We start from the raw sequence: 72,089 nt of genomic DNA, 5'->3' as shown, positions 1-72,089 counted from the left end.
CAAAGTTTATTTTTGTAAAGAGATACAATTCACAACAGCAGTTAGATATTTTTACAGCAAATTTCCCATCAAAATCCCTACTCAGGGTAAGATAACTAAAGACAATTAGCCTATGTGATTACTCATGATAATACCCGGTCAATAAAAAATCACTGTGTGTGTTTTAACCCTGTATAAGTCTAAAATGTCATTCTTAATGGTATTAAAATTGCCTTAAAAGTCTAATAATAGCCTGAAAGTCATGTTTGATATGATTCATGGCGCTTCAGATAAGTGTAAGGTAAAGATTTAGGTTGAGTAACTAAATAGTGGAATAATGAATACATTTTCAACTGTGATATCAAGTGATGCAATCTACACAACTTTTGTCATATTTTGTCATTTTTATTTGAGAATCGACTGAAATACACAATATCATAATATTCATGTACTGTAATTTATACTCCTAAAGTGTCCCTATTATGCTTTAGGGGCATAGTTTGGTTTTGGGGTCCCCAAAAACAGGCTGATATCCATGCAAGATCAAAAACACTTTCATTATTTTATAATATGCATTAATTTTTACCTAATTATCCCATCAAATAATACACAATCCACCAATCAGTCTATTCCTAACTCACCATAAACAACCACAATTTCTTATCTCTGTATCTTCATTATGAAGAATCCCCCTTCCACTCAGCACGGCTCACAGCAAAAACTTCACTGGTTCATGTCCTTACCAGGCCAGCCGACGTTTCTGTATGGAGTTTAGATGTTCTCCCCGTGTTTATGTGGGTTTCTCCCTGGTTTTCTCCCACAGTACAAAGACATTCAACATAGGTAAATTTAACAAACCAAAATGGGCATTATAGACAAGCTCTAGCCAGCAGTATATTTGCACAGTAATCCATTATTTGTCACTTAAAGCAGGGGAATCCTCAAGATCCACCTGAGCTCAAACTCCAACCCCACCCTTTAAACGGGAGGGAGCCCTGGGCTCTAGGATCTTTTGAGCTAAGGGCTCTCTTCTGTAACAGCATGCCTCATATGCTTTTATTAATCATGAGCTAAGGGTGAACTCTTTAATATGATCTGTAATTTTTCAAAACCCCTGCTTTCTATGAGTGCTGTCAGTCTGTTGAGTTTGGTGTACTGTATGCAGTAGATTCAGAAACAAAAAGGCCTCCACAAGTCATTGTTGAAGCAACAAGATGCCACGATACAGATGGTTGAACCCAATCCATGAACGCATTGATAAACCAATGCAGTTACACCAGCTTATTGCTCAATCCTTAAACTCCAAGTGAAAACAACGACATAGAGTTATTATTAATCAACACAGTGGCAAAGGTTTAACTATTTTGAATTGTGGCGCACACGTAAGCTTGTCGGAAGTGTGTTCTGGTCAGTATGGCTCAAACCATTGAAAAGAACGCGAATGGGTTCACATGGCAGTGCTTTCCGTGTCTGTGTCTGGTGTGTAAGATCAGGTGATGGTGGCCTGACAGTGAGAGCGCAAGCTCAGGAGCACATTGAATTTGGTAAAGGAAGTGGCACACATTGCTTTTATACATCATCTGCAGGGTTTTATATGCAATATGTGAATTTCCCCATAGCCAGTTAATCAGAAAGATACAGTACAAGTATCAAGCACAAGTTTTCCAGGATCTGTGCACGCAACAAGTGGACAGGCCAATGTTTTGTTCAGACGTCATGATGAAACAGCTTATTATTTGATGAGAGAGAGAGAGAGAGAGAGAGAGAGAGAGAGAGAGAGAGAGAGAAACAATAGTTTTATAAATCTCAGCTAGATGTTTTCACTTTACTTAGAGCATATATATAGCATACAGTACATAGAAGATAAAAAACATAATAGAGCTAAAACTTGACCCCTTGCTCTGGCCTAACCACAAATACTCTATACAGGCCATGAGTGTTAGCAATGAGCTGCATAATGTTCATGTGTCATATTAACATTTGTATCTTAAATCAGATCTACAGCTGGTCTTATTTAAATCCGCCTTCGTGTATCATGCCAGACCTTAGTGTAGGAATATAAAACAACAGGCTTTCACATGACCTCTGCCAAATCAAATTCTGCCTTTCATTCAACACAATATATCATTTGTAAGAACATTTCAATTTCATGCATCAGTTTTTATGAACCAAAAAGATTAGTTTGGGTCCAGAGGCATTAATACCTGGCCGTAGTGCTGTGGTCTCTTGACACCAAACAAAATATTTCGTCCATTTATTATGTCAAATCTAATAAAAGTCAAATACAGATACCTTCTCTTGACCACGTTCAGCATCACAAACCCCTGAGGGTCTTTAAAACAAGTGTCGGATTTGTAAAATAGTTCATGTTTTGGTGAAGAAACATCTCTGGAGACTTAACATGCAGTGTTGGGAAGGTTACTTTGGAAATTGTAATAGGTTACAGACCACAAGTTGCCATATTTAAAGTGTTACAAATCATGTAACTATTTCAATGTATTAATTTAACTGATTACATTTTATTGCTTTTTGATTAATTTAAAAAAATTACTAGCAAATGTTTTCAATTGTTAAAAATGTAAAATTATCAGCAGCTAGCTCTCTGCAACTCTCACATGGTCGCCCACTGAAACTAAGCATGAGCCCGGTCAGTACCTGGATGAGAGACCACATGGGAAAGCCATGTTGCTGCCGGGAATGGTGTTCGTGAGACCAATAGGGGGTGCTCAATCTGCAGTCTGTGTGGGTCCTAACGCCCCAGTATAGTGACAGGACTCTATACTGCTCAGTGAGCGCCGTCTTTTGGATGAGATGTTAAACCGAGGTCCTGATTCTCGTTAAAAATCCCAGTATGTCCTTCAAAAAAAGAGGGGTTTTCAAATTTGCCCACTGGTCTCTGTGCATCATGGCCTCCTAACTATCCCCATAATTGGCTTCATTACTCTGTCTCCTCTCCACCAGTCAGCTGGTGTGTGGCGTCTGGTCTGGCACAATATGGCTGCTGTAGCGTCATCTGGTGGTGGATGAGGAGTTTCCCCCCAAAAATGTGTAAAGGGCTTTGAGTGTCCAGAAAAGCGCTATATACAGTTGAAGTCAGAGTTATAAGCCCCCCTTTGAATTTTATTTTCTTTTTTAAATATTTCACAAATGATGTTTAACAGAGCTAATAATTCAGGAGGTTTAATAATTCTGACTTCAACTGTATATGCAAGAAATTCTTATTGCTAAAACAATTCTGTAGTACTCAACTCTAGGGCTAGAGCTATTGATTATTTTAATAATCACTTAATCTGCCACTGTAATTGGTCAATAAATGGGTTAAGCTTGTTTCATTATTTTTGAAAATCTTTTGTCTAAAATACAACAGAGCAGTAAAAATGTATAAAAGCCCCCCTGCCTTTTTATTTAAAAAAATAAGAGAAAATAAAATAAATAAAAATAAAAAATGTAATGTATTTATACGTTTTATTCCAAAAATTTCATTTGTATCTTTTTTTAGGTGAATTGAATAAACAAAATTGGCCATTGTGCATTTGTGGAAAGGAGTTTGTATGGGTGTTTCCCAGTACTGGGTTGCAGCTAGAAGGGCATCCGCTGTGTAAAACATATGCCGGATAAGTTGGCCATTCATTCTGCTGTGGTGATCCCTGATGAATAAAGGGACTAAGCCGAAGGAAAATGAATAATTACCAGATGAAATAAAAACAAGCTGCAATGAAGTGTCGATTACTACAAATTTAAGAGATAATTTTTTGTTATTGATGAAATTGAATAATTAGATTATAAGTTTCAGCCCGAGTTTCAGAATCCTTCATGACCAAAATAAAATAATAATTTAATTGTAAAGCACAGAATCAGACACCCAGGGATTGTCCTGGCTCAAAATGAGTTGAAGATGGAATCCTGATCATTATATTTTAGATAAATGGGCAAAACTGGTCTTTACCTAAAACAGGTAAAGCAGACTTACTCTGAAGACAAGCATGATTTTTTTTTTGCACAGCTGGATATTTATCAGCCCTTGGAGAGCAACAAAGAACATTAAAATAAATCCCACTCTAATTAATCCCATTTATTGAGTACTAATGACCAGCTGGTGGGATTTCTGTTGTGGCGGTGCACTAGTAAAGCTGTGGATGGGTCCAGGTGTTTGCTGATGAGGTGTGTGTGTGTTTAATAAGAGGAATGATTACACGTTCAGTCCTGTATGAGTTTATATGGGGTCATGCATTTGGCCTTTAGTCAGAAACAGATGCACAGAGGTTGTTATTAACAATCAGCTCATATTGTTATCAATGACAGCCATCTAGTTGCGGAATTGAGGCTTGAATATGGATGATTTTGGATACTGAATTCCTGCCAGGTTTGCTGAGGTAGACATTTGTTTATTCTGGCACTTCTTTGTAATCTTCAGTAAGTCGGTCGGTGTTTATTTGCCTTACTAAAGGACTGTGACCATTCATTCATTCATTCATTAGCGGAATGAACCGCCAACTTATCCAGCATATGTTTTACGCAGCAGATGCCCTTCCAGCCGCAACCCAACTCTGGGAAACACCCATACACTCTTGCATTCACACACACATTACAGCCAATTTAGCTTATCCAATTCACCTATACCACGTCTTCGGACTGTGGGGGAAACCAGAGCACCCGGAGGAAACCCACGGCAAAAATGGGAGAACATGCAAACTACGTGTATTGTTTCCTATAATGCAATTCACTTAATTTTCCAATATTTATTTGTCTTGTTTTTTATTGCAGTATTTTTAAAATCTGTTTTCATTTAAGCATTTGCTTTAATATCGTTATTCTAGATATTTAATTTGTATTTTTTTTTGTTTTATTTTAGTATTTTGTTTTATTTTTCATTTTATTGCAGTATTCTAGTTGTCTTTTTAATCTTAGCCATAAGGTGCATCCCAAATCGCAAAATGGACACTTCACTCACTCAACGGTCGCTGCATTGCTCATGTAGCGGAAGGGGCAGAGCTTTTGGGCACTGGTGTTGGATTACTTTATTTATTTTGGATTGTGAAAGCAAAATTCTTCTACGAGAGTGAGTATACCGCATACCGAATGTGGTTATACTCATGGCAGGTATTAGTTTGGTTATTTATTTGGGAAAGTCTAGATTGGATACGCGGCTGGCCGAAAGTGCGATATGCACATCAGTATAGCAGCATTTTTATGACACTGTATAACAATAATTATTCATTTTAGAGTACTGTGACAGTGGGTTAGGGTTGGCATTTAAAAAATATAACTTATTGGGTAATTTAATAGATAACATAAATAATACTCCGTACAACTACTGTTTTTACATTACTGTGATGGTTGGGTTTAGGGTTGGGATGGGGGTAGATGTTAATAAAATACAAATGGGAAATGTATAATAAACAATTCTCGTTAACCTCCAACCTCAAATGTATCCGATCTAGCAACAACCCTTTATTAGCTAATTGGCAACCGTCTACATCATTAGAGAAATGTTTGAATTTACGCTTAGCAAAAGAAAAGTTGGTGTTCCTTTTGCGACGACACTACATACATATACCATGCTGTTGAGTGTGTAAGTGTATAGTGTGCCATTTGGAACACAGCTTTAGTCTAGATTTATCCTATTATTGTTTCTGTTTGTATTCTAAATTATGGTTTTATTTTACATTCGTGTTTAGTTTTTGTCCTTTTATTTTTTGCATTTTATCCTAGTGTTTATATTTATTTATTTATTTATTAGTTTATTTATGTATTGTAGTTTTATCTATTTTTTATTGTAATATTTAGACCATCTTTCCAAATTTATTCTAGATTTTAATTGTACTTTTTTAATGCTTGTGTTTTAGTTTTAAGACTTGCTATTTTAATATTCTAGTTTATTTGTTTGTTTTATCTGGTTTGTTTTAAGACTAATCACAATCTACATTGTAAAAGCGCTATATAAAAAACATGACTATTATTTCATTCCATTATTCTTGTTTTAAACTTTTTCTGTTGAATTAGACATTCACATTTGCATAACACTTGCTGAATTGGAATTACACTGTAATGTTTTGTGAAAGCACTATGATATACAGTTGAAGTCAATATTATTAAACCTCCTGTGAATTTTTCTTTTTTAAATATTTCCTAAATGATGTTTAACAGAGCAAGAAATTTTTCCACAGTATTTCCTATAATTTTTTTCTTCTGGAAAAAGTCTCATTTGTTTTATTTCAGCTAAAATAAAAGCAGAAACCATTTTTATTTTAAGGTCAATGTTATTAGCCTCCTGTGATATCTGCTGCCAAAAATCCACATTCCAAAAACAGATTGTCTGATGCTAATCTCTGATTGGCTGGGCACTTCATTCCTCACAAACTTAAAATATTACAACACATTTTTGTAGAAACTTCAGACTCATTTCCAACTAGCTACCCTTCTTAATCTCCCACACTTTAAGTGCACGTTAAAGTGTAGTTTATCAGTGCTGCAGCAGGACTCTGCAGGAAGACTGACAGCTCTCTGACAGGAAGCTGATGGTGATAGGAGTAAATGGGAGAGGTGCTCTCACGCCCCAGGCTTGTCACCATGCCTGCAGCCTGTCATAATAAGACAGTGCTGACCGCTCGGGGTGACAGATTATAGAGCGTTTCCCCTGGAAGCAGTGAGTGCATGTGTGGCCTGCACAATTAGGAGCATCAGTGCTGCAGGTCTGTTTTAAAGTCTTATCTGAGAGTTTGCTGAAGTTTAAAGCCCAAGTACAAAAAAAGATGATTCATTGTATTTACTCAGTTTTTAAGGTAAGTGGTTGCAGACAATTTATATGGGTTAAAATTAGGCAAACAACTTGAATTTTGTAATGCTCAGCTTAACTTGTTTGTTTAAATTCAGCCCACATAAGTTGTCTGCAACCACTTACCTTAAAAATTGAGTAAATCCAACGAACAATTTTTTTCAGTGTATACTTTAAACACTGGACCTATAGGGCTCTATGATATCCATGTTCTTTTTTTCTCAAATTATTTTTCTTAATTTCTGAATTTTTTTATTTTATTTTATCTATAATATTTTTAATTCAGTTTTTCCATTTGTAATTTTTTAGGGATGCCTGATACTGGAAAAATATGTGATAGGTGATATTGCTGTTGAGTATTGCTTATTTTTCCTAAAATATATGTTTACTGGTTACATACTTTTCACTATTACATCCCTCCTTTCTCTATCTAACTTCACTTTTTATTCTGTCCTATCATAATAAAGACAAAAATGGCACAAATAAATATCTAAAAATAAACGTGTAAACAACCTATGCATAAAGCACTTGTCAGTGTTCAAAATAGATCAGTATTTTGCTATATTTTGGATATTCCGTTTATAAACCCCTATATTTGAAACCACACATGCTCGCCATAAAAGCAAAGTACCTTCAAAATTAAATTATAAATAATTGTAGCAAATAATAATTTTTGGTCTCAGTTTTTGGCCTAGTGCATCAAGAATTTTTGGGTTCGACCCAGAATTTTCATTTTGGTGCATCCCTAAAGAAATAAGTAATTTAGTGCACCTCTCTGCCATATGAATTTTACATATACCATTCTATCATGATATCAGTTATTGTTTTGATCAATTGTGCAGTTTTAAATTATTGCTGATTTGTTTTAAATGTCAAAATAAGTTTTAATAATAAAAAAATATGTCCATTGAACTGAAACCATGAAGCGTATATTTAAAAACTATTAAAGAGGAATTTAGCAAAATTATACCTTTTAATTTAAACCAGACTTTTATTTTGAAAGGTTTCCTAGATATGATGTATACCTGGACACAAAATGATAATGTTTTCTCACATTCACTCATTCATTTTCTTTTCGGCTTAGTCCCTTTATTAATCAGGGGTCACCACAGCGGAATGAACCACCAACATATCCAGCAAATGTTTTACACAGTGGATACCTTTCCAGTCGCAACCCAACACAGGGAAACACCCATACACTATTGCATTCACACACACTCATTCACTACGGCCAGTTGAGCTTATTCAATTCACCTATAGCGCATGTCTTCGGACTGTGGGTGAAACCTAATCACCCAGAGGAAACCAGTGCAAACACGGGAGAAATGCCAATTGACCCAGCCGGGCCTTAAACCAGTAACCTTCTTGCTGTGAGGTGATCGTGCTACCCACTGTGCCACCGTGATGTGGGCTTTTCTCACAGAAAACAGTACAATGCCAGCAATAGGACTCTGAAAGCAGCTCTCAAAATTAATTTCATTCATTTCAATAATTTTATTAAAGTTAATGTGTTCATGTCTTTAATAATAAGACTAGAGTCAAAACACATCATTCATACAGATTAAAAGATTTTTTGGCTAATTCTGCCATAGTTACAGCTATGTTTAATGCGCATTTGCCACAAACACTATTGTCTTTAATTTTCGTTCAGCTTAGTCCCTTATTTATCAGGGCTCACTAAAGTGGAATGAACCGCCAACTCTTCCGGCATATATTTTATGCAGCGGATGCCCTTCCAGCCGCAACCCAGTACTGGGAAACACTCACATTTACACTCACTCATACACTACGGCCAATTTAGTTAATCCAATTCACTTATACCGCGTATCTTTTGACTGTAGGGTAGACAATGCTAACCACTGAGCCATCATGCCATAGGTTGGTTGTTACTTTAAATAATTCTTAAAAATTACCGCAATGTTTGGGTTTGTCCATACTTACCCTAATTTTATGTTGTGACAACTTCACATTTTTCCAAGTGAAGCTTTTTAGTTTCAAATGCATCTCATTGTGACTTTTTTTAAAATCTTGTGAGCTGCAGTTTATAATGGTGCATCCTCAAACTAAGTGTTATAATATTTGCAACTGTTCATGCTCATCCCTCTCCCCATCTCTCTGGGAAAAAAAAAATTATCTTAACTTCCAGACAACGTAATGAGCAAATGAATCACACCTTTTTATTCGGCGCTGTGATTTCTCACTCTTTGCCTGAGCAGCGCGGCGAAGCTGAAAGCTCTCACCTCTGCTGCCAGATCTTGAAGTGCTCATGAGTCCCTGCAAATTGTCTCTCATCCTCTCGTTTATCTGCTCAGGGAGAAAAGCCCTCTGTATCTCTTATGTCGCCTGTTAACACGGACATGATGTTCCTCTTCAGAGCCCTCCAAATGGAGCTGTGATACATTCTTATCCATCCGACAGGAGCTGTTGCTATTCTCTGATGATTTGGAGCTTGTTTTGACATGTTATGCAACTATTTATATTGTATAATTTAGCTTTATTTCTTGCTAAGTGCATTTTGCTATTGTTGTTTGATCTAGTTGGTTATGCTTATGCAACACAGTTCTTGAGCATCATTTAATTTAGTGGATTTTTAATGAACTTTTTTAAGGACATTTTGAAACATTTAGGAAATTTAATAAACTAATTTCGAGAGGAGCACATGATATGATTGATTGCGGCTGGTCTCTCATCCGCAATCATCGATGAACCAATCAGATCAATCCAAGCCTACAATAAATAGCCCATCTTCACCTTCACCATCTTCATCTTTTTGAAGAATCCACCCAATCTTCTCCCTTTCTTCCTTTACCAGGGGGAGCTGTCGAGACCAATCTGATCTTGGACCCCCCCTTTCATGTTAAATGACCAGGCGGGAGCTCTGGGCTCAATTATCTCTGAGCTCAGGGTTCTCTCCCAGGACAGCATGCCAAACCTGCAATTAGTATCAAGCAATATGTAAGTGTGAACTCTTGAAATTTGACTTCATATGAGATGAGTAAAATGTCAGCTGAGGCAGCTCTTAATTTTCAGTTAAAGGGGCCTTAACCACAAATCACTTATAAGGGGTTGAAACAACCCCCACAGTTGTGTGGTAACAGTCTGTGAATTGACTGGAAACACAAGCACATGCGTCAAGTTTCGCAGGTTGCTGCGTTGGAAAGTGCGAAATCGCATTACTTGATTGCGTGAGACCAATCGAAGATCAAAACATGACCTCTATGGACAGAGATGTAAAACATGGACTAATTGCTCCTTCTTGGAGTTTTTGCTCAATAAAATAGTTAGTCATCTGTATTTTCAAGTCCATCGTCTGTATTTACATTCACCCACTGGCAGGCAAAATCCACGCCTTACACTAATATGAAGCGTGTGTGCACTCTGACTGCTATCATATTGTTGATTAACTGCTGGGCATTTCACTCTGTCTTGCGTTGAAGGCTGTCAGTGTTGACCAATCGACAGGTTGTCATTGGTAAAATCAGCGCAGATTAGCTTCGCACTGAGGAGGGGTTTGGGAACAAATGAATCGCTGAACGATTCATATGGGAGTCGCTGGGATAATTAGGTAAAAGTAAATGCTTATAATAAGACCATGAAAGTGTTTTTTGACCTTGCATGCATATTAGATTGTTGTTGGAGACCCTTACAACCAAAATATGACCCTATTACATGTATAATACGGGCTCTTTAATATTAAAATGGAAACAAGCTTGACAACAAAACATCCTATAAATGTCATAACAATTCCCCTAAATAATGCAACTTGTAGTTTACAGCAAGCATCAAGTGTTCATTGAGAGGTGTTTGAGATTGTGTTGTCTGTATTTTCGGGGGGGTTTTTCTCGTAAGGCACAGCTTCTGAAAATGATAACATAAAACTGCTGGGTAGTTGCGCTGGTTTACCAACACTTGTTCGGGTCTGTAATTTTATTAGCGTCTTCATCAGTGGGTTATTGTTTTAAATGATAAACAGGTTTGTGGTGTTGCCTGCTTTTGATGACACGAGTCGTCTGCGCAGTTTGCTCTGTTTTGTGTCGGATTGCAAAAAACTATGTAGTTCAAGACTGTTTTTTGTCAACAATGTCTGTGACTCTGACCTTTTTACCTTATTTTTTCTTACCCATCTAAGTTCAACTAACACTGCTAAGTACACTTATACAGCCGGAAGGGCAGGCTGCAAAATGCCTGCGCAGCCTTACTCATAGTGCGTAAATATTATTGAACTGTCATTATCTTTTATTGAAAAATTTTAGATTGTGATAATTATCGATATCGAACAGGGAAGTATGCCATTTCAAATGCAGCAAATATTTTGTATTTTTCAACAACATGCACTTTGTAACCTGTTTCAGGCTCCCAAAAGGGCCAAAATGCACAACGTAAATTTTTTGTTGTGTAACGTGACCTTTCTCAAGCACTTTTTTTATTTTTTATTTTTTTAACTAAATTGCCTTTTAAACATGTTAAAAACAGTTTAGGTTAAAGTGAATGCATCAACATTTGTTATATATTGTATTGCTGATTAATATTACTAAAAGTTACTTTTTGCTTATTTGAGCAGGTATGTGGCACCATATCTATAAATATGGGTGTTCTCAAGATGGCTGCCAAGTGACATGGAATTATCATTTGAAAAAGCAACCAGTCCTGTATTACTGTTTTCTCCTGTCAGACCAGGTCACGGTGAGTCACCAATCTTTTTTACACTCCAAAAACAAAGACGGATGCTTTAAAACTGTAAGCACTTGTCATGAGTCTTTTGTTATTGTGTGAGCCAGTTAGTGTGCCGTCAACCATGAAAAGCTAATGTTGTTGATGAAGTTGCATAGGAGATTGAAATAATCACAATTGTAATGTTTTGATCAGATTTGATCAGTTAAATAGATTAATTGATAGATATTTGACAACTTATCTTATGCACAATACTAAAAACACCATATAAATTAAGTTTTTTTTGTAGTATATAAACCCAGCTAATAGACAATGTGTACTTATGAAGTGAAAATGACTGCAATGCACCACAGACTGAGCAGATTATACTTGTGAAAATGGCAATGTCTTCTGTGTGTTCTTAGTTAAGTTGTTTGTCAGGCTTTGTTTTATTTCTCAGACTCTTCCATGAGTAAAGAATAAACTGTTTAATTTAGTCAAATACACTAACTGGAATAGCATGAAAGCATTAGCATGGGTTTTTGGGCTGTTGTTTTGCAATGAACTCCAAACTTTGTCTTAAGAGCATTACGGCAGTGACATTGTGTACTTTTCCCAAGTAAATTACAAACTAAAGAGGCTCATTTTATAGGGAAATTACATAAGGAAGGAGTTCGGGGTTCATAGGGGACTGGAGGGCATCTCATCAGTGGATTGTACAAGGACACTGTATAATACTGCTGGTTTTGAGCTACTTTTTGTTTAGTTCTGTATTTTAATGAGATAAACATTAAAATGTGATTCATAAATATTGTGATACAATGTTTTAAAGGGTGTTTTTGGGGGAGGTGGAAGCAGAAATACTCTTATTTTTATTTATGTCTATTTAAATGCAAATTAGCTGTTTTTCCACACCCCCTTACTAAAAGAGGGCGGTGCCTTTACAGCTTGTGTCTACTACTCCAGTTGGTTGTCAATTATGTTAGTGTCAAATTAACTACTCTAGTGCTGTGAGTTGCACACACGTTTATGCCAAAAGCTCCTTCAAACTGTGAAACTGTGCTTTATTTATTTTTTGCAGATTTTTACATTGTGAACTACTTCATAATCTTTACAGTCTGCACAGAGTAATAATGCACCGTTAAAATCATTTTAGGATTGCACAATATTTAATAATGAAACTAATAAATATAGTCTTGTACTGATTTAATTAAAAAAATTTATATTGTAAGCTCTAATCAATCATTTTTTATATTGTAAGCTCTAATCAAAATATATTGAACTGCTATAACTTTTTTTTGCTCCAGCCCTAATCAGACACACCTGATCCAAATAATCAAGGTGTTCAAAACTACTCTGGAACACCTCGATTAGTTGGATCAGCTGTCTTAGAATTGGGTTGGAGCAAAACTCTGCAGAGCTGCGGCCCTCCAGGAATTAAGTTGGCAAATGCTGTAATATGCTGTATGTATGCTGTAATAAGACAAACATTTAAGATGTATCCAAAGGCATCCTTTGCTTTAATATGACAAACATTGTTTAAGATGTATCCAAAGGCATCTGTGGAGAAGTGAGACTTCTCCCCTCCGTCTCTGACGGCCGCACCAATATATACACACACACACACACACACACACACACACACACACACACACACACACTCTGCACTTACCTTCATCTCTTCCTCCTCCGTTAGCGGTGATTTTGATGAGTGCACGCGTCATGTCACCGGCATTCTGTCATTCCTCCACAGTTTCATCTCCCCCCTATAATCTCACATGGAGCATACTTACACACCCATTGTCTGCGTGTTTTCGTTTGTCTGTTTGTTGTCTGTTTGTTAGGGGGGTTCGGACTTCAGCGCGAGACCGGCAAACCTGAGTGAAGGAAGGGCGCGCGCTTATGACATCAGAAGCCGCGCCTTGGGAGTTCGCGCGCTGAAAGTCCGACCGTACCATTTGTGTTTATGTGGGTACAACCAGCGTTGTTGTTTGTCCTGTTTTACAGGAGGAGAGCTGTAAAAGGTTGTATGTGGTTATTGTTTTATGTGTTATTGGTCTGTTAAGCAGACAATGTTTTATGTTTAAAGAAATGCCATTTAAGGCAAAGATAAAAGAGAGATAAATTTAGGTACATACCTGAATGGCTTACGCCAATCGATGGGCGGAGTCTGGAGTATAAAGAAGGACGCCAGACTCCAGCTCAGGGTCAGTTTACCTGGCTAGCGAGCGTGCTGTGGCAGAGCCGTGAGCAAATTCTCTGAGTGAGTAGATACTAGTATACAGTGGTTACGTTTGATTGTTTTTTTTTTCTTCTTTGGTTTTGTTTTTGTGTTATATATATTAGTCTTTATATTTAATTTGTTGATTTGGTACTTTGTATTTTTGTATATATATATTTTTGGATTTTTTTATGGACACTGTATATATTTTGCACTGGACATATCCTCCACATCGTTGTAAATAAATACCACCTTTTTACACTTCCGGGTCAGGCCATTGTGTTTTTGGATTTTTGCCATTGGGTTTTTGTTTTGGGTTTATTGTGATATTAAGGCCTCCCACGCCTCCTAGTGGGCCCACTCTGGGTTCACTACATCACAGTTGGTGTCAGAAGCGGCGGCCACCCGGAAGAGAATGAGGAGGAGAAGGCTGGGTCTACGATCTGCTGTGAAGGACGCAGCTTGGCGTAGACTGTCGTCTGGTGGAGAAGAGACAGCTACGGAGCGTCCCAGCACCAGTGAGCCTTCTACGCAGTCCAGTGAGGGCATGGCGAGTATAATGAGGGATTTCCTCAAGGCGCAGCAAACAAGAGAGGAGCTGTTTCTTCGTGAGCTGCGGGGACTCCGTGAGTCGATAAGGCCAACGGAGCTGACAACGCCATCGCCCAGTAGAGTATCCACAGTGGAGACATCACCCCCACCTACCCCACCACCACCCGTACAGTCAACCGACCGACGAGCCGCATAGACACGTCGCCCGGAGACACCGATGCCACCCTTACAGCCGGGAGATGACATCGAAAGCTACCTGCGACGATTTGAACGTCTGGCCCGAACGTGGCAGTGGCCTCGGGAGGAGTGGAGCTGTCGGCTGGTGCCATTGTTGACTGGTCGAGCGCTGGAGGCATACCTAGCGATGGATGAGGTCAGTGCAGATGATTACGTTCAACTAAAAGACTCTCTTCTGCAGAAGTATGACATCTCTGCAGAGACCTACCGGCAACGCTTCAGGGCTGCTACACTACCTGAAGGGGAGTCGCCAACGGAGACGTATCATCGCTGAGACATCTGTATCAGCGTACTCCACTGCTCTATACTCTAATAAATCTATACTCTCTACTGCTCTATACTCTAATAAATCTATACTCTCTACTGCTCTATACTCTAATAAATCTATACTCTATACTGCTCTTTACTGCTATACTGACTCACTGTGGTCATTAAAAAGCCCAGCATCCTGGCCAAATTTGCCCACTGGGCTCTGTCCATCATGGCTTCCTAACCATCCCCATATCATAATCGTCTCCTCTCCACCAATCAGCTGTGTGTTGCGGTCTGGTGCTGGTGGATGCTGCACATGGTGGTTTTAGTGTCCAGAAAAGCGCTATTTAAATGTAAGGAATTATTATTATTATTCATTATTAGTGTGTTAGCTATTGTATTTTATCATCCTTTTTCTTGTGAAATTGGTTGAAAACATTTGTTTACTCCTGAAAATGTACAGTATACAAAATAAAGCAATACACTAAGTGTTTTTTGTTATTATACCTGTTAAATGAATCTTACTCGCAGCTTGGGTCAATATTGTGATAATACCTTATGTCATGATAAGAGCTTCAAACATGTGAAAATGTTATAGCGGCAGAAGCCTAATGTAAACTACATTAAAGTAACTATAAAGTTACTGTAAAGTATACTAAAGTAATCGATAAAGAAATGAGTGTTCTACAATCAAAATAAAACATGTTTTTCACAGAATCTTAAATGCTCTTCATAGAACTGTATAGATGCCAAAAGGAACTTTAGCATTACGAGTGCAGAATGCTGATGCTTTCTCGACTCATAACACGGTCTTCGTGCGAATAATACAAAGGAAGTTGCGCTTATAAAGTTTTCGAGCTTTTCTAGGAGCTTGTTCTTCTCTAAGGAAATGCACTTTGTGTGACCTCTCATGTTGATCTGCAAAAAAGTAAAGAAAAAAGGAGCTGTTTTCCGCACACACCCGGCTGAAACTCTGAGCTATGCGCTGTGCGTCTTGTGAGGCGCAGACAGAGTGGCTTTGTACATTGTGACGGCGGTCATATTGGAGAGTCCCAGATTCATTTTATAGTAAAACACTGAAGACTGAATCTGCTGCTGTCCGTAAAAAGCAAAAGTGTGAGCGAAGTGTCAGACGGCCGACTTTAAAGCTTGATTATGTGCACGTTGTCAGAGGCTTTTCTCTGAAATCCCCTGGTGTGAAGTGCAACATCAGACTGAAACCTTCCACAAGTTCAGTGACATTTGTGAAATAAAATAAAGAGCTGAAAAAAAGCAGAGCGAGGAAAATATGACTGAACCATCAGTTTAATAAGACACGTAGGAAACTCTTGATCGGGGTCTGTGAATGCTACTTTCTTTAGCTTCCTTATTCTAACCTTTTTGTAAAGTTAATAAGAGAGTGATTTCAGCAGTGAGCCTCAGGACACGGTGAGCACGATCATCTATTAGTCTTTTTTTTTAGATGTAAATGCATTAACAGTGAGTCTATACAGTACGTACGTAATGTTTTGTTCAAACTGCTCTCATTTATAGGAAACAATTAATGGAACATTTACAGAAAAATAGGTCACTTTGTTCTGTACCTTACACTGTTAACCCTGGTATTATGTTAAACAGCTGGGTATGAGTTAGGTTTTGTGTCAAACTGACCCTGGCTGGATTTAATACAACACACCTGAATTAACATCATGAAAAAATAATAAAGAAAATAACTTAATTATTAACATTTCTGATGAAATACAATAAGATAAACATGAGAACAAATGATTCATTTAAATGGTATTTAACAATTACTTTAATGATTTCTACAATTTATATATGTTAGAAACAATACTTCATATATTTATTTTTTCTTAATGTCTAGGTGTCGGGGTGAGGTGTCTGAATAACACACCTAAGTAATTGTACTATGCACCAGGTTTCGGGCAGCTGCTGCGATTGGATACTATATCAAAGTCGCCGATCTGGGGTGTTTATAGACTGTACCAAAAAGCTGATGACCAGGGGGGTGGTGGGGGGGAATTATGGGAGATTACCGGAATTTTCTGGGACAAATAACAAAACGGGAGGGTGGCGGGAGATGGGTCTGAAAAACGGAGTGTTGGCAGATATGGAATAACGGCGCTATAAAAAAAGAACTTACTAATGTCGATACTTTATTCAGTATTGAGTAATCAAATGAATGTTTCCCCTGTTACTGTTTCCTTTGTTACAACGCCGTTACCATTGCTGACAATAAAATGCTCGTTACTATTGAGAATGCTGAAGCCAGTTTTTCATGCGAGCAGTGGTCGTGTCTATCTCTCAGCTATAGAACCTCTCTTTCTCAGGGATGTTTGTTTGGTGTTTGGGGCTGGAGCGGGACACAAAACCAACCAATGATGATGATTGATTGTCTGTGAATGTGGTGTAACTGAGAACGGGATTTTTGCTTAGATATAGTATATTTCCATTGTAGGGTGGGTGTTCACACACAAGCACACACACATAGTCCACACACACCAACGACCAGGAGTCAGCAATGGCAAATCCAACAAGTTCAAAGATAGCGTTTGCAAGTAATGACAAGTAAATGACAAGTAACTGTAATCTACTGAAGCACATCATGTCTTCACATGCCGCCACAAAATGTGTGGCTATGCAGATGATTACGTGAGCTCCTGCTACCAAAGGAGGAGACAAGCCACAGTTAAACTCAGTTACTAACTCAGTAATATTTTTGAGAACTAACTACCCAGCAGGCACAGGACATCAACATGACGTCAGATTGACGTTGTACCCTATCGTTGTGAGTATGTTCATTTTGTTTGGAAATTAGTATCAGGTTGACTCAGAACCCCAACGTCAGGCCGACGTCAGTATCTAAGTCCATCTTAAAATCAACCAATATAAAATGTCTAGTGATGTTACAGCTTCACACTGTGTGGACGTTTCCTTATATGACGTATATCCGACGTTGGGTTTTGGTTGCCATATCTGATGAATAAATGTCAGTATTTGACATCAATATGACGTTGGTTTTAAAATGTTGGCTCGATGTTGGATTTTGGTCCACTTTCCACAACCAAATATCACATCAAATGTCAAAGACGCTAGATATTGAATTTTGGTCGCCTGACGTCATGACCTAAATCTAACCTAAATTAACCTCTTATGATGTTTGCACTTGCTGGTATAACTATAAGTAATTTATTTAGTGGTTATATAACTCTATAATAACTAAGTAGTAACTTTTAAAGGAATGTGCCCCCACTGCATTTATCATGCATTATATTTTAGAGCACTCACAAGTTATATTCACACTTACAGCCAAAGGAACATGCAAGATTGACTTAATTACACCTTAAATTTATAGAGTACATCAAAATAGAGTTTTTCAAAATCATAACCTGTATTTTCATAAGTTAAAAGTGCTTTGGCTCAGAACATAATATTACGGTTAATGGAATAAAGGAATTAAATTCACTCGGTAATGGTAAATAAAACTGTGCACTTTAAATCTGGGCTGTTTGAGATCGATTTGATATCTGTTGATACTTTACTTTTTGAATGTATATAAAATAAACTGGAATGTACTATCCTAATGATGTATTTACAGCATTCTTTCATTTAAAGCACTTACAGCAGCCTGAAATGTAACGTCAGGTTAGCATATTTGCGGTCAAATAAGGGGGCTTCTTATACAAGGAAAACAAGTCAGTAAAGACACATAACAAGGCATGAAACTGAACTGGCATCAACACAGTAGGCTGTGTAAGACTAAACCAACCAAACAGTTTATCACATGATACATAATTCTATTTGCAGTTGTTTTGCAATAAAAGTGACTAATATAAGGCCCAACTGTGAAATTAACCAATTTAAACTTAAAACATAACCCATTTGTACATTATTGAATTATGTCTCCTTCATTATAAGTCGGCCTACAAGAAATTTTTTAGGTTCATGGTAGGCTGACTTGTTTTCTAGGGAAATTCACTTTTCCTGAGGCATTATTTGGCTCCTGAAATTGGTTTCCAAGAAGGCAATTTTATGATTGGGTTATTAACAATCTGCCATGTTTTTTATAGCCTATACTTTCACCAATAGCTTTAGTAGCTCTAAATTATATGAGCTTGCTAAAGGGTAGGGTTGTACTGTTGTCATTATTTTTTTTTTTGTTGTACCTCATGTTGCAATAATAATCATTATTGTCAATTAGCTAAAAGATTACATACACAAAAAGTGTTTGGAAAAAATGGCCTGTTGGTCGGTAACCTGACGTAAAGTCTGACGCCAGTTGTGAAAAAATTCTGCAGTAATTCATTGTCATTTTTTAGAATTTAATTTTGTTTTATGAGAGAAATCGCAAGCACGCAAAATTTAAGACATGTCACTCATATAGTTTTGAATGGTTAAAAGTGTAATGGTCAATATGGCAAATGAAGCCCCGCCTTCTAGTACAGGAGCAAATCATCGATCGATATAGACTGACGTTTTCCTGGGGGGGGGTTGGACCAGACGTGTGCTTTTACAAAAGTTTTTGGGTCAACAAACGCACTGGAATCTCAGCAAACACTTGCTTCACAGACATAAGAAATATATTCACATAAAGCTTGAAATCTGTACTTTTAAATGAACCAAGTACACTTGAAAAAAAAAGTGTTGTGGTTTGTAATCTGTATGAAATAAATGTGAAATACAGTCCGTCCAGTCAAACACATATCACATGACAGCAACTGCTCAAACGCCCACTAACCTGTAAACAAAGAGTCTCTGTCATTTCTGGAGATTCGCCATCAAGACCAAGTTATGAATTACTTCAGAAGTCAAGCGCGATCAGACGATCATTATTCAGAGGATGATCATTTGTAGAAATGCCATAAATAAAGGTTGGTGTCGTGATCTCGTTCCTTTCGAGTGCACATGTGCATTAGCTCGGGTAACCTGAAAAACATGCAGATTTTATGTTTGGAAACGAAACTTATGAGACAGTTGTTGTTTAATTTTAGAGAATTTGGTGTTTCCACATTTAGATACCCAAGCATACTGCCCGAGAGTCGTTTTAAAGATGGCCGCTGAGTAAAATGATTTGCCTCAAAGGGACTTTGGCAAAATTCAGTCAGTGAGAGGGTTAATTGTCAACAAAACTTCCATGGTGACGAATTCAAGTTTATTTATAAACTAATTTTGAGAGGATCATGTGCTTATGATTGACCACAGCTGGTCCTGCTAATGCATTATTCACCAATCGAATGATTCCTAACTCTCTATAAATAACCAGAGTTCCTTACCTAGTCATCTTCGTCTTATAGAATCCCCCTTCCACCCCTACTCCTCCTTTCTTTTCCTTGATAGGACAGCATGGTGGCCCAGTGGTTAGCACTGTTGCCTCACAGCAAGAATGTCACTGGTCCAAGTCTCTAATAGACCAGTCAACGTTTCTGTGCGGAGTTTACATGTTCTCCCTGCGCTCGCGTGGGTTTCCCTGGTGTTCTTCGGTTTTCTCCCACAGTCCAAAAACTTGACATATAGTTTAATTGACCAAACCAAATTAGCACCATAGATGAGCTCTTAATCAGCAGTATATCTTTCAATTCAATTCAATTCACCTTTATTTGTATAGCGCTTATACAATGTAGATTGTGTCAAAGCAGCTTCACATAAAAGGTCACAGTAAATAGGAACTGTGTAGTTCAGTTTGTAGTGTTTAAGTTCAGTTCAGTTGAGCTCAGTTCAGTGTGGTTTAATAATCACTACTGAGAGTCCAAATACTGAAGAGCAAATCCATCGATGCGCAGCTCTACAGATCCTGAACCATGCAAGCCAGTGGCGACAGCGGAGAGGGAAAAAAACTTCACTAAAGGCGGAAGTGAGAAAAAAAAACCTTGAGAGAAACCAGGCTCAGTTGGGCACGACCATTTTAATTTCTCCGCTGGCCAAACGTCTTGTGCAGAGCTGCAGTCTCAGTGGCGGAGGCTGGAAGCTGGCCTCAGCGAAGACTCGTCTGTCTCTGGAGCGTCATAGGAAACAGTCTCATGTTCTCCACTCTTCCATGACCATCGCAGTAGTTGTTCAGGATTCGGCCAGGTCCAGGATATGGAAACCTTGGGATCATCTCGTCGTTGGTCTTGGATCGAATCAGTGACTCTGCATAGTCTGAGGGCCTCGGGAAGAGTATCCCCAGGTGGAAAGGAGAATAAAGAAAATAATTAGCGTCGCTGATGTTCACAGTGTATATCAGCAAGATGCATAATCTGTGTGGAAGCCCCCTAAGTGGTGCACTAAGTGTATGCTTTACTGAACAGATAGGTCTTTAATCTAGTTTTGAATTGGGAGAGTGTGTCTGAGCCTCGGACGTTATCAGGAAGGCTATTCCAGAGTTTAGGAGCTAAATGAGAAGGCTCGACCTCCTTTACTCGACTTTGCTATTCTAGGTACTACCAGAAGCCCTGAGTTTTGAGATCTTAAAGAGCGAGTTGGATTGTAGCGAGACAGAAGATTGGTTAGATAAACAGGAGCTAGATTATTTAAAGCTTATATGTAAGAAGCAATATTTAAATTCAATACGAAACTTAACAGGCAGCCAGTGTAAGGAGGATAAAATTGGGGTGATGTGATCAAATTTTCTAGACCTGGTAAGAACTCTGGCAGCTGCATTTTGTACTAATTGAAGTTTGTTAATAGAGGATGCTGGGCAGCCAGAAACAGTGCATTACAGTAGTCCAGCCTAGAAGTCATAAAAGCATGGACAAGCTTTTCTGCATCTGAGATGGATAGCATACTTCGTAACTTAGCTATATTTCTCAGATGAAAGAAAGCATTTTTGTGACATGGGAAATATGATTTTTAAAAGTTAAATTGCTGTCTAATATGACACCCAGATCTTTTATAGTAGAGCTAACGCTAACTTTGTATCCCTCTAATTGTAGGTCGAGTTGTGAGATCTGCTGTGTACAGTATTTAGGCCCAATAAGTAATAATTCTGTTTTGTCTGAGTTTAAGAGAAGATATTGTTGGTCATCCAGTCTTTAACATCTTTAATACACTCAGTTAGCTTGGACAGATTAGACGTCTCGTCAGGTTAGGTTGAAATATATAATTGAGTATCATCTGCATAGCAGTGAAAGCTGATCCCATGTTCTAATAATGTCTCCCAGGGGTAGCATGTATATTGTAAACAGTAAAGGGCCTAAAACTGATCCTTGAGGCACCCCGTATTTTACTGGGCTGATTTGTGAAGGCTGTCCATTTATATTTACAAACTGGTAACGGTCAGATAAGTATGACTTAAACCATTGTAGGGCATGTCCCTGGACACCTGTAGACTTTAAGCGATTAATGAGGACACCATGGTCAATGGTGTCAAATGCCGCACTAAGATCGAGTAGAACTAATAGCGAGATGCACCCCTTGGTCAGCAGCAGAGTAAATCGTTGGTTATTTTCACTAATGCAGTTTCTGTACTCTCTCCATAGCAATCCCTAATTTGTCATTAGCCCTAATAAGGGGGGTTCTCAAGACCTACCAGAGCTCAAACTCCCCTCTTGCGGGAGGGAGCCCTGGACTCGAGGATCTTCTGAGCTCAGGGCTCTCTCCTGGGACAGCATGCCAAACACTATAGTCAATCATCAGCTAATTTTGAACGCTTTAAAAGTCTACGATTGGCCATTGTGTTTAAACTTAACAGAAACAAATGTGATTGGTTAGAATGAACAGCGTGACAGGGTCATATTTTAGTTTTACTAACATGGCTGCACGATAAAAGAGACGTACCAAGGATAGATCGCAAATCAGATTCATTCTATTCCGTATGCAACCAAAATAGGCAACTCGTGTAGGCTGTTAATCGTCAGAAGGAAGTGTCTCATCATGCACTACTTTAGTCTTGTGTTGAAGGATGCAGCTGCTGTGTCATCCTGGTGCTGCAATTAACCACATTAAAAAAGCACCAAACTCCCCCCTATAGCCTACTTCCACTTGGTCTATTAGGATTTATGAATTGCATTTCATGAGCAGACCTCAAAACCTCAATTATGCTGTTTATTTTTTGGAATGAATAGAGGTGTAGCCTACTGCTGGGGTACAGTCCGTGACCCCCAAAATAAAAATGCCAGTGACTCGCGACCCCCAATATCCTCTGAGGTGGTTTTAAACATAGAAACCTTGCATGCAACGGCACACACACACCAATAAGCCCAAGTCTATTCTGTGTTTAATTTTTTTTTTATGTTTGTGAGTGCTGTAAATGTGCCAGAAAATTTAACCTGGTATAAAATCAATGTGCAGCACATAATAAATTAATTTGATTTTTGGAAATCACCAAGCGACCCCCATTCATTGTCCTTCAACCACCAGTTTGGGAACCACTGGTCCAGTGCAGTGTTTCTCAACCATGTTCTTGGAGGCCCAACATCTCTGCAGATTTACCATGTCTCCCTAACCAAACACACCTGATTCAGATCATCAGCTCATTAGCAGAGACTGAGAGACATGTATTGGGTGTGTAACAGTCAAAGGAGACATCCAAAACATGCAGTGTTGGTGGGCCTCCAGGAACATGGTTGAGAAACACTGGTCTAGTGCACAACACATGGATTCAAATAAATAAATAAATATATTGATATATTTATTTAGGCTATTTATTTATTTAAGTTTAATTTATTATTCCTAATTAATTATATAATCAAGAGAAATAAAAGCATAAACGGATGTGTATTAGTTTACTCTTTTAGTGGGAATGAATATATATTGTATGCATCACCATGTTACTTTTTGACATGGTGTATGATTTTTATTAACCTGCAGTGTTTGTAGCATCCACCAAATTGACCTTGACTAAAGAAACTTATTATATAGCTAAATCATATTGAATAAAAGATATTTGTTGTCTAAAATCTGTTGTGTGAAAACAATTGTCATGTTATGCTGCAAATTATAACCGTTTTGTTTAAAATTTGGATTTCAGGGACAAAACTAAAATTATTATTAAATCTGAAATATCGATTTGGTCATACAAAAAACAAAAAGTGACATGTTTTCAGACAACACTATAAAGAAAATAAATAAATAAAGCAAGTGTTAAAATAAAATATATATTTGTAGCCTGTTTAAATATATATTAACATCCTAAGGGTGTATTTATATAACAGTTTAAAATATATAGGCTATTAAAATGTAAAATATATTTAAATACAAATATTTTAAGGAATAAAATGTAGGCTATAAAACGAAAAGAATAACCAATAAATCCAGAGAAACTGAACAGGCTATTCATGTGGTCAAGGTTATTTTTTACATATCTTACACACCCTGGATTAATTATTTTTACATTATTGGACTTATATGCAGTAGCTAATAACTATAGGCTAGATTTAAACAGCATTTCATAGTTTTGACTTCTGTCAGTCATGCTTCGCGCGTTGTTACACTCAAACAGCCGTTGCCGCCATTGGCACCTTTATCACCAGCGCGCGCTCGTCTGGTCGAGCTCGAGCAGCTCGGCACTAAAATAAACCTGTGACGTCAGTCCCGGGGATTCAGTCGGTCCTCCGCCTCCGCCCTTTCCCTGCGCCGCCATGAGGAGTTCAACGTGACCGCCGCTGAGTACAACCGGCAACAACAAACTGAGCCGCAGCACGAGAGAGACACGAGCGCCTGCACGTTGAGCGCCAAATGCTCCCGGTGTGAAATAACGGCGCGTTAGTTCCCGCGCGCATCTGCTACTATTGTGTAACCATGACAACGGTGCGTGCACGTTCATGTGCCAGCATCATGTCAGGGGAATTTGTTAATGAATACTTGCATTATATTGATGGAGCGCAACAGGTGTTCTGGACATTATTCATTTCACATCCGCTTCTTTCTAGAAGCTTCGACAGGCTGCACGCACACATTTGGAGCCGTGTGGTGTGTGTTTGGGAAAGAATAACAAAATAATCCTTCATGCAAATACAGCGAGCAATTTGGTTAATAGACTAAAATATTAATATGTTTAAGGCTTTTTCAAAATAAATAACCACAATTAATGCATTATGCATATTATTCTATCGTTTATTTATTTATTTTAAACTAAAATAAATAAATAAAAATGAATAAAAAATAATATAATTTATACTTAGGTCTATTTATTTTAAGCAATATCTAAAAGTTAATAATTACAGTTGATCATATTAATAATGGTCTATGTATGAGCACTGCATTATTATATTTATTATTTAAAATATTTCTATTATTTTATATAGTTGTTAAATACAAATTATATATTTAATATGTGTAATGAGTTGTTTATTAGCATAATTTAGCTAATAAATATTATTTTACGTTAAAATGTTAGTATTACTATGTAATATAGGCACTTAATTTAATATATTTCAAATATGTATTGGATTTAAATAAGTAAAATTAATCACATAAACAATGTGTGTGTTTGTAAAACGAGTTTTGTCTATTATATAACTCATAACGAGTCTATGTGCATTCTTATATTACTTAAGATTATAATAATTTATAATATGTAATGCTTATTTTGCAAAGAAATATATCCACATACAGTACAAAACACAGAGATACAAATGCACACACGTTTTAATGATTGATTATGTTTGTAATTCAGTTATAATTAATAATAAAAGTATTTGAAAATAAATGTCTTTAAGTAGAATGTCTCCATAAAATACTCAATATTTGTATATATCATCGTTTTTAAAGTCAATCCAGGATAAGACGCTCATTACACAGTAGACTAACAAGCCTCCGAGAGACGAGCTGTTGTTGTGCGCGCAGAGAGAGAGCAGAGAGAGGGGCGGGGAGGGAGAGAGAGAGCGAGCGAGCAGCATGGTGGTACACGGGACACGGGAGGGCGGCGGTCTGCTGTAAATGGGTTGAGCTCTGAAAGCGCCGTCACACACGTGAGGCTCATGTGACTGGAGCTCGAGACGTGTCTGCAGTCACAGGGTTTATTTAACACGTACTTCAAATCCACCCACATACACTCATTTAACCAGCACCGGAGCCGACAAACGCCTCCTGCATCTCCACCTCACAACAACATCACTTCTGCGTCCTACTTCTGAGTCTTGTATCTGGAAAGAACTACTTTATTCGAGGAAAACACATGTGGACTTTGATGAGAGAATAACGGATTGTTTTTTTTATTTTTATATCTACTTTTTATAATTATTATTTTTTATTTACCCTATACTTACACCAGTAAGACACTAGGGTGAAATGGAAAGGATTACCAGTGCTCAGCCTCCACCGTGTATGTCCAAACACCCCTCGCTGGATATCTCTGACATGCAAGGGTAAGTCAGTCTCCTCACGCTGTTTTGTGTGTGTGTGTGTGTATGTCTGTGAACGCGACGCAGTTCTCTTATTGGCTCTATTTTACTTATTTTATAGAATGGACTTTCCCATGTATGTGTATAAACCCAGACGAGGAATGAAGCGCAGTGAGGACAGTAAGGTACGAATGCGTAATTACGCACAAATATAAATGCGCACGCTTTACTTATCACTATTTTCTTATTTAAATGTATTTTGGTGTTCTAAACAAGTGCGCAATTTGCCTTTTTTATTTATATTTTTTTATTTTTGCTTGTTTTATGCATCGAAGTTAATATATAGTTTTATCTGTTGACCCCCAGGATACGTACAAACTGCCTCATCGATTGATCGAGAAGAAAAGAAGAGACCGAATAAACGAGTGCATCGCGCAGTTGAAGGATTGCTGGCCCGAACACCTTAAACTCACTGTAAGTAATATGGGAGTGGATGGGCTCACCTCCTCACTATGTTGTAGTGTAAAGCGCCACCTGCTTGTTGATCATGAATAAATCATGTTTGTCCTGCTTTTGGATTAGTCACGCTCCTACAATGTGCTTGATTTACATTTTATTATATAAAACCTTCACCTTTGGCACTCTGTATCTGGCATGTTAAACAAGGCGTGTTAGATTGTCATTCGGAGTATTTGAATATTTCTAGCACGCACATGTGCATGCACTGGTGAGCAGAGAGGAGTGTCTTCATTCCTGCTCAGTGCAGGTTTGTCCTCTCCGAGCCGCTGCGGAGAGCGTTACATAAGAAAGATCAACATGCTTATCTGGGTTCTTCCTGTTTTAGACTCTGGGACACTTGGAGAAGGCTGTTGTCTTGGAACTCACACTGAAGCATGTGAAGGCTCTTAACAACCTACTGGAACAGCAGCAACAGAAGATCATTTCCTTGCAGAATGGATTGCAAATCGGTGAGTTTTCGATAATGCCAAAAAGTCGACACATTAAATGTATGTTGCAGGAAGTGGCCCTGCTGAACTTTTCACCTCCCCTCCCCTTTCAGTTGTTTTTGAGTGCATTACAAAATAAAGAAATTGAGACATGCTTGCGCAACACAGAGAATGATCTGGCCTCAGGGAGTGTTGTGAAGGAAAACTTGGGCTTGTTTCTAACCCTTATTGTTTTTTGCAGGCGAACAGGAAAATGGGCACTCAGAAAACAGTGAAGAGATGTTTCGTTCAGGGTTCCACTTGTGCGCCAAGGAGGTTCTTCAGTTCCTGGCCAATCAAGAGACCATGCGTGACCTGACACCTGCTCACATAATCGAGCACCTTCAAAAAGTGGCATCTGAGCTCATTCAGAGCCCTCGTCTGGAAGAGCCCGCTCCCAAAGCCCAAGAGAGTCGGGAGAAACCATCAGGCCTACAGCCAAAAGCTGCTGAAGGTCATGCTAAAAACTGTGTGCCTGTCATTCAAAGGACTTATCCCCACAGCAGTGAGCAGAGCGGGAGTGATACGGACACCGACAGTGGCTATGGGGGCGAGTACGAAAAGCGTGACCAGAAAGCTCAGCGGCCGGACTGCTATGTAAAGAAAGCGGGGCTCTCAAGTACAGCAGCAGCATTAAAGAGGAGCTGGATGAGCCACCTAGCAAACGGCCAAGGTCAGACTCCTCAGAAGATGAGTCTCTGTCAGGGCATGATGTAGTGGGCGGCCACAGCCCCTACGTGAGCTTTTCGCCACCACAGCCCCTGTGCATGCCCTTCTACCTCTTTCCGCCTGGCGCGGCCGCCGCATACTTGCCCATGTTGGAGAAGTGTTGGTACCCAGGGGCAATGCCGGTATTGTACCCAGGTCTCGGCAGCTCCCCGGCAGGCCTCTCTCCTGAGAAACTGCCCTCATCCATGGTCATGTCCTCACGAGTGGGCTCCCCCGTCTCCACTCCCACCTCCATGGACTCTCCTGCTCTCCTGCAGGCCCTCAAACAAGTTCCTCCATTAACCTGGAAACCAAAGACTGAGGATTCCATCTGGGGTCCACCACCAACCCGCTCTCTGAATGTTTTGGTCTTGAGAGTGGACTTCCCTGCTGAATAAGCTCCCGAAGAGGGTTCGGTTGAAGAGGGCGCAAAGGCAAAGTTCAAAGCAGCGAAGCAGCGCCCTCAAGCACAGCGAACAGCTGTTCTGATTCCTCTCAGAAGTACGCCGGCCTCCCTCCAACACACATAAACACACTCTCTCTTATCAGCTCCCTCCGCAACCAGCAGACACGCATCCAGAGATGGAACTGTCCCAGACGAGTAAAGGAGGTCCCGTGCAAAGCACTGTGAGACACTGTGAAGAAGGTCAAAAAGAGGACAGTGAGCACTGTTCTTCGAGTAAAAGTATCTGGGGAGGGTGAACGGCTGCTCTCTGCACTTATGCCGAATGTTTAAGTCGTAAACAAAACTAAACCCAGAATGTGACGTGCAGATGGCCCCCCAATGATAAGGACTTTGCACAAGCACCTTTTCATTTGTTGAATGTAAACGAAAAGTCCTTTTATAATAAAACATCACCCCTGTAGATGCTGCTTTTTGGACATTTCTCTGTGCCGTGGACGCTTGATCAGGAAGCTCCACTCTCTTCTGCTTCTGTGACTGCTTTAACCGATAAGACTCGTCCTTTTAGACTAGAAGGCTACCAAATAAACGTCTTTGCATTGGTTGACTGCGTGCACGTTTCCCATCTCGCGCTCATCTGAGTTTTCTTGCATAAACGAGGACGCCACGGACTCTTGAGACGTGACGCTCGTGTAAATACGGGAGTGATGTAATCACGCTGTAGCTTCTTGAGTTTGTCATCCATTCGTGCACGTAGGTGAAGCTGTTGTGAGGTATCCGCATTGTGTAATTATTTTGTTTATACTTCTTGTACATCTGTATTTTTGATACGTGACCCACACCTTTAAGTTTTAGACAGCCGAGCGCTGTATGCCATGAGATTGTGTACATAGCATCATGTTCTGTGTTCATTTCTGGTCAAATTAGGACAGATCTTTGTTCATGCTGTTGCCTTTACCTGTTTAAAGCAGTAAACATGATGACGGATATCTACATTTGTAATCCTGGATCCTTCATAGAAGCAAAAGAAAGTGAATGTAATGTTCAAAAAACAATTAGTTTTGTATAGGAAGAGGTACTTACTTTTTATTTTGGGACCTAAGAGAAGGTTGCTTGATGTATATATTTTGTCTAAGGTATTGTTGACATACATTAAAGTAAAAGTATTAATAAAGTCTTTTTTCCCTGTGGATTTTGTCTGTGTCTGTGTGTTGGAAAGCTTGAAACCATGTTTAGCAGCATAAACAACATCGCTGTGTTTTTCCCATCACAGTTCGTCCTTATGTAACACTTACATAACCCATAAAACTTGCTCCGACTATGCAAATCCTTTAGACACACAATATGATAAGAGTCAGGTTACAAATATTCCAACCAGCCTCCAAACTAAAGTCCACTTGGCCGTAATAAAAAGTGTCAGGTTTTGTGACGCAGGTCAAGCCACTATTCGTATTATCAGTCTTTAAACCTTCTTTACATGACTGAAATGCATCACGTCCCTTTCTAATGCAGTTAGCTCCTGAATTAGGTTAAGTCTCTCTCTCCGCGTGTTTGGCTGTGTGCTGGATTCAGCGCAGCTTCACTCCTCCTCCGCCCGCTGGGAAGTGAGCAGGCAGCGGTGTAATAATCACGCACATGTAGAGGCACACGGCAGACCGCCAGACACATGCACATATCCAGCACAGTCCGGCCAGCTCCAGAATAAACACACGGCAGCAGTCTATGATGATTAATAGACGGCTATATTAATGCTGTTATATGCTATTAATAAATTTGAAAGGTCAATTATATAATAAAGCAAATTATAGAATTATTTGATACATTCAATTTAATGTCCTTTGGCATCATGTTTTTAAAATAAAAGATGATTAAATATGCACAGAACCAAAACAGGTTGATAAAATAAAAATTAGAAATGAATAATGGATAGATAAATAAATAAATAAAGAAAGAAAGAAAGAAAGAAAGAAATGAAGAATAGATGTACATTTCATTGTAAAAAAAACAACAACAACAACAACAACAACAACAAAGCCATCAGATATGTCAAATAACCTGATATAAAAAATAAGGCAGTATAAAAGTGCAAAAGTTCAGATGTGCGTTTGTATTCTGCACAATTTAAAACTGCTTGCAGCAACAAGTGCCAGATCCTCCCTCCATCTGCGACATGAGTGGCTCATCCTTCTGTTATTTTAAAGCTTGTAGCGCCATCGTGTGTAATTTTAATCAACTGCAGCAAATCCCAAAATACTCTGTGTAGGTTTAAAATCGTGATTTATTAACCGTTTTCAAGGTATACCGCGGTTTGGAAAAGTCAAGGTTTTAAAACCACCAAAATTTTAAGTAATATCGTTCCTAAGGTATATGTAAGATTTTTTTATGTACATTTTTTGTTTGTTTTTTAAGACAACAGTATCTCCAGTAGAAAAATATCCAAAGATGCCACTTTAAATTGTAAAGAAATCTGTGTTTTTGAAACAAATGAATACAGCAGGTCAATGATTCATTTGAATTACTTAGCCTGACATGTTTACTGCTCCAAAATATTATAAATATTTAAAAAAATAAAATGTATTGTGTTCAAAGAGAAAAAAAGGTTTTCTTTTTTACCCAGACATTTAAAAAGAATATGTTTTAGAGCAGTGATCACAATACCGTAATACCATGCAACCGTAATATTTTTATCTAAGGTTATCATACCATCAGAATCTTATACCTGCCCATGCCTAGATTAATTGCCAATATTGTTCAAACCACATGCTTTTACCCATTTGTCAGCAAGAAGTTTGTGATCATTTAAGTTAAAACATGAATGCATTTACACGCATGCATTTATCATGACAATAGTCATGCATGTTTTCATTTTTTATTTGGATATGTTTACAGTTATCTACTTATTAAAATAAAAATATGTAACATTAAATAAAATAGATTTATATACATATTTTACACAATGTAAGCATTTTATAAACATATTTATTATTAGTTTGTTTGTATTTAGTAATACTTTTTTCATTCATTGATTTTCTTTTTGGTTTAGTCCCTTTAGTAATTTGGGGTCACCACAGCGGAATGAACCACCAACTTATCCAGCATATGTTTTACGCAGCGCATTCCCTTCCAGCTGCAACCCATCACTGGGAAACACACACACACACACGCTCTCTCCTTCACACACATACACTACGAACAATTTTAGCTTTCCCAATTCACCTATAGCGCATGTCTTTGGATTGTGGGGGAAACTGGAGCACCCAGAGGAAACCCACGGCAACATGGGGAGAACATACAAACAGAAATGACAACTTACCCAGCCGGGGCTCGAACCAGCGACCTTCTTGGTGTGAGGCGATTCTGTTACCCACTGTGCCACCGTGACACCTGTAATAGTTTTTTCAATAAGAAAGATTTTGTTAGTTTTTTGGGTTATGCAAACAATGTGATACTCAGATTTCCAAATTTTCCATTGCTTGATCTTCATTCTTGCTTTGTTCTTGCTTGATCATTTTAAAAACTATTTATTCCTACAATAATTTGTTTACGTTTTCATGTTTCTTTCCTTCTTTTACTTGTGAATATTAAAACAAACAAAGACATTTTACGATAAATAAAAGCATATATTTTTTTCAGAAGACTTTTTTTTGAAGTCAGTTTAAAGGTGTTGGTTTTTGACTGTTCTAAAGTATAAAAAAATACCATAATATGTTTGCAGATATTTAGGAAACATGCCAAGTGAACGTTCTGAAAAACAATGCCAGTTTAGCCAGTTATATTTCAGCACCCTCAGTTGCCCTGTTGGAAAACTGCATATTTCATTCATTCTTTCAGTCAGAAAGGCTCTCAAAGCATGCACCTGTGACTAAAATGCGACCTCCGACAAAAGTATCTGGATGCAGCCTTTATGATGCAAGCTGAGATTGCATCACTCTCACCTCCGGTGGACAGTGGCAGACTCTGAAATGAGACGCAGATTCAGAGTTCCAAAATGAGGTTTTTAATTATCAAATTTATTACGAACGTAAACATTAGGTGAGCATGTTACATTGTAACCCTGTGTCCTAACAACATGCTATGTGAGGAGATTTGCAGTGATGAGCTATTTGGCCTCAATTTGACGAAACAGAAATTTAAATACAGCCATTCAGAAGCACAGAATATGCACTCATTCACAAAACGGTAAGGTTTATAATCTAATCAAAACATATTAAACCTCTTTAACATTATTAAATGTACGTGCTGAATCACTCATATTTTTGGAGTCTGAAGTTCAATTTCAAACATAAAAATATATAGGAATGCTAAATTCTTAGTGTAACCCACCAGTCTGCCGCGATGAGCAAGGATTGAACAGACGATTCTGTGAATGGGAGTCGGTTGCTCTAACAAGGAGGCTAAAGACCATGGCATTTGGCATCTGTCGCTAGAGCACCTTTAGAGGTCAGAGGAGTGATGTTTACCTGCATAACACTTCGCTAGCTGGCCTCTGCTACACTAGGCAAGGGAAGTTTATTTATATAGCACATTTCATACACAGTGGCAATTCAAAGTGCTTTACATAAACAGGAATAAAAGAAACAAGTATAAGAGAAATAAAAACAAATAGTAAAAAAATAAATAAATAAAATAAGCATAAAAACAGATAAAATGTGTTATAAAAGAATGAAAAAGAAGAGAAAAACATAATAGTGTGATCTGTCGGACGTAGCACAGTGCTCATTCAGTAAAGGCACAGCTAAACACTAGCATTATGAAAGTTGTCCATTAAGTTACATTTCAACCAAAAAAGAAAGTTCTGTCACCATTTACTCATCAGTCACTTCTTCAAAATAATTTGAGTTTCTTTTTTTTCTGTTAAACAAATGATATATTTAAATTTTAGGAATGGTACCCATCAACTTTCAAAAATAACTATGAGTTTAATGGGTCCCAGCAACCAGCATCTTTCTAAATATCTTCTTTATGTTCAACAGAAGAAAGAAACTCAAATAGGATTACAACCATAGGAGGAAGAGCAAATGATGACATGATTATTTTTTGAAGTGATCTATAAATATAATACTATCAGGATATGTTACTTTTGATAAGCTGAATCATGAAGTTTTTGTTATTAATCTATTTATTTTACTAATTAAGTTTCATATTCATAAGTGTAAAATTTCCAACAAAAAAACAAACATATTTTACTTTGTTTATTAAGGAACTGAAACATTTGAACTATTCAACATAGTGTTAATAGACAGGCCATTAAAACTGTCCTTTTGTGCTCTATTTTCATAATTTTTCATTAATGTAAAGGTGTTGCTTGTTTGTAATTGTAAGAATTTAATTATTTATGCTATTGTTTTTTTTTTTTGTGTTTGTTTTGTTGCTTTATTTCTTGTACTGTTATTATAATTTACCTTTTTTATCCTGGCATTATTTTGTTTGTTTGTGCACTACCGGACTTTTATTCTGAAAGATATCAACACAGGTCAAGGTTGAGCGGCACGTTTGGGGCGCGTCAGCTGATGTCACATGACTCGAGCCGCTTCCTCTTTCAGAATTTTTTTTTCTCTCTCCAGCAGGAACAGACTCATCCCCACCGTCGGATTTGTCCCGCAGCAGCGCAGAGATGTTGTCCCTCTTCCACCGGCTCCTCGACTGGATCAGGTCGCTCTTCTGGAAGGAGGAGATGGAGCTCACGCTGGTGGGCCTTCAGTACTCCGGGAAAACCACTTTCGTAAACGTGATTGCTGTAAGTCTGCTCTCAGTCTCAATCTCAGAGTTGTTGATAATGTACTGCTGTCATGTGTAAATGATGTCATGCTGTCATGCTGATGACTCAAGGCCAGACAGAGGTGGAGGACAGCTTTAAAACCTGTTTATCTCAGTCATGTGCTGTTATGAGTATGGGTGAGATGTTTCACATACGTTTTAGTTTGCATTTGAAATGTTATTTACAAACCATGTAAAGTTTAGTGACAGTATTTTGTCAGTGATATGACTTTTAGGGTTTATGAGATGGCTGTGATGTAGTTTAAATAAGCTTTATATAATATAAATATATTGTAATATATCGTAATTTAATATACAAAATCTTTATACTTTGTTAAATTCACTACAAACTTAAACATGTTAATGCTTTAGGATTATTGCTTTTTTCTTAATGTTATTGTGATTTTTTTTATTATTTCCTTCATAGATATTATATTATATTATATTTTGCATTTTAAAAGCATTAAAATAAGTCACACTGGGTTGATTTTATTATAATGCATTTAAAATATGAAAAAAAAATCATATATGGCTATTTTAATAAATAATATAGTTAGAATTCTATTATATTATTCATTCATTCATTTTCTTTTCGGCTCAGTCCCTTTATTAATCTGGGGTCACCACAGTGGAATGAACCGCCAACTTATCCAGCACATGTTTTACGCAGCGGATGCCCTTCCGGCTGCAACCCATCACTGGGAAATATATTATATTATATTATATTATATTATATTATATTATATTATATTATATTATATTATATTATATTGCCACTGGCGTTTTTGTAGTTTATATAAGTTTAATATAATTTAGATATAATGTAATATAACATTATTTAATATACAAAATCTATATAATTAGTTAAATTCACAACAAAGTTAAACGTGTTAATGCTTTAGGATTATTGCTGCTTTCTTAATGTTATTGTGGTGTTTTTATTATTATTTCCTTCATAGATATTATATTATATTATATTATATTATATTATATTATATTATATTATATTATATTATATTATACATTTTCAAAGCATTAAAATAAGTCAAATAAGGCTATTTTTAGCTTCAATGTCACTTTGCCACTGCAATTAGGTATGCTATACTATATTATATTCTATTATATTAAATTAATGTCATTCCTGCCCAGGCATATTTTTATTAAGAGTTGTATTATTCTATCATAAATTATTCTAATATTACTCACTTTAAGTGATATGCACAAAACATAATTAAATAAAATTTTAAACTATAGTTACAATTAATGCCAAATAATTGCCAGCACAAAAATCATGATTTTGACAAGCCTAGCAGTAATGTCACAAAAAAGGCATTGTCATGAACAATATTTGTTCTGTAATACGCTCCATCTCATTTACATGGATAATAAACCTGATTTTATCACTGGGCAATATGCTTGACTGAGTACCAGTGGCTATCCCACATAGGGGATTTTGAAAACTTGCCCTTTTGCTTCCCATATTTGCTTCTGCAATGCAGCACAGTGGTTTTACAAACCAAAAACACCCTTTTGCTAATCAAAACATGTTGGTTTTATTTTTATGAGGAAAGAAAATGCTACTTCGTGTTTCAACATCTTGCAGGTGTCATTAATAAAAACAATTCCCACTTAGTATGACCACTGATAAATGTGAACATATTAGATTTAAGTTGAACTAAAAGCATATATACTGTAACATGATGACGATGATCTGGTGGGATTGCACATAGCAAGAAATGGAGAAGCACCACAAGAGGAAATGATAAAAATACACAATTTCACCACCCAGGTGTTTTGCATTATGAGCATACAGTACAGTATGTGTCTAAACTCGTTTCAGTCATCACTATATGATTTTAATTATTATTAATTATTATTAATAATTATTAAGGGATCTTCTTGTTTTACCTTTTCCACCCAAAAGTGATCTGCTTGTTTTAATATTTTACTCTTGCACAGTTATACTATTGTAGTCGGTCATGAGACTTTCTGGCCTGTTTGAACAAAAATACTCATTACTGCAGCTAAAAATCTCTAAGACTTGCTTGTACGGGTGTTTTAGGCAAAAGTTGAAAGCTTTGACTGCACATTATTGCTAACTTCCTCTTGTGTGTGTCGTTATTTTTAAACCTTTGAAGTCATGTGACTGTATGATTTTAGATTTCTGATAATGCAGTTTTTTTTACAATGTGAGAGCTGATATGACATTGTAAAGTATAATCAATTCATCATGAGAGTCTAAAAGCTTTGATAAATTGTAAAAATAACTATATAACTTATGAAAGTGACCACATACTAGTTCTTGTATGTTTTGTATGCAAAGCCAGAGCAGAACATGTGCATCTCAGAGCAAATCTGCCATGTTTTGGTCATTAAAAAAATCTAATTATAAACATAATATGACTAGCACAAAAACACAGTTGTTAATCTCTCAAAACAATTCCTAAAGTTATCAGTGCTACATACTACTACTTCACTTTTGGTTTATTTGTCGAGGGCTGAGCCAAATGGCAAAATAAAAGTCATCTTATATGCTGATAACAATGTATAGTTCCATCTCTGTACATTCATTGTGCTAAATGCACAGTGTTTTTTAGCCAATGATAAACGTTCGGTGAAAGGTTAATCTGACTATTTTAAATTTTTTAAGGTTCCTTTTACAGCGTCGACATTGTAATGTAATTAAAATACAATGAGTTAAACAGACTTAAGCCGTGTAAACACTAGCCCAGAAAATCCACTAAAAACACTGGGGTGAAATACATTTCCATATTTTAAAGAGATGGCAGGGAAAAATGGAATTTGCCGAAGTGCTTCTTGTCCCATCTGAGACCCACTATATATTTTATATCTATCAGGCAGTGAAGATCACTTGATTTGAAAGAAAACAGATCTTAAACGTGGTGATTTTGTAATTGAAAGACGGTTCACTAGAAGCCGTTGGGCTGGCTGTCTAGAAATTAAAAGTCTGTGTGCATATATAATAAATAATTTATAGTTTATATAAATTGACCACATATAAAGGAATATTTAGGATATATGTTCATATATGTATCATCATATTACACAACCCTAGTCTACATGTGTTTCTTTTCCACTAGTCTGGTCAGTTCAATGAAGACATGATCCCTACAGTTGGCTTCAACATGAGGAAAGTCACCAAAGGGAACGTAACGATAAAAGCAAGTATTATCTGCAAGGATTATTCTGCTACATCATGAATAGATCATGAATACATCAATACCTGATATCATGTCATCTTGTTTTTTAACATAGATTTGGGATATAGGTGGGCAGCCACGGTTCAGGAGCATGTGGGAACGGTACTGCCGCGGCGTCAACGCCATTGTGTGAGTCTAATCTGCTGTTCATCACTTCTGAGACATTAAAAACTTTATTCTTTTGACCTCTGTGATTGGTCAGTGGTGGTTTAGTAAATGGAGCCATACATTATTTGCTAGTCCGTCAATAGAAAAAATAATTAATAATAATAATTAAATATACACTCTTCAAAACATTGGGGTCAGTAATAATTTAAAAAAACTTTAAACAAATATTGTGAGAAATGACAACATTATAAAATCTTTACTATGTCAATATTCATTCATTCATTTTTCATTGGTTTAGTCACCACAGCAGAATGAACTGCCAACTTATCCAGCATATCTTTTACGCAGCAGTACTGGGAAACACTCATACACTCTCACATGCACACTCATACACTACGGCCAATTTAGTTGATTCAATTCACCTATAGCGCATGTCTTTGGACTGTGGGGGAGACCGGAGCACTTGGAGAAAACCCAAGCAAACAAAGGAAGAACATGCAAACTTCACATAGATATGCCAACTGACCCAGCCGGGACTCGAACCATTGACTTTCTTGCTGTGAGGGGACAGTGCTAACCACTGAGCCACCGTAACACCTCTCTATTTCAATATTGTTGTATGTAATTTTGGTTGTATGTTAAATTTTGTAATTTTCTGTGATTAAAAAAAACCTTATTATTCATTTAATCATTTAATATTCATTTTATATTATTGGTGTCAAAACAGTTTTGATGCTTAATTAATAAACTTTTTCTGAATTTTTCAAATAGATCATTTTTATTGTAAATAGCAATCATTGGATAATATAACAATATAAGTGTCTTTGTGCTTACTTTTGAAGTTAATGCAACATTACAAAATAGAAGTTGACATTTTTTTTACAAGTTTACCTATCCCAAACTTTTAATGAAACTAAATGAATGCATAAATGAGTTTCATTGTTCATCTTGTTGGGCAGCACAGTGGCTCAGTGGTTAGCACTGTCACCATACAGCAAGAAGGTTGCTGGTTCGAGTCATGGCTGGGCCAGTTGGCATTTCAGTGTGGAGTTTGCATGTTCTCCTCCTGTTGGCTTGGGTTTCCTCTGGGTGCTCCGGTTTCCCCCACAGTCCAAAAACATGCACTATAAGTGAATTGGATGAACTAAATTGGCTGTAGTGTATGTGTATGTGTGTGTGTGTGTGTGTGTGTGTGTGAATGTGTATGGGTGTTAACCAGTAATGGGTTGTGGCTGGAAGGGCATCTGCTGCGTAAAATATATGGCAGAATATTTGGCATTTCATTCCGCTGTGGTGACCCCTGATAAATAAGGGACTAAGCCGAAGGGAAATGAATGAATGAATGTTCATCTTGTTGCTTTTTTCTGTGCTGTAATCGACTATTTGCCTTAGTTCATGATCTGTTATAGAAGAGAACAGAATAATTGCCCTCAAATTATAATTTCATATCTATTTACTTTATTTGAGTAATTAGTGAGCTAAGGTTTAGTCATCTGACCATTATTGCAAAATAAAGTCTTTCAGGTGGATTTGTGTTGAGGATCTGGAGTTCGTTTTTCGTACCTCACTTAAATGATCTAAGATGATTTGACAGATCCTGGATCTTTTAATCTTGACAACTGATCTCTCTGGCTAATTTGGTTCTTCAAACAAGTTCGTAAATCAGATTAAAATGTCTGGATAAGCTGATCTGAGATCACTGTGTGTGTTGTGAAGGACAGATCTATCGATCCTCGAAATCAGGATCAGTAATGCAAAGATTGGCTGATGGCACAGCAGCGTAATGACATCATATGATTAATATTCAATTCTCCATGTGAGCAAAATTACATAAAATTAGCAGTAAACAGTTTTTTAAATATGACACGCAATAACTTTCCACATTTCTTATGAGCTGCAGGCTTTACACTTTCATGTGTCAAGAGTATTCATCATATATTACAATGCATATCAATGGATTTTAATTCTACATTTAGAGAAGATTTTCTTTATTATAGTAGGCTAGGCCTACTCAAGTTTTTTTAATCGGCGTAAGGATAACTGAATAAATTAATTTTGCATCAAAAAAGCATTTTGATATCAGTAAAGGTGTCTGCAACTTTTGCAAAGCATCAAATCACTGGTATATTTGCAGTGAAAACACGTGCATGACTGCATAAATTATTATCCTTTTTCAAAAAAGTTGAATATTTTGCATGTACGCGTTTGTGTCTAAAAAGTTCATATCAATAAATTTTCTCTTTGAACCACCAGTGAGCGGTCTTTGTACTTTTATTTCGGAGTTCAGATTGTATAAGTTTTATATTTTTTTTACTTTATTTATATATATATATATATATATATATATATATATATAGTTAAAAATATATTTACTATTTTCCCAAGTGTATATAACTACTGTAAGAACATATCAGAATTCGGTACATACTTTCAGTGTTATCTTTGCTTGAACTGACCTGATCTAACCCTGTTTATATGAAATGAACCTCCTCCCAAGCAGGTTTGAGCTACCAGAACTGTTGCTATGAAAACAAGTCTCACATGCGTTTTGAAGAACTAAACAATCCTGGATTGTGTCAAATCATCAATATCCAAATCTAGCTAATTGAGAAATCCACGTATGAAGAGCAGACCCCTGATCACCATTTGAGCGTTTCTTTGTACAAAAATCCGCTTGTTAAGTATGACGTCACGCAAAGCGGCTTCCGGGTCCAATCGCTCTATGAAACTCAATGGGGAGACTCATCAAATGGTAATAATAAACGTTTACAAAGCACTGTAATACTTTCGAAAATCACGGTTGCAATATAAATATATATATATCCATGCCTAATATCAGATTGCCAGAAAGTGATTAATTTTTTACAAATTGTTAAAATTTTGGTATTTGTGATGCAGTAAGTCCAAAGACTGATGTGTACACCATGATTTTATAGAAAATTCACTTTAATGTGTGATAGGATTAAAAAGTGGCCACAAACGAATATTTCAGTAGCGGCTTGGCCCCAGAAACAGTATTCCATACCGATACGTCACGACTTAACTAGCGGATATCTTGCTTATTTTGTATTTCTCCTTACATAAGTTTTACCATGATATTTCTGTATTAATTGTTTATTAATAAATTAATTGCTCTGTGGTTATTTTCAGGTATATGGTGGACGCTGCAGATCGTGAAAAGGTGGAAGCCTCAAGAAATGAACTACACAACTTGCTAGACAAACCACAGCTGCAAGGCATTCCCGTAAGAGGATTTCTGCTATAATAATGAAGACCTATTGTGCAAAAATCACTTTCATAAGGGGTTTAAACACAGTTGTGTGGCAGCAGTCTGTGAATATAGCCATCCTCTAATGGTAAAAATAAATAAATTATTTTTTTATAATCACACTTCATAAAAACAGTCTGCATAAATACTTTGACATCTCATTTTGTACATGAGATCAAAGAGTGGGAAAGCCCCGCCCATTAGTGATGATCCCTCCCTCATTAGCATAAACAGCCCTGAGTGAGAAGCAGCCCTCTGCTATTAGAGTTTTAATCTGCCACTATGCTGACACATAGGTGTTTATGGCTCCACCCCCTTATTGAAAAGACTGGGAGCACAATCTCATTTGAATTTAAAGCGACAGTCACCAAAACGGCACAATTAGGATCAAAGACTAAAAGGGGCAGATTCTGAGAATTATAAAAGATTATCTGTGGGATTTTGAGCTAAAACATCACACAGAGACATTAGAGGCTTATTTTCAATCTTTTACCACCCTTAATGTAGCGAATAATTTCCTAATAGTTGATGTTAAAAAAGAATCTCCACTCCCTAATCAAATTAAAAAATAGTTTGTGTTGTGTTATTAGCACCTAATTGACAAAACCCACTGATAATCAACAAGCCCAGCTATCGTAACACACCTTTTCCAGAGCTGCTGTGTGGTATTTTAAGGAGCATGACTAAGCATCTGTAGCGTCAGCTCTTGTGGTCCGAGATGTCCTCACTGGGGGGCAATAAAGGTCTTATCTTCAGCAGAGAAATCAACGCAGAGGAAACAGATCACTCATTGATTATCTGTCTGTAAGGAGTGATGGGAATTCTGCCAGTGCCGTTCAATGTTTGCTAAATCCACCAATATAAAAAGACAGCTTTAGCACACTCTGATGTAGGACCAACACCCAGATACATAAATCTTTCAGGATTGAAAGCAAATGTGCCAGTGTGAAACGTGTAGTTTAAAGCTAAAGAGATTGAAGATGTGCATTGTGGGTGATTTATTGTACTTTTATCCTCCACAGGTACTTGTCCTTGGCAACAAGAGAGACCTCGCCAGCGCACTAGATGAGAAACAACTGATTGAAAAGCTGTAAGATTTTTGTTTGCCATTATTTGAGCTTTGAATATGTTTGGGGCCGTGAGAGAGACTTGTATAACATTTCCTGCTTCATATTGTTGTCATATAGATGAAATCGTAGCATCACATTAATTCTTAGACTTCTTCATTAATTTTTCTTTGGCTTCGTCTCTGATTTATCAGAGGTCGCCACAGCGAAATGAACCGCCAACTTTTCCAGCATATGTTTTACACAGCGGATGCCCTTTCTAGCCGCAACCCAGTACTGGAAAAAATCCATACACTAAGATACTCGTATTTAGTTTACTTAATTCATGTATTCAATTGGACTGTGGGGGAAACCCATGCCAACACGGGCAACACAAGCAACCTTCTTGCTGTGCTAACCACTGAGTGACCGTGCCACCCTTTTTATTTATTCAATTATTCATTTTCTTTTTTGCTTAGTCCCTTGATTAATCCGGGGTCACCACAGCGGACTAAACCGCCAACTATTTTAGCATATGTTTTACAGAGCGGATGCTGGAGCACCTGGAGGAAACCCATGCCAATACAAGGAAACTCCTCACAGAAATACCTTCTTGCTGTGAGGCAACAGTGCTAACCACTGAGCCATCGTGTCACCCTTTTTAGACTTTTTTTATTCTTATTTGAAGGTCAAAACACTCTTTGGCAAAATGCTTGCCTTAAATGTGCCCTTGGTTGTGGATTTTTCTGAAATGGATTTTAAAATGTTTGTTCCAGATATTGAAAATCAGAGGATGTTCTATATAATTTTTTTTGTCTCACACAGAATTTAAAGAGTTATTGAATATCTGGGATTTTAGTTTGAGGCTTTAAAGTTTAGTTTCCATTTATCAAATTGTATTTTCTCTATGCCTTATCACATTGTTTAGGATATTTATATTCTTTCCCACTCATCACCTGCTGGTCATTTAAGTTGAATAGTCACCAAGCTGTACTTGTTAAAGGTGCTGTATGTAAGTTTGACACCCAGTGGTTGAACTAGTATTGCATTCCTGGATCAAAACAAACACAAGCGCAGGTTGCCAGATTGAAAACCAACCAGAAGCTAGCCTGACAATCAAGCCTAAAGGCTGATTTAAATTGTTTTCTAAATAAAAGCAATGGCACATTTTCTATATTAAACAGTTTTTGTTCTAACCAACTCCTCGAATTGATAAATTAGAAACGGCATTCCATGCTTCCATGTTCTTGCAGCTGAACAACAGAAAACTGACAATGATCACCTCAGGTACACCTCATGTGCTTTATTCAGTATTAAATGCTAACGATGTGAGTCTGAATGCCATTGTAAATGACATTTATTGTCATATTACTAAAAGCAGCAGCAGATAGTTCACCTCAGATCTTAAATATAAAATAATACTCAAAACCAACACTATCAGTGATTCAACATGTACATTTAATAATGTTAAAGAGGTTTAATATGTATTAATTAGATTATAAACCTTACAGTTTCATGAGTGAGTGCATATTCTGTGCTTTTGAATGGCTGTATTTAAATTTTTGTCGTGTTTCGTCTGGTGCAAACAGTCAAATAGCTTATCACTGCAAATCTCATCGCGTAGTGTGTTGTTAGGACACATGGTTACAATATAACCTGCTCACCTAATGTTTGCGCTCGTAATATTTATATTATTTGCTCATTAATCACCTCATGTGAAACTCTGAATCTGCATCTCATTTGAGAGTCTGCCACTGTCCACCAGAGGTCACGTTGTGGTCACGGGTGCATGCTTTGAGAGCCTTTCTGAATCAATGAATGAAATATGCGGTTTTCCACCAAGGCAACCCCGGCTGCTGAAATATAATTGGCTAAAGTTGTAATGGGCGGGTTAAAAGAACCAAAACAAAGACAGCGTTCCGTCACGGAAAACACATTTTCAAAGCAGAATGTCTGACTTCAGCATTGCTTCAGATAAACAAGGATGTTCACTTGGCGTGTTTCTTAAATATCTGCAAACATATTATGGTATTTTTATGCTTTAGAAGAGTCAAAAACCTACAAACAGCACCTTTAACTAAGACAAATATATACATTTCAAGAGCTTTGGCTACAAAGTAACCACTTGTAAGACTGGATGCTCTTGTTTCTATTAATTTATTTACAAAATCTGACATACATTATTGATCGTTGCTCTCATAATAGCTATTAAATTAATAAAAAATGTCAAAATCCAGCATTTTTAATATCGTGTAAAAACACAACAGAGCAGAGCCTTGTTTTCCCACCCATTATAGGCTATGGAATTTCTGCTTTTTAATAAACGAGAGTCAGGGCATTGGACTTTGGCTAAGAGTGGGAACCCTGGACCATATCTTTAGAAATGGTTCATGTGAGGCTACTCTCAAAAATAGCTAATGTTTTTTTTTTTCTTGCAGAAACCTGTCTGCCATTCAAGACAGAGAGATCTGCTGCTACTCTATTTCATGCAAAGAGCAAGACAATATAGGTAAGTTTTTTTTAATGTACATTCATTTTTAAACTGTAATGTTTGGTGAATTAAAAAAACGCCATTAAAACTGAATAGCAGCTCTATGGCAGTCAAGTACATTCATTGCATGTACAAATACATTTACATTGTTGCAGCAATGAAAAAAACAGCAGGTGTGTTTTTAGAAAATGTAGAAATCATTTCCTAATGGGCAAAGTCCAGTTGTGTTATTGAGTTGGACTTCACAGTTTTGAAGAAAAATCTCATTAGTTTTTTTATTACTGTTGCTTTAAAGAACTGACCACTGAGATTTTGGTTCATATTAACATAACAGCACAATGCAGTTTCTGCAGATTTGATTCAAATGTCTCATTCTAGCACATGCCAAAGGAGCTCTCTTGGATTGAGATTTAGTGACTGATGAGGTCATTAGAGTATAGTGAACTCACATTGACATTTAAAAGCCCAATATAATATCATTTCAACTCTGTAACATGGTTTGTTTTCCTTCTGAAAGTAGCTTACAGGGGCGATATTAAATCTTGAAGAAGGCCATGCATGCTTTTATGACATTAGGTCTTGACTATTGCAACTCTTTGTACTATGGCATCTCCAAAACTTAGATTGCTCATCTTCAATTAATGCAATAGGGACAGGGTTCATATGGTCATGGAAAACCTGGAAAAGTCATGGCATTTTCAAGGCCTGGAAAAGTTTTGGAAAAGTCATGGAAATTAGTTTAACAAATATCTGTATACCTGAATTAGGGCTACACAATATTGGAAAAATTTGACATTATGTATTTTGAATTTCTGTGATGTATGTTGCAATGTGAATACAATTTCACCAGATGATTTAACAGGTTTATTGGGATTGATTGGGGGATTTTGTAGGGGAGTGAATCTCGAATAATATATAACAAATAAATTACAAGCAAAGATGAATAAAATATAGTAAAGACAAAAGTCAATTCTAGTTTTCAGGTATTCACTATTCAGGTACAGATATTGAATAATCAACACTGCATAGTCTTCATTGTATATTATTTCATCTTTATTAAAGTTACAAAAAATTACTTGTGGCCGGATGTTTAAAAATCTGAAATATTAAAATATTCACACAGTCACAGGCCTTAAAGGAACAGCTCACTCAAAGATTAAAAGGTACTGACTATTTACTCCCACTTCACTTGTTTCAATACAATAGGAGTTATTCAATTATATTCTTTTTGTGTTCATTTAAAAAAAGAATGTTTGAAACAAGTGAAGAGTGTAATGAAAATTGGTATTTTTTGGGTCTCTTTAAAAATGCATGCAGATGATAAACTTTAACTCTATTATAATAAACTCTATATAAAACTATAATCCCAATTTAACATATCATATCCTGCGAGTCTGACTTATTGCGCGATATCGATGCTGAAACGATATATTGTGCAGCCCTAACTTGAATAAAGGTTAGTTGTCTTTACTTCTTTTCTGTCAGTGGCCAAATACATGCTCTCAGATTATTAGTGCTGTGTAAGCATTATCTAAATCAGTTTTACATGGATATAAAAACAAATTAAACAAAATAGATTGTTGCGTGTTCTTATGATATGCTGTAATAAAACTGAACGTCATTGTTTTTCTTATATTTACCATGTATACATAGGACATTACATGAATCAATAGGTCATGAAATTTACTTGAAGTTCTGGAAAGTCTTGGGTAAGTCATAGAATTTTAGTAGTAAAAATGTGTATGAACCTGTAGGGATCACATCGCTGGTATACTTTACAGTAAGGTTGTATTAGTTGATGATGTTAATGCATTTAGGAACCTGAACAAACAATAAAATACATTTCATTATCAGTATTTGTTCATGTTTGTTATGATAATAGTTGATCATTGTTAGTTCATTGTTAACTCATGGTGCATTAACTAATGCTAACAAGCATGAATTTTGATGTTAATAATGATATAATTTTTCACATGTTCCTCTCTGTCCATGTTCTTCCTGCAGATAATCACATTGCAGTGGTGATCCAGCATTCAAAATCTCGGAGAAGTTGAGAACAGATCCCGTCCTGCTCCAGTCCAGTCCTGCTCCAGTTCCAGATTCTAACTCTGCTCCGTGCTCCTCAGACCAGCCAACCCTTCCTGTGTCGCAGTTTCCTCTCAGCCACATCTGTCTGTCCTATTTGTTCTATCACACACGGACTGTCAGTAAAACACCATCACTGGTGGCCTCATGATGTGATATCATTCAACTTTTTTGTTGTTGTAGTATTTCATTTTTTCCAGTTTAAGCTGAACCTCTTTTGACCATTGACAAAGTTTTGAGTGTCAGGGGGTGTTGACATATGACAGGTTTACCACCTAAAGACCTTGTATGTGATTTTCCAATTAATTACACAAAAACAGGCTCTGAATACCGATTTCAAGTGCAAGTTTTTTAAAAATAACAGCATTATGTCTCCCAGTAAACTACAAAAATGACATTTTTGCTACATTATGCAAATCCTGTTTTGGGTCAATTTATAGGCGGGGTGTAAATTAGGGTTGAGTCCATAGATGATGCCATCGTCCATCGCCGATGGCCGATAGACATCACAATGCTGAGCCAGCATTGCGATCTTCCGCCCTGCCCCTGTCACAGCAGGAACCTGCTTCCGAAAAATACACATTTAGGCCCTGTTTACACTAATACGTCTTAGTTTTAAATGGCATTTTAGAATGAAAATGATCCACGTCCACACTGGCGTTTCACCAAGCATTTCTGATCTCCGTCCACTCTATACCGCTGAAAATGTACATGACGTGACCACACACACACACACACACACACACACACACACACACACACTCTGGCATGCGCTGCAGTATATGTGCACGTCTGAGGACAGTTTATCAAGGATGTACCGCTGGATCGTGTCTCACTATAGTTGTTAAACGTAATATTTAATTAATCTTGTCTCTATCTAATGACTCTTCAGTCTTTTGAATCTATCATGTAACATGTCACAGCGTCAGTACACTGCTTCAATCTTTCGCTTTCACGTTTGTACTTAGTAATTTTAGCAATAACCTCAGATATTGTTGGTTGGTTGCTGTTGGTTGTGCACCTTTTTTACCAACCAAGTTTGTTGACGCCATTATAACGATAACGATAACGATTCATGCCAGAGTCCTGCGGAAAAAGTGATTGACAGGTGGTAATTTGTGTGTAACTTCTCTTTATTTATTTCTGATTTGATTATGGGTAAAACAAAGACCATGCGGGTCAGGTAGTTGAAACGGTGGGCTACAAATAATTAATTCGTTATGAATTATTTAATTATTCATAAATAATTAATTCACGACAATGATGTCATCGCAATGTTTCACAATAGACATCGCACAATGCCAAATTGGTGGACATCGCCAAACTCTACTGTAAATACTTGATAAATGAAGCAACAAATGGACTTCATGAATAAAGCAATTTTTAGCCACATGTGCTTATTCATGTGAAATGGGCCCTGTTCCATGAAGCTAGAGTAGCTGACTAGCCAGTTAAGTTTCAGTTTAGTTGTTACTAATCTTGGGTTTTAGGTAACATGAAAGCAGCTTGATTTTAAACACTCTTTGTTGCCGTCGTATTATGGAAATATCTGAGCTGAGCTACCTTTATGGTACTTAAAACCCAGAATTGGTGCAAACTAGACCAAAACGTAACTAGCTAGTCAGCTAGTCTAGCTTCATGGTACAGGCCTCAGGGATCATTTTGGCAATGTTCTCATCTTTTTAAGAAAATCTTTGAAATCTTTTTGGTCTTTAAGTTTATTGTTGTCATGTAGACATACTATTGTGATATATATTTGAGATATGTGCTATTGTTTAGGGGTTCATTTGGTCTGTTAAGATTAATTATTAGTTTATTAATTTATTAGCGCTTTAAACTAAAGTGTTTTTCTCCCCCAAGTGAATTAAAAAATAATTAGAATGTGTATTTTACTATTTTACTTACTTTGACCAATTAGAATTTCAGGTCCTTTAAAATATATAATAAGCAAGATGAGTTCAAATGAACAAACGGGGCAGTAAAAACTTTTTGAATGTTTAGATTCTTTTGTTTATATTAGAAAGATTTTGAAGGATTATGAAATTTCTGATTTGGCATCACACATATAAATTTAATTTTTTAATCTTATTCAGATAGAAACTGTTATTAAAATGTGATATCTTTACTTATCCCACTGTAAAAATGCTGGCTCCCGCACAATTCATTCATGTTGTGCCAACACAAATTGATTGAGTTAACTTAAATGTTTTTACAAATTTAAGTGGATTGAACATAAAACAATCAAGTTGTCCCCTAAAAAACGTTTAAAGGCTGTTGTTTCAAATTATTTTAAATAAGTTGTTTGAACAGCAGCAAAAAAACCACAAACATTTTTGAGTGTACTGTATTTTAATCAAATGACTGTAGCATTGGTTGAGCTACTTAATTCCTTCATGTTGTCACAAAACAAATCGATTGTGTGGAACCCAGCATTTTTTATAGACCCCAAACATTTAAGCATTAGTTTCAGCTGTTGTTTTATCTTAAAACCATGTGCACCTATTATTTTGAGAAATTTGTTAAATATCACATTTTCAATAATCTCTATTACGACACTGTCTATATCTGTTCCCATTTAAGTCACATTACAATAACAAGGCTCAGCCTATTAAAATTCATGACCCGCAGCTCATGGACAGGCTTCACATACTGTAGCCTTCAGCATAAAGCGTCTCAATTCTGCAGTCTATTCTTAAATAGGATCTAGTGTGGTTTGATGGACATTGTGGCATTTACATTAATTACAGAGCGTTACGTTAAGTGCCTTCTGCAGTTTGGAAGCCCAGAATGGATATGGTTATATATCTGCCCACAATCAGCTATAGTCTAAACTTACTGTAGGTGCCATTATTACCTTTAGCACTGCTTGCTGTTTTATTATTGTACTGATGATTTATTTACACCCATCCTTTGGTTATGCTTATGCATAATAAGTGTTATCACCCCTATTATTATATAATTGTCAACGAAGACTGCATTAGGATCCATTTTAGGTTAAAAAACAAAACTAGTTTAGTTAGGTTTAAGAGCTTTTCTTTTCCTTTCCTTTCCTTTTCATTTCCTTTATTTATTTTCTTTCCCCTTTCCTTTCCTTTTCCCTTTCCTTTCTTTTCCTTTTCTCTTTTCCTTGCCTTTTACCTTTCCATTCCCTTCCTTTTCCTTTCCTTTTACCTTTCCCTTTTCCATTCCTTTTCCCTTTCCGTTCCCTTTACTTTTCCCTTTCCTTTTCCTTTTCCCTTTCCCTTTCTGTTCTCTTCACTTTTCCTTTTCCCTTTCCCCTTCCTGTCCTATTCCTTTCCTTTTACCTTTCCCTTTTCCATCCCTTTTCCATTTCCGTTCCCTTTACTTTTCCTTTTCCCCTTCCATTTTCCCTTTCTGTTCCCTTCACTTTTCCTTTTCCCTTTCCCCTTCCTGTTCCTTTCCTTTTCTTTTACCTTTCCCTTTTTCATTCCTTTTCCTTTTCCATTCTCTTTCCTTTTCCCTTTCGTTTTCGTTCCTTTCCGTTTACTTTTCCTTTACTTTTCCTTTCTTTTTCCTTTCCTTTCCTTTTCCCTTTCCGTTTCCTTCACTTTTCTTTTTCCCTTTCTTTTTCTCTTACCTTTCCCTTTTCCCCTTTCCCTTTTCCCTTTTCCCTTTTCCCTTTTCCCTTTCCCTTTCCCTTTCCCTTTCCCTTTTCCCTTTCCCTTTCCCCTTCCCCATTCTCCCTTCCCTTCCTTTTCTTTTTCTTTACTTTTACTTTCCTTATCAAGCCCCTAAATGCTGCAAAGTTTTTCTCACTCGCTTCTAAAATTAACTTTAAAATGAGCTTTAATAAACAGTGTTTATAATTGTTCTTTTTTTTTTTTTTTTTGCTTGAAGATGCACAGACCTTCTGCTTTAAAAAAAGACATCCAATCTACCTCAGAGGTGATATGAAAGGCATCTAATAAAGATCTTTCTACAAAGTAATTGCAATTACTGAGAAGCGTTAGTTGTGCTGCCCGAAAAGGCCTGACTGGTGCATTGATTACAAAGTGTTTAGTATTAAATGCAAATATTAGTTGAAGACTATCTGTGTCAGCAGTAGGTGACGGACTAAACTGCATGTCCCTGAATGTAAACCATTAAGACAAAATATTACATAAATAAGTGTTTATGGGTCAAAAATTAAAAATGGTTATCATATTTAAAGTGTAACAGAGCTTTAATGTTTTTAATGTCAGTAGTATGCATACCCTAAAATCATGTTATGCATATGTTAAGCAAGAATTATTAGATGACGTTTAAACGTAACTCAATTGAGGAGGTCACTTATTTGCTTATATATATTTTTATAAGTACATGTCAGAATGAGTATACAGTAATTTTTATTTCAACCCAAGCTTGATTATTAATTTTCTCAAAAGTAATTAAAAAGTTAAATAGTCCAAATGAGAAGTCCAATTAACATGTTTACCCAATTAAGCTGTTCTGTTTGTGCTTTATTTTTATTATTATTATTATTATTATTATGGTTATTGTTGTTATTTTTATTACGATTCAAGAGTTGGGTGCTAACACAATCATGCTATTGTTAATTAAAATATTGTAATGTTTTATCAGTTGTGTTTTTTATAGCTTTGTTGAGTTTATAGAATATGCAAAAATGAATCGGGAAATGAATTATTGATTTATGAAACTGTACTTGATTGTTCATGATTGAAAGTTTATAAAGGGCTTTATAATATGATGCATGCATTTTCTTTTCTTTTTCCATGTCAAATAATCTTTGTATCACAGATTGTATTTAATTACTTTTTAATTCCTAGGGAGCACATTAATGGCCTTGATTATATAATCATCATTCCTGCAGTCTTTAAACACAAGACTAAGCCTTCCCTTTTTGCATTTCTTTTAGTTTCTGGGCATTATTCATTCACTCAGACATGATGTGTGCTGTTAGTTCTGCTCTCTCCTAAAAGCTACAGGTCTTTGGGCAACGCTTGATCTCATGTGATTCTCTCTGTGCAGCCTTTAAACACTATACATACAAAATGGTTTTCTCTTCTTCATGTGACTCTCCACACATGAAAAAGTCAATGGCTCTGTGGCAGATTTTGTATATAAATAAATGTGAAGCGTTTGAAAAAACATGAAAGAGTGCTCTTATTTGTCTCTCTTGCATTATTTTGTTTCGTGATTGCTCAATAAATTTTTTAAGGGTGACTGTCAGTTTGTGTTTTGTCTTTACTGTTATATTGGACAGTGTTAAATTTATATGAAGTTAATAAAATGTTATGGGGGGTTAGGGTGAAAAATGTATGATTATGGGCATTTTTTTGGTTCAATGACACATTCTAATGCACAGAAATGTAAATGATGTAGTTAAATGAACTATGTATTGTTTGATGCTGTCGACTTTGACCCACAAAGCCTGCTGTCTAATGTAAGTTTTGTGAAGTGTATCCAAACCTTTGACCGACATTGTAGCTGCAAAATAGATGCAAACAAAGGCAAACACTAATTTTAGGAATACAAATGATTCGTGGTTATGCATATTTACTGTTGGCTTGAAAGAAAACACTACAAAAAGGAATAAATATGAATAAATATAGTAACCAAAATAAAAATCATGACGTGCAGTACGTCAAAAGGACACATGGTGGCAACAAAGCTCCGTAGAGCGAAAGTGAAGATTTGAGTTTGTTTGAAACCAGGTGTGTGTGTCAGATTTTGAAACAATGATTTGGGCCTAAAAACCGTGTCGTACTTAATATTTGAGATCATTTATTAATAATAATTCTAGTAATTTATCAAAGTATATATGTGGATGGTTCTTTTTGTATAAAGTCACTCCATAGAACTGCAAGGCCTAACTTACGTCATTCAGGTAAGTAGTCTACACCCACGAAAGTGCCACAGAACATAAAACACCCATAAGCTATTAATCTGTGTTGTTGATGTGTTTAGGTAAACGGAGCGAGCAGAAATGCAGTACTAACGACTGCAAGGTGCTAACGACGGAGATGGCCAGAATGAAGCAGAGAAAATGGAGTGTGAGGTAAGAATGTAGGCTAGATCGACATTTGGTTTAACGAAATGATTAACCTTCGAACATCAATATCATGTGATGCAAACTACTCAAGTTTTTTTTGTCAATATACAGGGTGTACGCGTGGTCTTACAGTGGCTTAAATTTCAAAAACTAAATTTGAGCCCTTAAAAAGTCTTAAATTCACTGAAATGTTGTGTTGTAGGTCTTGTAAATCATTTTAAACGGGTTTTAATTTTGCTTTGTCCAAGAAAAAACGACTCAGTCGGGCCAACATCCATCCAATCACAAACAATACATCTCAATAAAAACCTTGTTTTTAAACATTTTTTCAAAGTTTATTTTTGTAAAGAGATACAATTCACAACAGCAGTTAGATATTTTTTACAGCAAATTTCCCATCAAAATCCCTACTCAGGGTAAGATAACTAAAGACAATTAGCCTATGTGATTACTCATGATAATACCCGGTCAATAAAAAATCACTGTGTGTGTTTTAACCCTGTATAAGTCTAAAATGTCATTCTTAATGGTATTAAAATTGCCTTAAAAGTCTAATAATAGCCTGAAAGTCATGTTTGATATGATTCATGGCGCTTCAGATAAGTGTAAGGTAAAGATTTAGGTTGAGTAACTAAATAGTGGAATAATGAATACATTTTCAACTGTGATATCAAGTGATGCAATCTACACAACTTTTGTCATTTTTGTCATTTTATTTGAGAATCGACTGAAATACACAATATCATAATATTCATGTACTGTAATTTATACTCCTAAAGTGTCCCTATTATGCTTTAGGGGCATAGTTTGGTTTGGGGTCCCCAAAAACAGGCTGATATCCATGCAAGATCAAAAACACTTTCATTATTTTATAATATGCATTAATTTTTACCTAATTATCCCATCAAATAATACACAATCCACCAATCAGTCTATTCCTAACTCACCATAAACAACCACAATTTCTTATCTCTGTATCTTCATTATGAAGAATCCCCCTTCCACTCAGCACGGCTCACAGCAAAAACTTCACTGGTTCATGTCCTTACCAGGCCAGCCGACGTTTCTGTATGGAGTTTAGATGTTCTCCCCGTGTTTATGTGGGTTTCTCCCTGGTTTTCTCCCACAGTACAAAGACATTCAACATAGGTAAATTTAACAAACCAAAATGGGCATTATAGACAAGCTCTAGCCAGCAGTATATTTGCACAGTAATCCATTATTTGTCACTTAAAGCAGGGGAATCCTCAAGATCCACCTGAGCTCAAACTCCAACCCCACCCTTTAAACGGGAGGGAGCCCTGGGCTCTAGGATCTTTTGAGCTAAGGGCTCTCTTCTGTAACAGCATGCCTCATATGCTTTATTATTAATCATGAGCTAAGGGTGAACTCTTTAATATGATCTGTAATTTTTCAAAACCCTGCTTTCTATGAGTGCTGTCAGTCTGTTGAGTTTGGTGTACTGTATGCAGTAGATTCAGAAACAAAAAGGCCTCCACAAGTCATTGTTGAAGCAACAAGATGCCACGATACAGATGGTTGAACCCAATCCATGAACGCATTGATAAACCAATGCAGTTACACCAGCTTATTGCTCAATCCTTAAACTCCAAGTGAAAACAACGACATAGAGTTATTAATCAACACAGTGGCAAAGGTTTAACTATTTTGAATTGTGGCGCACACGTAAGCTTGTCGGAAGTGTGTTCTGGTCAGTATGGCTCAAACCATTGAAAAGAACGCGAATGGGTTCACATGGCAGTGCTTTCCGTGTCTGTGTCTGGTGTGTAAGATCAGGTGATGGTGGCCTGACAGTGAGAGCGCAAGCTCAGGAGCACATTGAATTTGGTAAAGGAAGTGGCACACATTGCTTTTATACATCATCTGCAGGGTTTTATATGCAATATGTGAATTTCCCCATAGCCAGTTAATCAGAAAGATACAGTACAAGTATCAAGCACAAGTTTTCCAGGATCTGTGCACGCAACAAGTGGACAGGCCAATGTTTTGTTCAGACGTCATGATGAAACAGCTTATTATTTGATTGAATGAGAGAGAGAGAGAGAGAGAGAGAGAGAGAGAGAGAGAGAGAGAGAAACAATAGTTTTATAAATCTCAGCTAGATGTTTTCACTTTACTTAGAGCATATATATAGCATACAGTACATAGAAGATAAAAAACATAATAGAGCTAAAACTTGACCCCTTGCTCTGGCCTAACCACAAATACTCTATACAGGCCATGAGTGTTAGCAATGAGCTGCATAATGTTCATGTGTCATATTAACATTTGTATCTTAAATCAGATCTACAGCTGGTCTTATTTAAATCCGCCTTCGTGTATCATGCCAGACCTTAGTGTAGGAATATAAAACAACAGGCTTTCACATGACCTCTGCCAAATCAAATTCTGCCTTTCATTCAACACAATATATCATTTGTAAGAACATTTCAATTTCATGCATCAGTTTTTATGAACCAAAAAGATTAGTTTGGGTCCAGAGGCATTAATACCTGGCCGTAGTGCTGTGGTCTTGACACCAAACAAAATATTTCGTCCATTTATTATGTCAAATCTAATAAAAGTCAAATACAGATACCTTCTCTTGACCACGTTCAGCATCACAAACCCCTGAGGGTCTTTAAAACAAAGTGTCGGATTTGTAAAATAGTTCATGTTTTGGTGAAGAAACATCTCTGGAGACTTAACATGCAGTGTTGGGAAGGTTACTTTGGAAATTGTAATAGGTTACAGACCACAAGTTGCCATATTTAAAGTGTTACAAATCATGTAACTATTTCAATGTATTAATTTAACTGATTACATTTTATGCTTTTTGATTAATTTAAAAAAATTACTAGCAAATGTTTTCAATTGTTAAAAATGTAAAATTATCAGCAGCTAGCTCTCTGCAACTCTCACATGGTCGCCCACTGAAACTAAGCATGAGCCCGGTCAGTACCTGGATGAGAGACCACATGGGAAAGCCATGTTGCTGCCGGGAATGGTGTTCGTGAGACCAATAGGGGGTGCTCAATCTGCAGTCTGTGTGGGTCCTAACGCCCCAGTATAGTGACAGGACTCTATACTGCTCAGTGAGCGCCGTCTTTTGGATGAGATGTTAAACCGAGGTCCTGATTCTCGTTAAAAATCCCAGTATGTCCTTCAAAAAAAGAGGAGGGGTTTTCAAATTTGCCCACTGGTCTCTGTGCATCATGGCCTCCTAACTATCCCCATAATTGGCTTCATTACTCTGTCTCCTCTCCACCAGTCAGCTGGTGTGTGGCGTCTGGTCTGGCACAATATGGCTGCTGTAGCGTCATCTGGTGGTGGATGAGGAGTTTCCCCCCAAAAATGTGTAAAGGGCTTTGAGTGTCCAGAAAAGCGCTATATACAGTTGAAGTCAGAGTTATAAGCCCCCCTTTGAATTTTATTTTCTTTTTTAAATATTTCACAAATGATGTTTAACAGAGCTAATAATTCAGGAGGTTTAATAATTCTGACTTCAACTGTATATGCAAGAAATTCTTATTGCTAAAACAATTCTGTAGTACTCAACTCTAGGGCTAGAGCTATTGATTATTTTAATAATCACTTAATCTGCCACTGTAATTGGTCAATAAATGGGTTAAGCTTGTTTCATTATTTTTGAAATCTTTTGTCTAAAATACAACAGAGCAGAAAATGTATAAAAGCCCCCCTGCCTTTTTATTTAAAAAAATAAGAGAAAATAAAATAAATAAAAATAAAAAATGTAATGTATTTATACGTTTTATTCCAAAAATTTCATTTGTATCTTTTTTTAGGTGAATTGAATAAACAAAATTGGCCATTGTGCATTTGTGGAAAGGAGTTTGTATGGGTGTTTCCCAGTACTGGGTTGCAGCTAGAAGGGCATCCGCTGTGTAAAACATATGCCGGATAAGTTGGCCATTCATTCTGCTGTGGTGATCCCTGATGAATAAAGGGACTAAGCCGAAGGAAAATGAATAATTACCAGATGAAATAAAAACAAGCTGCAATGAAGTGTCGATTACTACAAATTTAAGAGATAATTTTTTTGTTATTGATGAAATTGAATAATTAGATTATAAGTTTCAGCCCGAGTTTCAGAATCCTTCATGACCAAAATAAAATAATAATTTAATTGTAAAGCACAGAATCAGACACCCAGGGATTTGTCCTGGCTCAAAATGAGTTGAAGATGGAATCCTGATCATTATATTTTTAGATAAATGGGCAAAACTGGTCTTTACCTAAAACAGGTAAAGCAGACTTACTCTGAAGACAAGCATGATTTTTTTTTTGCACAGCTGGATATTTATCAGCCCTTGGAGAGCAACAAAGAACATTAAAATAAATCCCACTCTAATTAATCCCATTTATTTGAGTACTAATGACCAGCTGGTGGGATTTCTGTTGTGGCGGTGCACTAGTAAAGCTGTGGATGGGTCCAGGTGTTTGCTGATGAGGTGTGTGTGTGTGTTTAATAAGAGGAATGATTACACGTTCAGTCCTGTATGAGTTTATATGGGGTCATGCATTTGGCCTTTAGTCAGAAACAGATGCACAGAGGTTGTTATTAACAATCAGCTCATATTGTTATCAATGACAGCCATCTAGTTGCGGAATTGAGGCTTGAATATGGATGATTTTGGATACTGAATTCCTGCCAGGTTTGCTGAGGTAGACATTTGTTTATTCTGGCACTTCTTTGTAATCTTCAGTAAGTCGGTCGGTGTTTATTTGCCTTACTAAAGGACTGTGACCATTCATTCATTCATTCATTAGCGGAATGAACCGCCAACTTATCCAGCATATGTTTTACGCAGCAGATGCCCTTCCAGCCGCAACCCAACTCTGGGAAACACCCATAACTTTGCATTCACACACACATTACAGCCAATTTAGCTTATCCAATTCACCTATACCACGTCTTCGGACTGTGGGGGAAACCAGAGCCCGGAGGAAACCCACGGCAAAAATGGGAGAACATGCAAACTACGTGTATTGTTTCCTATAATGCAATTCACTTAATTTTCCAATATTTATTTGTTGTTTTTATTGCAGTATTTTAAAATCTGTTTTCATTTAAGCATTTGCTTTAATATCGTTATTCTAGATATTTAATTTGTATTTTTTTGTTTTATTTTAGTATTTTGTTTTTATTTTCATTTTATTGCAGTATTCTAGTTGTTTTTAATCTTAGCCATAAGGTGCATCCCAAATCGCAAAATGGACACTTCACTCACTCAACGGTCGCTGCATTGCTCATGTAGCGGAAGGGGCAGAGCTTTTGGGCACTGGTGTTGGATTACTTTATTTATTTTGGATTGTGAAAGCAAAATTCTTCTACGAGAGTGAGTATACCGCATACCGAATGTGGTTATACTCATGGCAGGTATTAGTTTGGTTATTTATTTGGGAAAGTCTAGATTGGATACGCGGCTGGCCGAAAGTGCGATATGCACATCAGTATAGCAGCATTTTTTATGACACTGTATAACAATAATTATTCATTTTAGAGTACTGTGACAGTTGGGTTTAGGGTTGGCATTTAAAAAATATAACTTATTGGGTAATTTAATAGATAACATAAATAATACTCCGTACAACTACTGTTTTTACATTACTGTGATGGTTGGGTTTAGGGTTGGGATGGGGGTAGATGTTAATAAAATACAATAAATGGGAAATGTAATAATAAACAATTCTCGTTAACCTCCAACCTCAAATGTATCCGATCTAGCAACAACCCTTTATTTAGCTAATTTGGCAACCGTCTTACATCATTAGAGAAATGTTTTGAATTTACGCTTAGCAAAAGAAAAGTTGGTGTTCCTTTTGCGACGACACTACATACATATACCATGCTGTTGAGTGTGTAAGTGTATAGTGTGCCATTTGGAACACAGCTTTAGTCTAGATTTATCCTATTATTGTTTCTGTTGTATTCTAAATTATGGTTTTATTTTACATTCGTGTTTAGTTTTTTGTCCTTTTATTTTTTGCATTTTATCCTAGTGTTTTATATTTATATTTATTTATTAGTTTATTTATGTATTGTAGTTTTATCTATTTATTTTATTGTAATTTTAGACCATCTTTCCAATATTTATTCTAGATAGATTTAATTGTACTTTTTTAATGCTTGTGTTTTAGTTTTAAGACTTGCTATTTTAATATTCTAGTTTATTTGTTTGTTTTATCTGGTTTTGTTTTAAGACTAATCACAATCTACATTGTAAAAGCGCTATATAAATAAACATGACTATTATTTCATTCCATTATTCTTGTTTTAAACTTTTTCTGTTGAATTAGACATTCACATTTGCATAACACTTGCTGAATTGGAATTACACTGTAATGTTTTGTGAAAGCACTATGATATACAGTTGAAGTCAATATTATTAAACCTCCTGTGAATTTTTCTTTTTTAAATATTTCCTAAATGATGTTTAACAGAGCAAGAAATTTTTCCACAGTATTTCCTATAATTTTTTTTCTTCTGGAAAAAGTCTCATTTGTTTTATTTCAGCTAAAATAAAAGCAGAAACCATTTTTATTTTAAGGTCAATGTTATTAGCCTCCTGTGATATCTGCTGCCAAAAATCCACATTCCAAAAACAGATTGTCTGATGCTAATCTCTGATTGGCTGGGCACTTCATTCCTCACAAACTTAAAATATTACAACACATTTGTGAGAAACTTCAGACTCATTTCCAACTAGCTACCCTTCTTAATCTCCCACACTTTAAGTGCACGTTAAAGTGTAGTTTATCAGTGCTGCAGCAGGACTCTGCAGGAAGACTGACAGCTCTCTGACAGGAAGCTGATGGTGATAGGAGTAAATGGGAGAGGTGCTCTCACGCCCCAGGCTTGTCACCATGCCTGCAGCCTGTCATAATAAGACAGTGCTGACCGCTCGGGGTGACAGATTATAGAGCGTTTCCCCTGGAAGCAGTGAGTGCATGTGTGGCTGCACAATTAGGAGCATCAGTGCTGCAGGTCTGTTTTAAAGTCTTATCTGAGAGTTTGCTGAAGTTTAAAGCCCAAGTACAAAAAAGATGATTCATTGTATTTACTCAGTTTTTAAGGTAAGTGGTTGCAGACAATTTATATGGGTTAAAATTAGGCAAACAACTTGAATTTTGTAATGCTCAGCTTAACTTGTTTGTTTAAATTCAGCCCACATAAGTTGTCTGCAACCACTTACCTTAAAAATTGAGTAAATCCAACGAACAATTTTTTTCAGTGTATACTTTAAACACTGGACCTATAGGGCTCTATGATATCCATGTTCTTTTTTTCTCAAATTATGTTTCTTAATTTCTGAATTTTTTATTTTATTTTATCTATAATATTTTTAATTCAGTTTTTTCCATTTGTAATTTTTTAGGGATGCCTGATACTGGAAAAATATGTGATAGGTGATATTGCTGTTGAGTATTGCTTTTTTCCTAAAATATATGTTTTACTGGTTACATACTTTTCACTATTACATCCCTCCTTTCTCTATCTAACTTCACTGTTTTATTCTGTCCTATCATAATAAAGACAAAAATGGCACAAATAAATATCTAAAAATAAACGTGTAAACAACCTATGCATAAAGCACTTGTCAGTGTTCAAAATAGATCAGTATTTTGCTATATTTGGATATTCCGTTTATAAACCCCTATATTTGAAACCACACATGCTCGCCATAAAAGCAAAGTACCTTCAAAATTAAATTATAAATAATTGTAGCAAATAATAATTTTTTGGTCTCAGTTTTTGGCCTAGTGCATCAAGAATTTTTGGGTTCGACCCAGAATTTTCATTTTGGTGCATCCCTAAAGAAATAAGTAATTTAGTGCACCTCTCTGCCATATGAATTTTACATATACCATTCTATCATGATATCAGTTATTGTTTTGATCAATTGTGCAGTTTTAAATTATTGCTGATTTGTTTTAAATGTCAAAATAAGTTTTAATAATAAAAAAATATGTCCATTGAACTGAAACCATGAAGCGTATATTTAAAAACTATTAAAGAGGAATTTAGCAAATTATACCTTTTAATTTAAACCAGACTTTTATTTTGAAAGGTTTCCTAGATATGATGTATACCTGGACACAAAATGATAATGTCTTTTCTCACATTCACTCATTCATTTTCTTTTCGGCTTAGTCCCTTTATTAATCAGGGGTCACCACAGCGGAATGAACCACCAACATATCCAGCAAATGTTTTACACAGTGGATACCTTTCCAGTCGCAACCCAACACAGGGAAACACCCATACACTATTGCATTCACACACACTCATTCACTACGGCCAGTTGAGCTTATTCAATTCACCTATAGCGCATGTCTTCGGACTGTGGGTGAAACCTAATCACCCAGAGGAAACCAGTGCAAACACGGGAGAAATGCCAATTGACCCAGCCGGGCCTTAAACCAGTAACCTTCTTGCTGTGAGGTGATCGTGCTACCCACTGTGCCACCGTGATGTGGGTTTTCTCACAGAAAACAGTACAATGCCAGCAATAGGACTCTGAAAGCAGCTCTCAAAATTAATTTCATTCATTTCAATAATTTTATTAAAGTTAATGTGTTCATGTCTTTAATAATAAGACTAGAGTCAAAACACATCATTCATACAGATTAAAAGATTTTTTGGCTAATTCTGCCATAGTTACAGCTATGTTTAATGCGCATTTGCCACAAACACTATTGTCTTTAATTTTCGTTCAGCTTAGTCCCTTTTATCAGGGCTCACTAAAGTGGAATGAACCGCCAACTCTTCCGGCATATATTTTATGCAGCGGATGCCCTTCCAGCCGCAACCCAGTACTGGGAAACACTCACATTTACACTCACCACATACGGCCAATTTAGTTAATCCAATTCACTTATACCGCGTATCTTTTGACTGTAGGGTAGACAATGCTAACCACTGAGCCATCATGCCATAGGTTGGTTGTTACTTTAAATAATTCTTAAAATTACCGCAATGTTTGGGTTTGTCCATACTTACCCTAATTTTATGTTGTGACAACTTCACATTTTTCCAAGTGAAGCTTTTTAGTTTCAAATGCATCTCATTGTGACTTTTTTAAAATCTTGTGAGCTGCAGTTTATAATGGTGCATCCTCAAACTAAGTGTTATAATATTTGCAACTGTTCATGCTCATCCCTCTCCCCATCTCTCTGGGAAAAAAAAAATTATCTTAACTTCCAGACAACGTAATGAGCAAATGAATCACACCTTTTTATTCGGCGCTGTGATTTCTCACTCTTTGCCTGAGCAGCGCGGCGAAGCTGAAAGCTCTCACCTCTGCTGCAGATCTTGAAGTGCTCATGAGTCCCTGCAAATTGTCTCTCATCCTCTCGTTATCTGCTCAGGGAGAAAAGCCCTCTGTATCTCTTATGTCGCCTGTTAACACGGACATGATGTTCCTCTTCAGAGCCCTCCAAATGGAGCTGTGATACATTCTTATCCATCCGACAGGAGCTGTTGCTATTCTCTGATGATTTGGAGCTTGTTTGACATGTTATGCAACTATTTATATGTATAATTTAGCTTTATTTCTTGCTAAGTGCATTTGCTATTGTTGTTTGATCTAGTTGGTTATGCTTATGCAACACAGTTCTTGAGCATCATTTAATTTAGTGGATTTTAATGAACTTTTTTAAGGACATTTGAAACATTTAGGAAATTTAATAAACTAATTTCGAGAGGAGCACATGATATGATTGATTGCGGCTGGTCTCTCATCCGCAATCATCGATGAACCAATCAGAACAATCCAAGCCTACAATAAATAGCCATCTTCACCTTCACCATCTTCATCTTTTTGAAGAATCCACCCAATCTTCTCCCTTTCTTCCTTTACCAGGGGGAGCTGTCGAGACCAATCTGATCTTGGACCCCCCTTTCATGTTAAATGACCAGGCGGGAGCTCTGGGCTCAATTATCTCTGAGCTCAGGGTTCTCTCCCAGGACAGCATGCCAAACCTGCAATTAGTATCAAGCAATATGTAAGTGTGAACTCTTGAAATTTGACTTCATATGAGATGAGTAAAATGTCAGCTGAGGCAGCTCTTAATTTTCAGTTAAAGGGGCCTTAACCACAAATCACTTATAAGGGGTTGAAACAACCCCCACAGTTGTGTGGTAACAGTCTGTGAATTGACTGGAAACACAAGCACATGCGTCAAGTTTCGCAGGTTGCTGCGTTGGAAAGTGCGAAATCGCATTACTTGATTGCGTGAGACCAATCGAAGATCAAAACATGACCTCTATGGACAGAGATGTAAAACATGGACTAATTGCTCCTTCTTGGAGTTTTTGCTCAATAAAATAGTTAGTCATCTGTATTTTCAAGTCCATCGTCTGTATTTACATTCACCCACTGGCAGGCAAAATCCACGCCTTACACTAATATGAAGCGTGTGTGCACTCTGACTGCTATCATATGTTGATTAACTGCTGGGCATTTCACTCTGTCTTGCGTTGAAGGCTGTCAGTGTTGACCAATCGACAGGTTGTCATTGGTAAAATCAGCGCAGATTAGCTTCGCACTGAGGGGGTTTGGGAACAAATGAATCGCTGAACGATTCATATGGGAGTCGCTGGGATAATTAGGTAAAAGTAAATGCTTATAATAAGACCATGAAAGTGTTTTTTGACCTTGCATGCATATTAGATTGTTGTTGGAGACCCTTACAACCAAAATATGACCCTATTACGTATAATACGGGCTCTTTAATATTAAAATGGAAACAAGCTTGACAACAAAACATCCTATAAATGTCATAACAATTCCCCTAAATAATGCAACTTGTAGTTTACAGCAAGCATCAAGTGTCATTGAGAGGTGTTTGAGATTGTGTTGTCTGTATTTTCGGGGGGGTTTTTCTCGTAAGGCACAGCTTCTGAAAATGATAACATAAACTGCTGGGTAGTTGCGCTGGTTTACCAACACTTGTTCGGGTCTGTAATTTATTAGCGTCTTCATCAGTGGGTTATTGTTTTAAATGATAAACAGGTTTGTGGTGTTGCCTGCTTTTGATGACACGAGTCGTCTGCGCAGTTTGCTCTGTTTTGTGTCGGATTGCAAAAACTATGTAGTTCAAGACTGTTTTTTGTCAACAATGTCTGTGACTCTGACCTTTTTACCTTATTTTTTCTTACCCATCTAAGTTCAACTAACACTGCTAAGTACACTTATACAGCCGGAAGGGCAGGCTGCAAAATGCCTGCGCAGCCTTACTCATAGTGCGTAAATATTATTGAACTGTCATTATTTTTATTGAAAAATTTTAGATTGTGATAATTATCGATATCGAACAGGGAAGTATGCCATTTCAAATGCAGCAAATATTTTGTATTTTTCAACAACATGCACTTTGTAACCTGTTTCAGGCTCCCAAAAGGGCCAAAATGCACAACGTAAATTTTTTGTTGTGTAACGTGACCTTTTCTCAAGCACTTTTTTATTTTTTTATTTTTTTAACTAAATTGCCTTTTAAACATGTTAAAAACAGTTTAGGTTAAAGTGAATGCATCAACATTTGTTAATAATTGTATTGCTGATTAATATTACTAAAAGTTACTTTTTTGCTTATTTGAGCAGGTATGTGGCACCATATCTATAATATGGGTGTTCTCAAGATGGCTGCCAAGTGACATGGAATTATCATTTGAAAAAGCAACCAGTCCTGTATTACTGTTTTCTCCTGTCAGACCAGGTCACGGTGAGTCACCAATCTTTTTTACACTCCAAAAACAAAGACGGATGCTTTAAAACTGTAAGCACTTGTCATGAGTCTTTTGTTATTGTGTGAGCCAGTTAGTGTGCCGTCAACCATGAAAAGCTAATGTTGTTGATGAAGTTGCATAGGAGATTGAAATAATCACAATTGTAATGTTTTGATCAGATTTGATCAGTTAAATAGATTAATTGATAGATATTTGACAACTTATCTTATGCACAATACTAAAAACCATATAAATTAAGTTTTTTTTGTAGTATATAAACCCAGCTAATAGACAATGTGTACTTATGAAGTGAAAATGACTGCAATGCACCACAGACTGAGCAGATTATACTTGTGAAAATGGCAATGTCTTCTGTGTGTTCTTAGTTAAGTTTGTTTGTCAGGCTTTGTTTTATTTCTCAGACTCTTCCATGAGTAAAGAATAAACTGTTTAATTTAGTCAAATACACTAACTGGAATAGCATGAAAGCATTAGCATGGGTTTTTGGGCTGTTGTTTTGCAATGAACTCCAAACTTTGTCTTAAGAGCATTACGGCAGTGACATTGTGTACTTTCCCAAGTAAATTACAAACTAAAGAGGCTCATTTATAGGGAAATTACATAAGGAAGGAGTTCGGGGTTCATAGGGGACTGGAGGGCATCTCATCAGTGGATTGTACAAGGACACTGTATAATACTGCTGGTTTTGAGCTACTTTTTGTTTAGTTCTGTATTTTAATGAGATAAACATTAAAATGTGATTCATAAATTTGTGATACAATGTTTTAAAGGGTGTTTTGGGGGAGGTGGAAGCAGAAATACTCTTATTTTTTTTATGTCTATTTAAATGCAAATTAGCTGTTTTTCCACACCCCCTTACTAAAAGAGGGCGGTGCCTTTACAGCTTGTGTCTACTACTCCAGTTGGTTGTCAATTATGTTAGTGTCAATTAACTACTCTAGTGCTGTGAGTTGCACACACGTTTATGCCAAAAGCTCCTTCAAACTGTGAAACTGTGCTTTATTTATTTTTGCAGATTTTACATTGTGAACTACTTCATAATCTTTACAGTCTGCACAGAGTAATAATGCACCGTTAAAATCATTTTAGGATTGCACAATATTTAATAATGAAACTAATATATCTTTGTACTGATTTAATTAAAAAAATTTATATTGTAAGCTCTAATCAATCATTTTTATATGTAAGCTCTAATCAAAATATATTGAACTGCTATAACTTTTTTTGCTCCAGCCCTAATCAGACACACCTGATCCAAATAATCAAGGTGTTCAAAACTACTCTGGAACACCTCGATTAGTTGGATCAGCTGTCTTAGAATTGGGTTGGAGCAAAACTCTGCAGAGCTGCGGCCCTCCAGGAATTAAGTTGGCAAATGCTGTAATATGCTGTATGTATGCTGTAATAAGACAAACATTTAGATGTATCCAAAGGCATCCTTTGCTTTAATATGACAAACATTGTTTAAGATGTATCCAAAGGCATCTGTGGAGAAGTGAGACTTCTCCCCTCCGTCTCTGACGGCCGCACCAATATATACACACACACACACACACACACACACACACACACACACACTCTGCACTTACCTTCATCTCTTCCTCCTCCGTCAGCGGTGATTTTGATGAGTGCACGCGTCATGTCACCGGCATTCTGTCATTCCTCCACAGTTTCATCTCCCCCCCTATAATCTCACATGGAGCATACTTTCACACACCCATTGTCTGCGTGTTTTCGTTTGTCTGTTTGTTGTCTGTTTGTTAGGGGGTTCGGACTTCAGCGCGAGACCGGCAAACCTGAGTGAAGGAAGGGCGCGCGCTTATGACTCAGAAGCCGCGCCTTGGGAGTTCGCGCGCTGAAAGTCCGACCGTACCATTGTGTTATGTGGGTACAAACCAGCGTTGTTGTTTGTCCTGTTTTACAGGAAGGAGAGCTGTAAAAGGTTGTATGTGGTTATTGTTTTATGTGTTATTGGTCTGTTAAGCAGACAATGTTTTATGTTTAAAGAAATGCCATTTAAGGCAAGATAAAAGAGAGAGATAAATTTAGGTACATACCTGAATGGCTTCCGCCAATCGATGGGCGGAGTCTGGAGTATAAAGAAGGACGCCAGACTCCAGCTCAGGGTCAGTTTACCTGGCTAGCGAGCGTGCTGTGGCAGAGCCGTGAGCAAATTCTCTGAGTGAGTAGATACTAGTATACAGTGGTTACGTTTGATTGTTTTTTTTTTCTTCTTTGTTTTGTTTTTTGTGTTATATATATTAGTCTTTATATTTAATTTGTTGATTTGGTACTTTGTATTTTTGTAATATATATATTTTTTGGATTTTTTTTATGGACACTGTATATATTTTGCACTGGACATATCCTCCACATCGTTGTAAATAAATACCACCTTTTTACACTTCCGGGTCAGGCCATTGTGTTTTTTTGGATTTTTTGCCATTGGGTTTTTTTTTGTTTTGGGTTTATTGTGATATTAAGGCCTCCCCGCCATCCTAGTGGGCCCACTCTGGGTTCACTACATCACAGTTGGTGTCAGAAGCGGCGGCCACCCGGAAGAGAATGAGGAGGAGAAGGCTGGGTCTACGATCTGCTGTGAAGGACGCAGCTTGGCGTAGACTGTCGTCTGGTGGAGAAGACAGCTACGGAGCGTACCCAGCACCAGTTGAGCCTTCTACTCAGTCCAGTGAGGGCATTGGCGAGTATAATTAGGGATTTCCTCAAGGCGCAGGCAAACAAGAGAGGAGCTGTGTTCTTCGTGAGCTGCGGGGACCTCCGTGAGTCGATAAAGCCAACGGAGCTGACAACGCCATCGCCCAGTAGAGTATCCACAGTGGAGAACATCACCCCCACCTACCCCACCACCACCCGTACAGTCAACCGACCGACGAGCCGCATAGACACGTCGCCCGGAGACACCGATGCCACCCTTACAGCCGGGAGATGACATCGAAAGCTACCTGCGACGATTTGAACGGTGCTGGCCCATATCCGAACTGTGTGCCGGTGGCCTCGGGAGGAGTGGAGCTGTCGGCTGGTGCCATTGTTGACTGGTCGAGCGCTGGAGGCATACCTAGCGATGGATGAGTCAGTGCAGATGATTACGTTCAACTAAAGACTCTCTTCTGCAGAAGTATGACATCTCTGCAGAGACCTACCGGCACAGCTTCAGGGCTGCGACACTACCTGAAGGGGAGTCGCCAACGGAGACGTATCAATCGCCTGAGACATCTGTATCAGCGCTGGGTGAGACCAGATCAAAATACAAAGGAGGAGATCGGTGAGCAGATCATCATGGAGCAACTGCTGAGGGTCATGCAACCAGACGCCAGAACGTGGGTTAAAGAACATGAGCCGAACTCGGGGACTGACAGCAAGCAAAGTGGCCCAACAGTACATGAACGCTCATCGCCCCGGCCTGCGCACGCAACCTTCGAAAGGTAGAGCACGACACACATTTCACAACACTGACAATCAGCACTCTCATGAACTTGAGACTGAACGTTCACATACACTGATCTGTTATGCATGTCAGCAAAAGGGACACAAAGCATCTGTGTGCCCAGCCAGGAAATCGAAGCTGACAGGGTTTTGCTATGCACCCAGAGAGGGGGATGCTAACAGTGACTTTGATGTGGGACAAAATGTTGATTTGTTGGACATTACTGTGAATGGTTTTGAATTGAAAGCACTGCTTGATACAGGAAGTTCGATTTCCCTGATCAAATCATGTCATGTCTTTAATGTTGACTATACTAACACCACGGAAGTACAATGTATTCATGGGGATATAAAGAGGTATCCGAAAGCAGAGGTACTTGTGGGCATTCAAGATCAAATGTATTTAATGAATGTTGCAGTTGTCACTAACTTACCTACAGACATGATTTTAGGAAGAGACCTCCCAGTACTAAATGAACTGTGTGTTGAATCTACCAAAAAGATCTTTGAAGGTGGGAATGTAGATGAAATTACATGTACTGTTATGACACGTTCAAAAGCTGGTTTGCAACCACTACCAGACTTGGACAGTAGTTTGCTACAGGGTGGGACTAAGGCCCCAAAGAAAACTCGTCAGCAGAAACGGCTGTTAAAGCATCTGGGTTCTCCAGTACCCAAACCTGATACAAGTGGTCTGGAGGTGAGGGACTGGCAGATCCCAGAAAACATTGCTGAACTGCAAAGAAATGATCAAACTTTGAAAACATTGTTTACAAGGGCAGAAAAACAAAATAACACTAACTTGAATGATGAAAAGTTTATTATCAGTGATAATTTGTTATATGTACAAGTGGGGAATGTGAAACGTTTGGTTGTACCCTTGTCTTGTCGTCCAATTGTATTACAGCTATCACACACACTTCCATGGGCAGGACATTTAGCATTTCACAAAACATACACACGCATAAGCTCACGTTTCTATTGGCCTACCATGTACACTGATGTTCAGACATACTGCAACACTTGCACCACATGTCAGACTACCAGTGCGGTACGTCAAAGAGACAAGGCTCCGTTACATCCCTTACCCATTATCTCAACCCCTTTCCGCCGCATTGCCATGGATATTGTGGGACCACTAGAAAGGAGTAGTGCTGGACACCGCTACATACTTGTCATCTGTGACTACGCCACACGTTACCCCGAAGCATTCCCACTTCGCACAGTTACCACCACAAAGGTATTACATGCTCTTATACAACTGTTTTCCAGGGTAGGCATCCCCGACGAAATCATCACAGACCAGGGAACCAATTTTATGTCACGGGTGATGAAGCAGTTTCACCAGCAGTTGGGCATCACTGCACTAAGGACGACCCCTTATCACCCGCAGACGGATGGGCTGGTGGAGAGATTTAATGCGACACTAAAGAACATGCTACGGAAGTTTGTGAATGACACTGGAAAGGACTGGGACAAGTGGCTACCGTTCCTGCTGTTCGCCTATAGGGAGGTACCTCAAGCATCCACAGGTTTCGCCCCTTTTGAGTTGATGTATGGCTGGCCAGTCCAGGGGCCGTTAGACTTATTAAAGAAGGCATGGACAAAGCCTCAAGCAGCAGAAGAGGGCAGCAGCATCATCAATTTCATCCTGGAAATGAGGGAGAGGCTGGAGACCTACAGGGAGCAAGCGGAGGAAAACCTGAAAGAGGCACAAGACAAGCAAAAGAAATGGTATGACCAAAAGACCCGTCTACGCCAATTTCAACCGGGGCAGAAGGTATTATTACTATTACCCACGTCAACTAACAAACTTCTTGCAAAGTGGCAGGGGCCCTATGAAATTACCAGAAAGATGGGTCCGGTCACATATGAGATACATCACCCTGAGAAGAAGAAGAGTCGGCAAACCTACCACATTAACCTCCTGAAAGAATGGAAAGAGGCCAAGACACCACAACAACTTAAACAGTCCTTGATGGTAAGAGAAGTGGAAGAAGATGAAAGTGAACCAGCTGAAGAGATGGTGACACCAAGGAAATCTGCAGAGCTGAAACTGGAACACCTAGAAGAAGAGAAACAACAACAGTTACAAGATCTACGAAACCAATACCCTTCATTGTTCCAGCAGAGACCAGGCAGAACCGAGGTAACCCAACACACCATTCATCTTACCAATAACATTCCATCAAGACAGAGACCTTATCGAATCCCGGAAAAACTGCTCAAGCCTTTGAAAGAAGAGCTCGAGACCATGAAGGAGTTGGGGGTCATCGAGGCTTCAACCTCTGAATGGAGTAGCCCACTCGTCATCGTTCCAAAGAAGGATGGATCCTTGAGGGTCTGTGTTGACTTCCGTAAGCTGAATGCTCAATCGAAGTTTGATGCCTACCCTATGCCTAGGATTGATGACCTGCTGGAGAGGATTGGACAGGCCCGCTACATCACTACACTGGACTTGTGTAAGGGATATTGGCAGGTGCCCCTCCATCCGTTATCAAGACCACTGACTGCCTTCAGAACACCTCTTGGTCTATACCAATTTACAGTTCTTCCGTTTGGATTACATGGGGCACCTGCAACCTTCCAGCGACTTATGGACCAAGTTCTCCAGGGCTGTGAAGAGTTTGCGGCTGCGTACCTAGACGACGTTGTGATTCATAGTCACACGTGGGTGGATCATTTGCGGCACGTAAGACAGACCCTGGAGAAGATCCAAGCAGCGGGTCTGTCCTTAAATGTGGCAAAGTGTGAATGGGGCAAACAAGAAACCAACTACCTGGGGTATCGACTTGGTAATGGCAGTCTCAGACCACAGGTAGACAAGGTGGAAGCAATTCGGCGAAGCCCAAGACCCAGGACCAAGAAGGAGGTGCGCTCCTTTATAGGATTGGTGGGCTGGTACCGACGCTTCATCCCTGACTTTTCCTCAACAGCAGCACCCTTAACGGACTTGTTAATTAAAGGGACAAAGAATCCAGTCATTTGGACTGAGGCCTGTGAGCAGGCATGGAAGACTCTGCAAGAGAGACTCTGTGCACATCCTGTGCTAAAGAGTCCAGACTTTACTCGACGTTTCTTGGTGCAGGTGGACGCATCAGACCGAGGGATTGGCGCGGTACTGGCCCAGGGACCATCTGGAGAGGAGAGACCTGTGGTGTTTCTGAGTAGGAAGCTGTTGCCCAGGGAAACTCGGTACTCCACGGTAGAGAAAGAGTGTCTGGCCATCAAGTGGTCCCTTGAATCCCTCCGCTACTATCTCCTGGGGAGGGAGTTTGACCTAGAGACTGACCATCGGGCGCTCACATGGATTCATACCATGAAGGATAACAATGCTAGAGTGACCCGATGGTACTTGGCATTACAACCCTTCAGATTTAAAATACGTCACTGCCCTGGGAGGAAAAACATAGTAGCCGACTTCCTGTCCAGGTTACCAGACAGTACGCGGCTTGGAGAGGGGGAGGATAATGTGGAGAAGTGAGACTTCTCCCCTCCGTCTCTGACGGCCGCACCAATATATACACACACACACACACACACACACACACTCTGCACTTACCTTCATCTCTTCCTCCTCCGTTAGCGGTGATTTTGATGAGTGCACGCGTCATGTCACCGGCATTCTGTCATTCCTCCACAGTTTCATCTCCCCCCCTATAATCTCACATGGAGCATACTTGCACACACCCATTGTCTGCGTGTTTTCGTTTGTCTGTTTGTTGTCTGTTTGTTAGGGGGGTTCGGACTTCAGCGCGAGACCGGCAAACCTGAGTGAAGGAAGGGCGCGCGCTTATGACATCAGAAGCCGCGCCTGGGAGTTCGCGCGCTGAAAGTCCGACCGTACCATTTGTGTTTATGTGGGTACAACCAGCGTTGTTGTTTGTCCTGTTTTACAGGAGGAGAGCTGTAAAAGGTTGTATGTGGTTATTGTTTTATGTGTTATTGGTCTGTTAAGCAGACAATGTTTTATGTTTAAAGAAATGCCATTTAAGGCAAAGATAAAAGAGAGAGATAAATTTAGGTACATACCTGAATGGCTTACGCCAATCGATGGGCGGAGTCTGGAGTATAAAGAAGGACGCCAGACTCCAGCTCAGGGTCAGTTTACCTGGCTAGCGAGCGTGCTGTGGCAGAGCCGTGAGCAAATTCTCTGAGTGAGTAGATACTAGTATACAGTGGTTACGTTTGATTGTTTTTTTTTTTCTTCTTTGGTTTTGTTTTTGTGTTATATATATTAGTCTTTATATTTAATTTGTTGATTTGGTACTTTGTATTTTTGTATATATATATATTTTTTGGATTTTTTTTATGGACACTGTATATATTTTGCACTGGACATATCCTCCACATCGTTGTAAATAAATACCACCTTTTTTACACTTCCGGGTCAGGCCATTGTGTTTTTTGGATTTTTTGCCATTGGGTTTTTTTTGTTTTGGGTTTATTGTGATATTAAGGCCTCCCACGCCTCCTAGTGGGCCCACTCTGGGTTCACTACATCACAGCATCAATTAGTTAAACTAACACTGATTTTTCCAAAATAAATAAATGGCTTCCATGTAGGGCTATACAGTAACGATTAGAAGATGATTGTAGATCATCAGCTACATCACCAGATTGTAGATACAGTAGTTCTATAATCAACTGTAAATCTCCAGCACGAGTGTTCGGACTGAGCAGCGTACTACAAAGGGCCACCATACTTTAAATATATATAAATACATCCACCTATTTTTTTATTTACTAATTTTTTTTTTGTGAATCCACAAAAATGTTCTATAACATACATTACATTTGTCTGCAGGTTCTGTGTAAAATGAACACAAATAATAATTACATTGACATTTATTCGACTA

At 37.6% G+C, this 72,089-nt stretch overlaps 1 protein-coding gene and 1 pseudogene across 1 annotated transcript; both read left to right on the top strand.

The window, feature by feature from the left end:
* The first annotated feature begins 25,560 nt into the window (after positions 1-25,560).
* LOC130237300 (class E basic helix-loop-helix protein 40-like) lies at positions 25,561-29,214 on the top strand (annotated as a pseudogene).
* Positions 29,215-33,558: 4,344 nt separating this feature from the next.
* Positions 33,559-61,490, top strand: LOC130237096 (ADP-ribosylation factor-like protein 8B). The gene is made up of 8 exons (XM_056467902.1): positions 33,559-33,761; positions 36,883-36,963; positions 37,058-37,131; positions 40,261-40,354; positions 41,401-41,468; positions 43,863-43,933; positions 51,929-52,019; positions 61,313-61,490. The coding sequence occupies exons 1-8, from the start codon at positions 33,639-33,641 to the stop codon at positions 61,488-61,490; spliced, it is 780 nt and encodes a 259-aa protein (XP_056323877.1). The 5' UTR covers positions 33,559-33,638.
* Positions 61,491-72,089: the final 10,599 nt, after the last annotated feature.

This window comes from Danio aesculapii, chromosome 11 (genome assembly GCF_903798145.1).
Source record: "Danio aesculapii chromosome 11, fDanAes4.1, whole genome shotgun sequence".
NCBI lineage: Eukaryota > Metazoa > Chordata > Actinopteri > Cypriniformes > Danionidae > Danio > Danio aesculapii.
This window is presented reverse-complemented; position numbering and strand designations above follow the sequence as displayed.

Bases quoted from the DNA above. Each gene is read 5' to 3' on its own strand.
- LOC130237096 (XM_056467902.1), top strand. From the start codon at position 33,639: ATGTTGTCCCTCTTCCACCGGCTCCTCGACTGGATCAGGTCGCTCTTC. The intron at 33,762-36,882 runs GTAAGTCTGCTC...CTTTTCCACTAG, and splicing joins CTTTCGTAAACGTGATTGCT to TCTGGTCAGTTCAATGAAGA. The intron at 43,934-51,928 runs GTAAGTTTTTTT...TGATGTGTTTAG, and splicing joins CAAAGAGCAAGACAATATAG to GTAAACGGAGCGAGCAGAAA.